This window comes from Sander lucioperca, chromosome 8 (assembly GCF_008315115.2).
Source record: "Sander lucioperca isolate FBNREF2018 chromosome 8, SLUC_FBN_1.2, whole genome shotgun sequence".
In the NCBI taxonomy this organism is placed as follows: Eukaryota; Metazoa; Chordata; class Actinopteri; order Perciformes; family Percidae; genus Sander; species Sander lucioperca.
Window position 1 is genome coordinate 41,043,488 of NC_050180.1, and position 72,089 is coordinate 41,115,576.

Below are 72,089 nucleotides of genomic sequence, written 5' to 3' on the forward strand. Positions count from 1 at the left end.
CCAGCCAGGTTTCGGTGAGGCAGAATAAATCAATGTGGTTATCTGATATCAATTTGTTTACCAATAATGCTTTCGATGACAGAGATCTAATATTTAATAGTCCACATTTGATTTTCCTATTCTGTTCTATCATTGCAGTGGTTGTTTTAATTCCAATTAGGTTGTTTAGTATAGCACCTCTTTTGTTAGTGTTTTGTTTAAACGGTCTCAGTTGGGGGACAGACACGGAGGTTATGGGATTATGAATGGGTGATTGCTCTGAAGGGAGCACAGAGGGGCGTGTAGCGCTGTATCTCTGATTATTGACTTTGGGAGAGTGTGTCTGGTCAGTGTGCTTGTGGGAGTGTTTACGGGATGTAAACAGTCAATCAGAGGTCTGGGTATGCAGGGTGTGGTGCAAATTTCCATGTAGCATCTGGCTTCCGCGTGTATTGGGATGAATCCCATCCCTGCTGAACAGGGAGCCACATTCCCAAAACAGATTGAAGTTGTCAATAAAACCTATCTTGTGAATGCTGCATGTGAGCTGGAGCCAGGTGTTAAGGGAGAGTAGTCTACTAAAGAGGCATGATCCGCGACCTAGAGATGGAAGTGGGCCCGAAATAAAAACCGACTTCCCAGTGCTTTTTAAAGCCTCAATGAGAGTGGTAAAGTCTCGCGCTGTGCGCTCACACTCCTGAATCCGAGTGGACATGTCGTTATGTCCACAATGGACCACGATGCGTTTGATAGAGGTCGGAAATGAGGGTATCAGGTCCATAACTTTAGCCAGGATGTCTGCAACTTTGGCTCCGGGAAAACAGTGTGTGACAGCATTATGAAACCGTAGGTCTCTAGTGATGGAGTCCCCAATAATTACTGTGGTTAGGGGGAAGAGCGGACGAGGAGTGGGGGGGTGTGGATAGCCGGTGACGGGAGCAAAACAGTCAGTGTCGGTTTCAGATGGGCAGGGAAAAGAAGAGGGAGATTGCTTACCGTTCGGTTGGGGAGATTGTTTTTGAGGAACGTTGTCATTTGGCCGATCCAGGCAGTGTAGGCCACCGGACCGTCTGACTACCGCATCCCTCAGAAGCTTTCGCCGTGCGGTAGCAATCGTCTTCCGTGACGACGGCTGGTCAGTCTGCTTTGAAGCGGGGCGAGCCCGGTGAGCCGCATTGGCCGCCACCGGCTCCGACTCCGACAAGGCATTGAAGCGGTTGGAGAGGCTGAGGGCAGGAGGCGATGGAGCCCTACCCGAGGCTCTCTTTCGGCCGCAAACCACCTCAGTCCAGGGTGGCTTGATAACCGGTGTCGAGCAGGACGATGGGCGTGGGCAGGCAGCTGGGTCCCATGGCGCGGTATCCTGGAAGGCCGCCGAGAGAGATGAGATCCGGAGCGACTGATTATGTCCAAGCAGGCGGTTAACAAAGCATCTTTGGTTTTTAAGTCCTCGGAAAGCCGACGAACGTCTTCCCTGAGGTCAGCAATTTCTTTGTTTGTATTATTAAACAACGAGGAAATCCTGAGGGGGAGTGGGGACTCGCCAGGTGTAGAGGTTGCCATGAAGCTAGCGTTAGTTTAGCCGGTAGGCCTAGTCTTGATAAATTAGCGTGAGGCTAATACTTACTTACACGTAAAAATGTATCTTTGGTTGTTTTTTTTTTTAAAAACACTTTATTAGTATAATAAAAACTAGGCGATAGAGCCGACTGTTAGGTAGGAGGTTGAAGGCAGCTGCCGGCTGCCTCGTCCCCGCCGACTGCTGTCGCTTGTGGATGACGTAGGTACGTACATAGAAACAGGAGCCCTAAGGTGGAGTTTGTATGGTCTTCGGACTGTCGGATCGCATTTGATAACCTCAAGGCACTCCTGTGTCACGCCCCTGTGCTGGTGGCTCCGGATTTTGCCAGGCCGTTCAAACTCGAAGTAGATGCAAGCGGGGTGGGGGCTGGCGCTGTTCTACTACAGGAAGATGCGGAGGGAATAGATCACCCAGTGTGCTACTTTTCCAGAAAGTTTAACAAACATCAACTTAACTATTCCACCATTGAAAAAGAGACACTTGCTTTGTTGTTGGCCTTACAGCACTTCGAGGTGTATGTTGGATCTAGCTCTTTGCCAATCGTTGTTTACACTGATCATAACCCTCTGGTCTTTCTCTCCCGTATGTACAACCACAATCAGCGCTTGATGCATTGGGCGCTGATTGTACACAAGAGAGGTTCGGAGAACGTAGTGGCTGACGCGTTGTCCAGGCTACAGTAAAAAAAATTGGTGTGTATTGTTGTGTTTTGAGTTTGTGGAAAGTTTGTATCAGACAGTGTTGGGCAAGTTACTTCTAAAAAGTAATTAGTTACAGTTACTAGTTACTTCTTCCAAAAAGTAACTAAATTAATTATTCAGTTACAAATTATTAAAGTAACTATGTACTTCAGAAAGTAACTACTGCGTTACTTTCAAGTACATTTTTAAATGCTCAAATGTGATCCCACCTCCACCTACCCCTCTTTAATGGAACTGAATCTGAATATTATAATGAAATAACAGAAACAATGTACACAAATCTAAACTATTTTAATGTTGCTGTGGGACATAGTGAGACTAACCTCCAATCAAATGCCATGTATGTAGATATGTTTATATAGTGGCTCGATACAAATAACACAGCACCTCAACAGGCCACAACTGGGCAAAATTAAATTATGCTTGTTAAGCACTATACCATGTGTGTGTGTGTGTGTGTGTGTGTGTGTGTGTGTGTGTGTGTGTGTGTGTGTGTGTGTGTGTGGGGAGTAGGTGATAGAGCGAGGGAGAAGTGAGAGAGTGACAGCGATTAGCTTTCGAGCGAGTACCGACTCTAGAGTCACAGTGAGAGAAACAAAGTGTCTCCCCTGTTCTTTCTGACCACGGTGGAAAATCCGTTGCAGGAAAAGTTAACCCTCACCTTGATTTCATAACGCCATACCTGTCTCTTTCTGGTTGACTGACTCGCTTATGTTGTTCGTTGTGTGTCCGACTATGCATGCTTTCGAACACCCGCCCAACTGTACCTCTGATTGGCTTACCATGACATTTTAGTCAACCTCAGCCAATCGTCAGCATTTATGCGCTTGCGTCATGCACTGCCCACTAACCAAGGAAGAACAGTAAAACAAAGTATTTGCCTCTCGACTCAGACTCAGAGATCTAGTTCATCTAATGAAAAACAGCTTCAGATATAGTAATGCGCTGCGTTTTTTGGCAGTAACGGTAACGACCTTATTAAGATGGGAAGAGTAATCAATTAGATTACTCGTTACTGAAAAAAAGTAACGCCGTTAGTAACGCCGTTATTTATAACGCCGTTATTCCCATCACTGGTATCAGAGTGCTTCAACCTTCATGGATCTCATTATTCTCTTCAACTGAAATTTGACATTCATTAACAATTAATCTTTTAAAATGTAAACAACTTGATCAAACTCTGGAGGTCTGAACTCATAGACACACGTTGTTTGCTCATGTTTTGTGAGTTTGTTATATTTCTCTGTGCCCTGTGTGCTTTTGGTTGGCCCAGGTGTCTCCTGAAGCAGCAAATGGAAAATGGTAAAATATCTCAGGAAGGAAAGCAAGGCTTGGCACAGGCTGTGTTGAGCAATGCATAGAGCACTTAAAGGCCGTGACACACCAACCCGACGGCTGACCGTCGGCAGAAAAGGCAGTTGGACTGATCAGTCAGCTCCCCGAGGTCCAAAAAGTGCCTTGGAACACACCAAAGAGATGCCGACTTGAGCTTACGTTCTGCGCGTGCGCGAGACGTAATACAAAAAATGACGAACACGTCACGTGGGTCTGGCTTCTCCAGCTGACCGATAATGGCGGCTTGTTCGAAATACGATCTTGTATTTTACGAAAATAGTTCACTGAAACATGTTTCTGAAAACATTTTAAGCGAGAAATAGGCCATAGAGTTACTGAATCTGTCTTCATTTCAGATCGACAAAGATTTTCGTCAGATTTTGAGAGGCGTTCGTCACTCATCCCACTCGCAATTTCCGGGTTAGCACTCCACCAATCAGATTGGTCATTGAGTCCAACTGCCCGCCCTCTGACCCAGCAAGTCAGGTCGGCCAAAATGAAGGCTGATGGCCCTTCCGACAGACGACGGCACGGAACACACCAAACAGACTCGAGTCACCGGCCTTGTTGTTTCCCAAATGACGGGGACATTTCTTGTGACTCTTGACTGCCCACGCAGGATTTAGCTTGCGGTGCAGTCAGGGGTTTCGGTGGCATGAAGTTACCCTAAAATCCCGCACGATGTATGACAAGTGGCCAACACATTGTCACCGTGTTCATTTTCCACTGTGTCCCTATACACACCCATTCATTTTGACTGACATTAGGTAAACTTTCCCTTAACCCTGGCAGCTACAAAAACCTAGAGGAAACACTAATGTGGTTTATGTTGTTTATTTATCAATTTTTCAATATAATTGTAATCCTCTTTGCCTCTCAGGGCACCGAATAACAGTTCGGAGCACATGCTTTTAAAGGCCCTGATGCACCAAGACAATAGCAAGGAACTAGTGGTGACAAAGGCTGACTGTGGTGTTGCCTCACGTCACCTTTGTCTTGGCCAAAACTTTGCACTGGAACACACCGCAAGAATACAGCCAGTGATCAAGTATGACTATTTTCATTAAACAAGGGAAACCGGATACAAACGTTGCTATGATGCCTGTATCAGCAGCGGCAGAACCAAACAGAGCCTACAGTCCTTCTGCTTCACTCTCTGCCGGGAAAACAGCGGACACCAGGAGATGGCTAACCAGACTGTGCCTCTCCCGGGCTGTCATCTGTTCCCTCGGCAAAAATTCTCCCTACAGTGGAGGCGGATAAGAGGAGGGACCAAACGGTTCGATGCTGGTCAGTTAGCTAACGTTAACTTGCTAATTCCACCCAACCAACATGCCCCTCATCCCACACTGGTTACAGAAAATTTGCTGAACAAAATTGTCACGTATATGGCGAAAGCAATGTCCTTTCCTATGATGTGAAAAGACTGTGTGACTGAAACACAAGTTTTTACATTTTACTAATTTAGAGGCTGGCCGGCTGACTAGTATGCTAGCTTGTTTGCTAGCAGGCTAATTGTCTCGCCAAGCAGTTGGAGCAGAGAGAGGGAGGTCTATTACGGTCTTTATATTAAATTTCAGGATACAGGATATTCATTTATTATCGTTAGTTTATTTTGTAATGTGTAGGTATGTAGAGATCTTTTAAAAGACATGTTATTGTTGAAATAAATAAACCAACACATGTAGTTATGTGTATCTCGTATGTTTGCCATCTTATGGACATAATGTGCAAAAATAGTTATTCCAATCTTTCGAAACTATGTTATTTAGAAGGAGCATTCAAACGTCTTTTGGCCAGTTTTGACAGCTATGTGTTTGTTGGATTGATCAGATGAGATGAAAAATGAGAAGAGCCTTCTGTGCGCGCTCACAGTCGTTTGTTTTGCTCACTACCATTTTCAAGCTTTATGGACTACCAGAATCAAATGCAATGATAATGATGTGTAAACAATAAATAAATAGAAAATCAAACTTCCCTTGACTGGGTTACAGGTGCATAGCATTGGCGACAGTGACACAGGAAATTAAACGTTTCTTTGAACCTGTAATTGTTTGCCCTCTGTTACTAACAGACAAGTTCACAAACTCTAACTTGAAATAATGTTGTATTATTATAATTTTTAGGGGGGCTGAGATGTATAATTTTTATTAGAATTTATAGGCTTGAGCCCCCCTAAAAAGGGTCTAAAATCGCCACTGCTCGACAGCGCTGTGGAGATAGGTCTGCCAACATGAGACTAGGTCCAGATCAGAACCTGTGTTGCACAATGACAATGAATGAACCTTAAACCATATGCAGTTTAAATTAGTTTAATGTAAAAACAATTACATAATTGATAAATAAATACAGTTTGAAGCAGAAATACTTAAAAAAAACTACAATACTTTTTGTATTAAAACAAATTAAATTGCTTTGCTTGTAAATGTCTCCTCGCACCCTTTTATTAAATAAATAGACATAAATTTAAACATTTTCATTGTGCCCCTAAAATTCTTGTTCATTGAGAAAGAAACCTACCGTCAAGCATGTAAATTAAGTTTGTGTTGATGTTAAATTGAGCCTATACTTTCTGTCGTTATTACCAAACAAACATTTTATCTCTGTTGTAGATGTAGAGATAGATACTTTATTCATCCCAAGGGAAATTTTAGGCATCCAGTAGCTTAGACAATCATAACACAACAAACGCACATACACACATATATCTCACATACATAAAAAACAATCACTCACAGAACTGTAAAGAGTTAACAATTTATGAAGTGATTACAATGGTCTGGTATGGACTGACCATGTGATGCAATGACCATGATAAGGTGCTATGGTAGTGTGTGCAATGGTGGTAGCGCAAAAGTTAACAGTGCAGGGATTGAACAGTGCAATAGCTTATTATTAAATATTAACTATGAAAAGACAAGAATGTAAACATAATAGAATTGTGAAATGCCATTGTTTGATTTGTATGAAGTCAAACAAGAATACAGGAACTAATGAGTATGCATGCAAAACAAACACATCAGAACAAGAATCTTCTGCTGTGTGACATCTAGACAATTATTTCACAACTTTTATTATATATCCCTCCGGACTACCATGACCTCATGGTATGCATGGTCATGGAGGTAACCCCGAAGAAACACATTTGGTGATGGAAAATTTAGCACCACAGGTGCACCAACAAAACTAAATGCACACGCAAATACATTTTAATCTTGTTGCGATTTTCTATTTAAATGTTGCAGAAAAATACGACCGAGTCAAATAACCTGAGCATACGAAGTCTAACAACAATCATGAGGTCAGGTCTCAGGGTCTCAGGAGTTTAAAGTTGTTTACATGTAAGAAGGTTTTCCTTTGGAGAGGTTAATGAGATCCATGGAGGTTGAAGCAGTCTCATAAAAACTTCCGAAGAACTCAAACAGGTCACAGATCCAATGTCTGTGTTTGCCGGTCCACACCAGTGTGTATCAAGGCCAGGTACTGATGACTGAATAAGAGAATCTCAGGTGATATGATACTACTTCTAACTTCACTGTAAGGGCACACTATTGATATCTTACTTTGTATTTTTGTAGTATGTATGTGTACGTGGATGTCATATGTGTGTGTGCCTATGTGTATGTATGATGTGTATGAGCTATTGGAACCTTAATTTACTTCTGGATAAAAAAAGTATATCTATCTACTTCTAATATACCTGTTTCATTCAATAACATTTTGTTTTAGACAATCATGATGGATAATGAATTAAATGTAACATATATAACTTTTGATGGGCATGTGGAGGTGCAGAAATACAGATATCTTTATTTTGTGATCATGTTTACAGCATATATTCTAATAATTTGCAGTAATTCCACTATTGTGGGCATCATAGTGATTAACAAATCCCTCCATGAACCTATGTACATTTTCATTGCAGCTTTGTTAATCAACTCTGTTCTTTACAGCACTGCTGTCTATCCAAAGCTTTTGATTGACTTTTTATCTGAAAAACAGATCATATCTTATTCAGCCTGTCTCTTTCAGTGGTTTATATATTACACTCTAGCCTCTTCAGAATTCTTCCTGTTGTCAGTCATGGCTTATGACAGATATGTGTCTATATGTAAACCTCTGCAATATCCAACTATCATGAGAAAAACAACTGTTTATATTTTCCTGATTTTAGCTTGGATTCTACCAGCTTGTCAGATGTCAGTGGGACCGTTGCTGATTGCTAATGAAAAACTCTGTTACTTTATCTTGAAAGGAATAATTTGCAACAGCACAGTTAACACACTTCACTGTATGACTTCAAAAGGCCAGAATATATATGGCTTGATTGTGTTTGTAAGTGCTGTACCTCTCCCTCTTCTCTTTATACTTTTTACATACACCAGGATACTTATAATAATCTATCGAAGTAGTAGAGAAGTCAGGAGAAAAGCTGCACAGACCTGTTTACCCCACCTGTTGGTTCTGATTAACTTTTCCTGTTTGGGTACATATGATGTACTTGTAGGTCGACTGGAAACAAATGTTCCCAAAACTGTACGTTTAATAATGTCTTTACAAATGATCTTGTATCATCCTCTCTTTAATCCGATCATATATGGACTGAAAATGAAAGAAATTTTTAAACACCTAAAGAGATTGTTTAGTGAAGACAAATTAAACTAATACATTCACTTTTTTAACAATGTAATAATAATGCAAATTTGTGATTTATCTCATTCATGGAAGGCATTTAATTCAAGGATTTGTTTCTAATTGACATAACCATAATGAAAAGCATAGTTAGCTTCACATTTTTTCTGCTGATATTTAAAAATGCTTTTATCTCATCATGTAATCAAAAAATGTTTTCTGAAGTTTCAAGTTTGTTTCTGTAGTAAAGTTAAACTTCATTACCAGTATTGAAATTTATATGAATACCATGTTTTCTCTGTCTTCTGATTGAAAATTGCAAGAGTGCATACCTGTGTGAGTTTTCTGTTAAACTGTGTTTTTTTCAGTGTCTGATTACATGAATACTGCATGCAAAAAGTGGTTTTTAATTTCATTCTGGAAAAATAAAGAGAGTAACAGGGACCGTATTTTGGTTCCTGTCATATATTTTTGTCATTAACAGGCTACGTAGTACACTATGATGGTTGGACTTTGCAATTAATCCGTGGTTCAGCCTAACTGTGGGGGAGGGGATGATCGTAAGTGTCACAGATTTTTGCTTGGTTTTTTAGGGGTATTACTGTAAATATTTAGATGGACAATTCTAACAGCATTTATTATCTTAACTGGTCATTTTGAGACCAATTGGTGGGATTGGAAATAAAAAAATGGACAGTGAAAAAGATAAACTCCATATTAAAAATAAAGAAATAACCAACGTTTCATCAACTTGCTTTCTAGGTATTCTGATTGATGATAAACTCTCTTGGAGAAAACAGGTTGGTTATGTCTGCAATAAGGTCAACAAATCTCTTGGGATCCTGAGAAAAATAAGAGACTTTGGGGCGGTTTCCCAGACCGAGTTTAAAATAAATGAGGACTAGGCTAATTCTACTTAAATTAATACGGACTTAAAAAATGGCTTTCCGAGACATTGCTTTATTTGAGATTAAGTAGTACTCGGGTACAGTAGTACGGGTTGCAGACTAAGGTTAATAAAGACTAACTAGCTACACTCTGTGAAGCCCGATTAGAGTAATGTTGTGCAATTGGTGCAGACCTGAGGTTGCTTCAAAAACCAGGGCTGGACTCTTAAGAAACATTAACATTGTGTGGAACTGGAGTAAATCACCAAACCAAACAATGGACAAAGGTAAAAGACAACGTTCAAAGAATTTCAGTGACTTTGAAAGGACCCTTTTGAAACAAATTGTGTCAAACCACCCAATTATTGAGAACAAACAGCATGATTCAGCAACAGAAAACAAGAAAAAGAATGCTTGGACTTCAATTTGCAATGAATTTAACTGAAATGAAAAAGTAAGCAACAGGACACTTCAGCAACTTCAGGTAAGCTACTGTATTATTGTTGGTCTACTTTTACATGTCAGTCACTTTGAAATGTTGCTTCATTTTGATCCAAGTATATTACAAACAGCATCATACAGAATTTTAATTTTTTATATTATCTCATCTTTCTAAGATCCTGTGGAAAAACATAAAAATAAACTTAAAGAAGACAAATGCTGTTGCACGTAGGGATCGTTTCAAGACTGGTGGTGGACCCCCAGAAAGACCGGAGACCGATGACCTCGATCACTGATAGCCAGCAGCCCCTGGGAGGTTTCCCTGATGATGATCATTTGGACAGTTCAGATGGGGCCCCGTTCCAATCCTCATTTGGTAGGTCACATTAATTCAATATGTGCCATCCATAAACTGCAGGGAATATGTATTGTTGTCAGTCATTTCTTGCAGTCCTTTAACCAGAAATATTTAATGAACTGAACTTTTGAATACATATTGTTCACTAATGCAGCAATATAATACTTTTCAGATGATCACCAGAGCTTGGAGGTCCTGAGACAGGATGAAAGTCAGCCCACTACAGCTGCAGCAGCCTGGAGGGAAGATGGTGTCACTAATTCTGGCCAGATGAGAAGGACCAAGAGGCTGACCATGCACGAGAAACTGGCCATGGAATTCCATTGGCACAAATTAAAGTATTTAAAAGATGAACATGAAATGAAGATAAAAATACTTCATGTTGAGTTAGCCATGAAGGAGGAAGAGAGAAACATGAAGCAGCAGCAGTACCAATGTTCTACTGAAACCAGCACCAGTTCAGGGTCCCGATATCTCAATTTGTGAAATAAAACTTTTGTTCATCATCAATCTGTGGCAATTGTTGTCTTCAATCATCTGAGGTAACTTTATTGTGAGAAGTGCCGCAAAGCAAAAGCATCTCTGCATGCCAGTCCATACCTGTCATTGTCTGGCTCAACCATGGGAAGATCTGGTTCATCCCTATGTTCCATTTGAGGATCTGGGCAGCCATGCTGTTTGAGGTAATTGTGAAGCACTGCTGTTGCAATTATGACAATACAGCATCTTCTTGGTTCAAAGCGCAATGTGTTTCTGAGACACTGGAAACGACTCTTCCATACACCAAACATGCGCTCCACTGTACCTCTGGTACGGATATGAGCTTGATTGTACCGCTGCTGCTCAGGTGTGACTGCATGAAGGTAAGGGGTGAACAAGAAGTTGGTCTGTGCATACCCACTGTCACCAAGTATGATTCCACTATGTTGACCACCTTTAAACTGAGCGTACAGACAGGAGTTCTGGAAAATTCTTGAGTCATGAGTTGCACCTTTCCAACGTGCAACAATGTTGGAGAACTGCATAGTGGGAGTGCACACACTTTGTACATTTATTGAGAACCAGTTTTTACAATTTCTGTACTCCTCAGAATCTGCAGTAGAGGGACACTTTATTGGAATATGACTTCCATCAATACAGCCAATGACTCCAGGGAAGTTTCCATATTCAAAGAACTCCACCTTGTAGTTGGCTTGGCCAGCAGCATCAGGAAACTTGATGTAGTCGTCCTTCAGTTCACATATAGCTTTGCACACTTTGTGGACTATTTTGCACACAGTTGGTTCACTTACGCCACACAAATCGCCTGTTTCACGATGGAAGGTTCCACATGCCAAAAACCTTAAGGTGATCAGTACTTGTAGCGAAGGAGGGATAGGCATTCCCCTAAAAGAATCAGATGAAAGCCTTGTTTCAAGCAGACTAATTATGTCTGCTGCAGTTGCTTTGTACATGCGAAAACGGTCAGGAAAGTTGATTTCATCAAAATCATTCAGTGGGTTGCTCCTGTCCATAACCACCCTTCTGTCTGGTCTAAATGGAGCTCTTTCATCATCATTAAAATAGTCCAGGTAATCCATTTTCCTCTATTGCTAAGGTCAATCTGGAGGCCAACATCAATTAATCTGAAGTTAAACCTGCCTCTGGCCAGGTTTAGTTTAAGCCTTTACTTAAATCTAGACTAGTTCTAATCAGACTTCTGGAAATCAGACTTTGTAATTCAGGACTAGAGAAAGTCAGACTATTTTAAAAATTCAATTTCAGTTAGTCCAGCTTAAATCTCCAATTTAGTCTATAATTAGTCTTAATCAGTGTCTGGGAAACCGCCCCTCAGTGTTAGGCCTGCTGCTCCTAGGTAGCTTCTCTGTCACTCCTCTCTCCCTCCCCTCTGTCTGTCTCTAATTGCAGGAGTGGAGTCTGGTGTGGGGGAGTCAGGGTTCCAGCTGCCGCTCATCTACCACAATCAACCACTGCTTCATATACCCGGTCATTCCTCCACGCTGCGTCAGATCATAGTCAAGACAACCACAGTTAGTCTCGCCCCTGACCGAAGTTGCTACCTGTCTGTTATTTGTGTTTTGGCCTGTCCTGATCCGTTTTGTTTTTCAGTTAGTATTGGAACCTGACCCCTGCTACCGCTCCACTCCTGCCATCCACTGGACCACACAACCACCACTGGACCTCACCACTAGCTGTCCACTGGATAACTCTGAACCACTCCTGCTCGGAACCCCCCCGGACCTGTTTGCCTCTCTGGAAACCTGGACTTGCTTTTCCCCTTTCTGGAAACCTGGACTGTACTTAAGTACTTTAAATAAATCTGTTAACTCACACTCTGGCTCTGTGTTTCTGTCTGCATTTGGGTTCAGCTCTTGTTTCAAATGTAACACTTTGTACAAATCAGTGTTTTGTAACATTTTATTAGAGCTACATTTATCTTTATTTAACATATTAAAATATTGTCTGGGCAAGTACGTTTCATACGTATCTGTCCAAACATTGATGCTAGAGAAAAAGTTCATTAGATTAGCGACCTTCTCCAAAGCCGTTACCCCAAGTGAACCATTGTTTTATAAGTTGCAGTTATTGATTGTGTGTGTGTGTGTGTGTGTGTGTGTGTGTGAGATTCTTCAGTGTAATTTGTTTCTTATGCTATGTGAAAGAAATAAACTAAACATCTATTTTTTTCACATCTTTCATGTGTGTATATACCTCAGAAAAAATATAAAGGTCTGGACTACCGCAACCTCAAACCTTAGGCAAAGTCCTAGAGGTAACCCCGAAAAACACATTTAGTAAATTCAGCACCAAAGGTGCTCCAACAAAACTAAATGCACAAGCAGATACAGTTTAATCTTGTTGTGATTAGACATTTTTGTACGTGGTGCAATACAATGTGACTGACTCACATTACCTAAGCAAACAAAGCCCAACAATATCTATGGGTTTAGGTCTCAGGAGTTTGATCACACAGACTCACACAACCAGAGCAAACAAAGTCTAACAACAATTATGAGTTCAGGCCTCCAGAGTTTGATCAAGTTGTTTACATGTTAGTAGCTTTTCATTTGGAGAGGTTAATGAGATCAATGGAGGTTGATGCAGTCTGATAAAAACGTCCCACTGACTCAAACGGATCACATATCCAATTTCTATGAGTCCTGAGGCCTGTACTACGAAGCGAGATTTGGCAATAACGAGGTAACTTCAGGTTCAAACCAGGGTTCTGTGCATCACGACGGTGGATCATTTGTTACCGGGTTAAATCGCTGTGGTAACTTATGCTGAACACCTAAACTGCTCAGGAGCAGATTATGTTGGAGATTAGAGATCAACTGGTGTAAAAGCACCGCCTACTGATCAATACTTGATTGATAACGGCGTCACCGTTCGTAGAAGATCCGGTGGAGCTCAGTGCGCGGAGAGAGAGAGGTGCGCTCAGAAAAGTGAAAACATTTAGAGGCCGACAACATCATTAACATTCCCTGATGGATATCTTTATGAAAGATATAGATTTTGAGCATAGGGAATTACATATATGCTATTTGTCTGCCTCTTGATCCGTGCGTTGCCAATGCGCACATCGGTTTGAATTACATTTTTATATTTTTTTATTTTTTCTCGCGATCACTTACCACTGCCAGGGATGCAACTGAAATAATAGGCTAAAGCAATGTCAGTTTATGGAAAGCACAAGTGTAATTATGGTCAGATCTTGTGGGAAGTGATATTGATAAGCGTTGTGATTTACGCATAACAGTGTGGGCTTTTTTTGCCATCTTTCCTTCCTGTTTTAGGAAGCAATAACTGTATTGTGCTTTGCCTGTAAAACCGTGTCTGTGTTATTTATATTTATGTAGAATTATAATTTGCTCTTCTTATGTAAAATATGCAGCTCTGGTAGATGTTTGTGATTGGTCGTTCTTGCAAACACCGCCTCTTTTATGGGAACGCAAGCGTCGCTGGATTTGGAAACCCTGGGTTGATTGAACTAGTTGTTAACCACCGTGGTGATACAGCTTATGCAGGATCGCGGTTGTTAGGTTAGGTGAAGCCTACCTGGCCTGAGAGCGGCTACCTTCCGACGGACCCGTGAGCGTCTGGCTACCACCTTGCCCGAGAGCGGCTGGCTTCCAACGGGCCCGAGAGCGGCTGGCTACTACCTGGCCCGAGAGCGGCTGGCTTCCGACGGGCCCATGAGCGGCTGGCTACCACCTGTCCCGAGAGTGGCTGGCAACCACCTGGCCCGAGAGCGGCTGGCAACCACCTGGCCCGAGAGCGGCTGGCTACCACCTGGCCCGAGAGCGGCTGGCTACTACCTGGCCCGAGAGCGGCTGGCTTCCGACGGGCCCATGAGCAGCTGGCTACCACCTGTCCCGAGAGTGGCTGGCTACCACCTCGCCCGAGAGCGGCTAGCTACCACCTGGCCCGAGAAAGGCTAGCTACCACCTGGCCCGAGAGTGGCTAGCTACTACCTGGCCCGAGAGCGGCTGGCTACCACCTGGCCCGAGAGGGGCTGGTTACCACTTGGCTACCAGCGGGCCCGAGAGCAGCTGGCTACTATCTGGCCCGAGAGCGGCTAGCTTCCGACGGGAAAATGTTTCTTTCAGCAGTGGAAGAGAGGGAAATTATAGATTGTTCACAAATGTAAAAATAAAACTTCAACAGACTCTAATGATATTGACATGAAAATAGTTAAAAAAAATAATTGAGGGAATTGCAAAACCACTAACGCATATCTGCAGTTTATCATTTCAAATTGGTAAAGTAAAATGAAAATTACAAAGGTCTTACCATTGTACAAAACTGGAGATAAACACCTCTTCACAAATTACAGGCCTGTTTCCTTGCTTCCTCAATTTTCAAAAATATTAGAGAAACTCTTTGTTGGTAGGCTAAACAAATTCATCAATAATCACAACATACTAAATGAGAGTCAATAAGGATTAAGACCCAACAGATCAACAGCTTTAGCAGTTATTGAGCTAATTGAAGAAATCACAAATGCCTTAGACAAAACAAAATATGCAGCTGGGATATTTATTGATCTCAAGAAAGCATTTGACACAATAAATCATGATAGATTAATAAGAAAACTTGAAAGGTATGGTATCAGGGGGGTTGTTTTGAACTGGCTGAGAAGCTATCTACATAAAGTTTGTGAAGTTGGGAGAATCCATGTCGTCTTGTTTGGACATTACTTGTGGTGTCCCCCAGGGGTCAGTGTTGGGACCAATTCTTTTCATTCTGTACATAAATGTAAAACATCAGAATTTCTAAAATTTGTCCTATTTGCAATGACACAAATATTATTTGTACTGGTGAGGATTTGTAGCAGCTTCTGGAGATAATCACATCTGAAATGAGTAAATTAAAAAGATGGTTTGACAGCAACAAATTATCATTACATTTGAGTAAAACAAAAATCAAGTTGTTTGGAAATTGTAAGTCAAATAATCAAGTGATTGTTAAAATAGATAGTGTGACTGTTGAAAGAGTGTATGTAAATAGATTTCTCAGTGTCAAGCTCTGCTGGAAACCTCATATAAAAACACGTTCAATCTAAAGTGTCACGAAGCATCTCAGTAAGGCAAAGCATGTATTGGATTACAAATCACTGCATATTCTATATTGTTGACTGGTTTTACCTTATTTAAATTACTGTGTGGAGGTCTGAGGGAATACCTATAAAAGCACACTGCAACCACTGATCACACTACAAAAAAGAGCTATAAGAACAATTCATAAAGCCGGATATTATGATCATACCAACTAACTATTTTTACTTTCCAGAGCTTTGAAGTTCATTCATCTAGTTGAATTTCAAGTTGCACAAATGATGTATAAAGCTAAAATGAGACTATTAACAGGTAATTTTCAGAAGTTCTTTTTTGATAGAGAGGGGGGTTATAATTTAAGGGATAAGATTAAATTAAAGGTTTGAGCTGTTCGCACGACTATGAAAAGTTAGTGCATTACAATCAGTGGTGTGAAATTGTGGAATGGTCTGAACTAAAGCAATGTCCAAACATAATCCAGTTCAAAAAAAGGTACAAAGCAATGATTCTCAAAAATTAAATGAAAGAAGGGCATTAACAGCTGCAATATATATGTTCGTTGACGTGTGTGTGTGTGTGTGTGTGTGTGGGGGGGGGGTTGTTTTCCACTCTGGGTCTCCTGAAACATGTAAAAACATCCTCCTCCAAACCTTCGACAAATTAGCCAAAGGCATTGCAATAACAATTTCCACCTCTGTCCTTTGGGTCTCGTCCCCAACTACAGAGCAACTCTGCCCACAATTTCAGGCCTTTAGAGTTTGATACAGTTCTTTACAAGTTAGTCGTTCTTGGTGAGGAGTTTTAATGAGATCTATGGAGGGTGAAACGGATGATGAATTCTGGAGATGAACACACTCTAAGTGTGTTTTAAAATCAGGTAAATGAATAAGATGCCAGTACAGGTTACATGTATATTTTGTGACTGTTCTTTTCTTAGTTATTTCCTTGTATACAATCTGTCTCTTTAATTAACTTTTTCAAATCTTAACTCCATATACATTTCTCTATTTATTCTGACAATGTTTAGGCCCTCAGGCCTTATTCAAATAATTGTTGATTTGGTCCTGAAGTACGTAAACACGGCCTCCTCCAAACTTTCAACCAACTAACTTTGCAATTATATCTTCAACTTCTGGCCTTTGGGTCTTGTTAAACATTGAGAGTTTACCACCACTGAGACACTCTGCCCATAAGTTCAGGCCTCTAGAGTTTGATGAAGTTGTTTATAAGTCATTCTTGGTGAAGAGTTTTAATGAGATCCATGGAGGATCAAACAAACTGATAAAAAACATTTCACAGACTCAAACAGTTTACTTAAGTTCAATTCTGGAGATGAACATACTCTCAATGTAAGTGTGTTTTAAAGCAGCCCTATTATGCTCATTTTCAGGTTCATAATTGTATTTTAAGGTTGTACCAGAATAGGTTTACATGGTTTAATTTTCAAAAAACACCATATTTGTGTTGTACTGCACCGCTCTCTCTCACTGCTGCAGATCCTCTTTTCACCTGGTCTCTGTTTTAGCTACAGAGTGAGACCTCTTTTCTTCTTCTTCTTCTGTACTATCTTTGATTGCACTTCACATGCCCAGTAGCTCAGATGTAGATCATGTCAGCTAGCTAGCTCCATAGACAGTAAAAGAAAGGCTGTTTCTACAACTTTGGTCAGTTACAAGGCAGGATTAGCTGGGAGACTTCTAAATGAGGGCGCACATGTAAGTAGTTCTTTTGTAGATTATGGTGAACTTGTGTGTGTTGTAGCAGTGCTTTGCTATTGAGAACGAGGTAGCATGCTAGCGTTAGCCATAGTGTTAGCATGCTAACGCTACGAGCTAATGGTTGCGGTTAGCCTGCTCGTTTCGGCTTGTGACGTCACAAGCCGTGCCGATTTTGAACAGCTCACCCAGAGACTGAAGACAGGACACATTCAGAAACTGTATCTCACTCTAAACAGCATGGGTGGATTTTTATCAAAGTTTGTATGTGTGTGGAAGCACCAGAGACACAACATAACACCCCAAATCCCAGAAAAAGTGATTTTTTCATAATATGGGCACTTTAAGGTCATGTTTATTCTGTGACTGTTATTTCCTTGTATAATATCTACCTCTTTTATTCAGTTTTTTGACAATCTTAATGGATGATGAATTAAATGTAACCTATATAACTCTTGGTGGGTATGTCGAAGTGGACAAATACAGATATGTTTATTTTTTTATTATGTTCATAGTATATTTGCTAATAATCTGCACTAATTCTACCATTGTGTACATTATATGGGTTCACCAACACCTCCACAAGCCAATGTACATTTTCATTGCTGCTTTGTTAGTTAACTCTGTTCTTTTCAGCACTGTTGTCTATCCAAAGCTTTTAATTGACTTTTTATCTGAAAAACAAACCATATCTTATTCAGCCTGTCTCTTTCAATTTCAGTTATTTTACTCTTTAGCTGGTTCAGAGTTCTTACTGCTGGCAGCCATGTCTTATGACAGATATGTGTCTATATGTAAACCTCTGCAATATCACACAATCATGAGAAAAACAACTGTCAGTATTTTCTTGGGTTTGGCTTGGATTGTGCCTGCTTCTCAGATCGCTATACCAGCCAAGGAAAAACTCTGTAGCTTTATTTTAAAAGGAATTTTTTGTAACAATACAGTTTATAAACTTCAGTGTGTAATCTCAGGAGCACGTGTTGTACGAGATTTTATCATACTGCTTAATGTTGCACTTGTCCCTGTGCTTTTCATACTTTTTACATACACAAGGATATTTATAATAACCTATCGAAGTAGTAGAGAAGTCAGAAAAAAAGCTGCACAGACCTGCTTACCTCATCTGATAATTTTGATAAACTTTTCCTTTTTGTGTGCATATGACGTCGCTATAGTTGGACTGGAACCACAATTTCCGAAAATTGTGCATTTAATAATGACTTTACAAATTATTTTGTATCATCCTCTGTTTAATCCAATCATGTACGGACTAAAAATGAAAGAAATTTCTAAACATCTGAAGAGGTTGTTCTGCACAGCCAAAATGAATTGATTTATTAACACTGATCAGTTTTTCTTTTCTCCTGTAACAATACTGAAGATAAGTGACATTTCATGAGCTTATGGCATCCAATGTAAGAGTTTGTGTATATGACTGATACACAGTAAAGAGTAACCTTGGCATCTACTATGTAACAACTGATCAATTCATTTTCTCAGAGTATTTTAATTCTGTTGTTTTATTCTGAATCTGTTGCTCTAAAAGAAGTCCATCAATAAATATTACACACACAATACCAGTGAAAGGTATATTTGCATTTATTATTTGTTTATTTTCCGAAATCATGTCTTTATGTGTGCACTTAAAGGAAAAGCAATCAAATTGTGTTGGTTTACAATGTTTGAAAATGGCTTTCATCTGTTTTTGCAAATGAACTATTTACCACAACCACCACTGGGCCGTAACTTCCCCGAAGATATCAAGTCATGTCATCAGCATTTTTTACTAAAAATGTGTTTGCATCCACTAAAGGGCAGTTACCTTCTATAACAGTTAAACATGCCTTTTTAAATATCCTAGAATGTCTTTAAAACTGTTTTAGTTGAGAGAAATGTTTTATTAGATTTTTATACCACTCACAAATGTCACAAATTGCCATCTCACAAGCCCACTCCTGGATTGACGGCACCCCTTCATTCTTCCATCCTCTTAAAATAATCTGTCTGGCTATTGTCAAACTAGTCTGGATCAATCTTATTATGTGCTCATTTTACTATTTCTAATGCCGACCTAACACCAAATAACTTCAAGAGATTCCACAAATTTCCAATATCAGAATGAAATCATGAGAGCCTTGCTAGAGTTGGAGCTAGCGTTGGTGTAAGGTGGTCATAACACTCAGTCCCAGTCAGTCTTTTTCCTGTCTTGACGTTCCGACAAAATCAATCATGTTTCAAGTTTTAAGTCTTGGTCGAAAAATCTTCTCTGTGACTAAAACCTCAGTGACATTATGACAGATTACTTTAGATGTGAGATGGGGTCAGACTTTAGTCTTTTCATAGTCTTTTTAGAGTCTTCTAGTGTATGTTAGTCATTAGCCGAGAAAAATTAAGAAACTCCACTCTTGATGTGAACACATGAAATTCTGGTTATGTCAAAACAAGGCAGATATTGGATATTTTTTCTGATCTGTTTCGGGTTCATTATAAACCTGTTATCAAACAAACAGCCTTGCTAACATTGGCAGAGATTTCCACTATACTTTTCTTTGTCCATGTTATTTTAGCACCTGCTGCATTTTAGAAAGGGGTCTAGCTAGCATTAGCTCTTTCATAGGTTGATATGTGGTGATGGTGAATGAAATTTGTATTTGGTACAGTATGAAAAAAAACACTCAGGATCCAGTGTCAACAGCAGACCATATTACACAATAAATAATCACAATATTGCTGAGACAATAAAGAGCTGAATGCTATGACCAGTGTTTTCCTTAGGTTAGTTGAAGACTTAGGTGCATGCATTTGGTGGATGGTTTAGGGGTCAAACCTCAAGGAAATGTTAAGTTTTTCCACCATCCACCATTATAACCAATATCGAGTGGACAATGAGAACAGAGTAGGAGAACAACTACAACTGTAACTGTAAATGTGATGAAAATACACTTAAATACAACAGTTATAATACACTTTATGATTAAGTGATTAAAATTGAATTGGTGGTTATACTGGCTGCAGACATGTAAGTAACTACATCTGCTGTTGAAATATTTATTATGTCACTGTGACTTCAAAAGGGAATTTTGACTTCTAGGTTTACATGGAAATACCGTTGACTTGTGTTTTTCTAATCGGAGTGGGTTTAGCGTCTTTGGAAGGGTTGTCACTAGTTTCAGGTGATACCACACATGCAGTACACTGATGAGAAAATGACCCTGTATATTTTGATCCCAACTTGCTCTTATGTTGACACATTTTACATTTGTATGACTTTGTTAAAATACATCGTAATACAGATATAGTATGGACAGCACTGCATGAAAAGTGGGATTTTCGTCATTAAGCGGCACTGTAGATTGTCGTGGAACTTCAGGTTTACGACTGTATACAGCAATTTACAGGCAACACCGAAAACTGACGTGAATTGTCGGAAATTGACGTGGGCCTTGCTTGGCAGTTGTCCCCCCATGACCCCCCTCCCTCTAATTCTAGGGGAGGCTTTAACATGTAAATGAAAATGCTGTGAGCTATCCATCCATCTTCGTCCGCTTATCCGGTCTCGGGTCTCGGGGGTAGCAGCTCCAGCAGGGGACCCCAATCTTCCCTTTCCCGAGCCATATTAACCAGCTCCGACTGGGGGATCCCGAGGCGTTCCCAGGCCAGGTTGGAGATATAATCCCTCCACCTATTCCTGGGTCTTCCCCGAGGCCTCCTCCCAGCTGTACGTGCCTGGAACACCTCCCTAGGGAGGCGCCCGGGGGGCATCCTTACCAGATGCCCGAACCACCTCAACTGGCTCCTTTCGACGCAAAGGAGCAGCGGCTCTACTCCGAGCTCCTCACGGATGACTGAGCTTCTCACCCTATCTCTAAGGGAGACACCAGCCACCCTCCTGAGGAAACCCATTTCGGCCGCTTGTACACAGTAAAAACTGGGGTGTTAATATTTCAGAGTAAAGTTATTTTAACCCAGATAGAGTATTTTCAACATTTTAGAGAGTAAAGTTGCTCTATCAGTAGAGTTAAGAGTGAGTGTAAAAATCTGCAGATACGCAGTGACAATTTCAACTCTACAGCAGTGATAAATACCCGCCACTCTGCTGTACTGAAGTTTGGCACGTACATTGGTGGAGGAAGATTGCAAAGGAGTAGGTCACTGATATTGCTAGGTAAGTAACATCCCTGTGTTGTCAACACCAAACCGGTATTTTTTAACTTTACACAATTTTAGAGTTGTGCTGATGTTAGTTGAGGTCATATTACGAGTTCCATGCGGTGGTCCCCCTTGCAGTGAGCTCGTCATCAGCCAGCTAAATTAGCTTGTCAGTTCAGATGTTTGACAGCAATAACTGTTATAAGATATGCCCTTGGAATATGTTGGATATTTTTGTGAATGGGTTGCTGTTTCATATGGCTAAAAATAGGTAACATTAACTTAATCAGTTCGTTTGAAGGACACTACAGTTTGGCATGGTGATTGTGCTTGCCATGGGGTTAGCTAGCAATCAGTATCGGTAACTGTCTTTCTTTATGTGTTGCAATATTTTCACGAATGAAGTTGGTCAGAATGGTAAATACGTAAAATAACGTTCGCTAACAACAAAACATTTATACAGATAGTATTGTTAGCTAACGTTATTGTTAGCTTCCCAGGCTTTCCTACACTAAGGTTAATCTGTTTTTTTATATACACTGGTAATGTTAGCATGCTTCTGATAGTTAGCTAGCTGTTGGTGTTATAAAACGATAACTTAGATCACTGATTGCATGACGGGTTTGTTTAACATTGCTTAACCATTTTAACGGTTACTGTTCGAACTAAAATAGCTAATGAGCTAGCTAACTTTGGCACATAGTTATTTGGTAGCTAATGGGACAACGTGCCTCTAAACTTTAACTAGCCTACACCCATTTGCTGCAGAAAATAGTAGCCTAACGTTATATTCAACCAGTAACACTTTGTCTTCTTCAGCCTTTGTAATTGCAGTGTAACGTCTAAGTAATGCATAGTGCATTGCGTAGCACTACTGAGAGAAATGGATAGGTAGCTAACTCTTAGTTGAACCAGCCCTAAATGATGATTTTAATATATATTTTCTTTGTTAACAGAGGCAAAATGCTGTTGCGCGTTCAGCTCGGGGAAGAGCAGAAATACGTCAAGTTGTCTGAGCTGACATTCAATGCTTTCTTGAAAGAAGGTGGGTATATTAGGTTAAAGCAATATATATCACCCTAATGACAACATAATACAGCATTAAGCTATTATCTTATGATATCTAGTTAGGTCCATAATCATTTCTGCTGTGCTTTATATTTTCAGTAACATAAAATCAGGTGTAGATCCTTGTCTTTCATCATTTTGTGAATACATGAGGCAAACTTAAATATGACCTTGGATTCTTGTGAGAAGGGAATGCATGTTTTTTGTATTTTTTTAAACAGTGTGTCTAAAATTCAACATACCAGAAAGCAGACAGCCAGACATTAAGGTGTATGACCAGTCTGACACAGAAGTTGACTCATGTTTTTGAAGAAATAGTGAAGGAGTCACCTGGAACTTTCAGAATCATGCTGGGCAATGGACTTGGTATTCATTCAGACAATTCACAAATTAGTTTGTTTAGTTTAAAGAATGAGAACATTTATTGTCTTAAAAATAACAGTTTCTTGTAATATGTTTCTATGTTTTGCACAAATTTCATAATGAACAGATACTTCTCAATCATCATCGTGCTCGGGTACATCTGATGACACCGTCATTCTGAATTTCACTGTGTGTGACCATGTTGAAGAAGTAGCCGCTGGCGAAGGAAGCCAGCCTAAAAGGCCATGCCACATAAACAATGAGGCAAAAGCGGTAAGTGGTCAACTTGCTGTTAAGTCCAATCTGAATGTTGTTTCATCATGGGAAGTGTTCTTAAGATAACTATTTTTTGAGCATTACATATGGTTTTACAATTACGGAAAGCACATTTTATTCCACCTATAGTTGATTGAAAAAATCCTAACATCAAAGCCTGGTGGTGAACGCATTATGCAAGAGTATGGAAAAACCAAATCTCTGACAGATGCCACCAGAAGACAGATGATTAACATACTTGCTGCTGAGATGACAGAAACACATAGGTAAGCATTAAGCATATAGATGGGCTGTAAAGAAACATTGTTATTATTTTACAGTTATTAATTATGTAAAATGTGTTGTGCAATGTCAATTCAGTGTGATATTAACTTTGAATTCATATGCTAGGACATCTCCCCCCAAAAGTGTCAGAGTGACGTATGCACAGGGGATAGTAGCTTTGTTTCCCTATCTAGAAGACCCATACTCACAGCATGGATATGTAAGTAAATGTTGCAGCACTATGCACATATTCACTCTTTGAAATGGGAATAGTACTCCTTTATAATTTATTTATAATCACATAGGAACATTACTACGATCCGGAGAGTGGTTCGGGATACCTTGCATGGCGATTGAAGACCATACAAAGAAAAACAGCAGAGGAAAGAGATGCCTCAGTCAGCAAATCTCCTAAAGGTATGTTTACTGATCAGTGACATATAATTATAATGGTGACTTGTGAATTGTACAGAAAGGAGTTCTTAACATTGTATTTTGTCTTAAGTTGGTGGGCCAGGCCGTGGTCGTCAGCCCTTCACCTATGACAGAGAGCCATCTGATGAGGATGTGGAAGCAGCTATTGCTGTTTTGAGACACTCTGCTGATGAAAACACTGTCCGTGAGAAGATGAAAATGACCTTCACATATCGGCAAGTAATGGTCAACGATGAAGCCAAATCATCAGATGTCTTCTTGGTCTTCCCAAGATTTCTGGACACACCAGGACTGGTATGACAACTTAATTCATTGCATCACCAAAATATCCAATGTAGCATCAGGTAACACTCATCATTTCTGTCTTTGTGTGTTACATTGCAGATAGAACAAGATTTCAGACTTCTGTTTGGTGAGGCCACGGCCAACAAATTCTTGGAGAAGTGGCCAACCACTTTCAAAGCAAAAGTAATAAAGGAAAGCCATGGACTTGTACCCACCACAGAACTCTTGGATTTGATGTGCAATGCTGAGTCAGCTGCTGAAGTTGAGAATGGTATGAATGAACTGTTTTACTTTTTATTATGTAGGTGTGCAGTATACATTTCCGTAATGGTGCAAGTTGTCAATTTGAATGTTATGCTATGGCATAATGTTAACCAGGTTTTTATTTACTTATTTGTAGGCTGGGACAGTGACATGTCTGCCATCTTGCTGCTGCTACATTTGCTACCACCATCTGCATAAGGTAGAAAGAGGCTGGGAAGGATGTCTGCATATCAAGCTGTAGATCAGCTCATCAGATTTCAAAAGGTATGCTTAACAGTTGTTTAAAATATATCTTCCATCACGTCAATCTTGTGCACAGTTTGAGGTGATCTGATCTATTGTCAGAGATTAGTCACCAAAACAATTCTGTTGAATGTGTTTTGTTGTAGGTTGGAACCAGTGTGCAGCAGCATCTAGACAACATCACCCAAAGCAGTCAGCCCTACCACACAGAGCAGCATTCACTCCTACTCCATTGTGGTTGACAAGCATGCAGTTCCATGCAAGGCAACAGGTTCAGTAGGAGCTTTTGACGAAGTCTTTAAAGCCCATTACGTCTTTGGTACGTCATACAGTTCTTCCTTGAGCAGCTTTTTCACTTTTGTGCAAACAACCATCTATAACATCGACATGGGGGAAACAAAGGAGACTCCTAGAGTTGCAGAGTTGCGAGCAAGAATGGTGCGTTGAGATAAAACTATGAAGTGTTTTCTTTGCAAAAGTGACCATGGAAGTCCAAGCAACCTTGTTAAGCACCTTAAGGTAATTCATGGGCTATGTACAGGCAGGACTCTTTTTCTGAAATGTGGTCAAGAAGGATGCTCACGTTCTTTTGGTAGCTTTTCTGGTTTTAGAAAGCATCTTAATAAGTGCCATGGAAGCAGTTTAGTTGATTCTGTAGAAGATGATCTTTCATATCCTCAAAGTACCGTCAACACAAGTAATGTTTCTCACGTTGAAGTGTCGACTGAATGTTTAGAGGCTGAGTCAGAGTTACTTTCGCCATACATTGTAAATAGTTGTGCAGCTGTAATTTCTGATCTAAAGGCAGCAGGTGTTGGCCAAAGTACAGTGAATTCCATGGAAGAGATCGTTCAAGATATCCATCAGCATGCTAAAGAGACAGTGATAAAGCATGTATTTAGTAATGAAAGAGAAACCGAGATGTGCAAGAAAGTTGAGGCGTGTTTTGAGGGGTTAGAGAATTTATGACTGCCAAGTGGGAAATAGTAGAACCAGTTGAATGTGTGATTGGTTCAAGATTTGACACAAGACTGTGTCCAGTGTCCACCACGGTGTTCGTGGGTTACCGCCCCTTGAGGCACCTAAGACCACAGTTCCTTGCCTCAGCATCAGCAATGGAAACTTTGAACATTGTCCACTCGGGTTCAATGCCCCCAGCCTCCACAGGGATGCACGAAAAGCTCCGCCGGAGGTGTGAGTTGAAAGTCTGTCGGACAGGGGCCTCCTCCAGATGTTCCCAATTTACCCGCAATACCCGTTTGGGCTTACCAGGTCTGTCCAGAGTCTTCCCCCACGCCCTGACCCAACTCACCACCAGATGGTGATCGGTTGACAGCCCTGCCCCTCTCTTCACCCGAGTGTCCAAAACATACGGCCTCAGATCAGATGAAACGATTATAAAATCGATCATTGACCTTTGGCCTAGGGTGCTCTGGTACCAAGTACACTTATGAGCATCCCTATGTTCGAACATGGTGTTCGTTATAGACAATCCATGACTAGCACAGAAGTCCAACAACAAACAACCACTCTGGTTTAGATCAGGGAGGCCGTTCCTCCCAATCACACCTCTCCATGTATCTCCATCATTGCCCACGTGCGCGTTGAAGTCCCCCAGCAGAACTATGGAGTCCCCCACTGGAGCCCCATACAGGACTCCACTCAAGGTCTCCAAGAAGGCTGAATACTCCGAACACTTGTTTGGTGCATATGCACAAACAACAGTCAGAGTTTTCACCCCCACAACCCGCAGGTGTAGGGAGGCGACCCTCTCATCCACCGGGGTAAACTCCAACGTAGCGGCGCTCAGCCGGGGGCTTGTGAATATCCCCACACATGCCCGGCGCCTCACACCCTGGGCAACTCCGGAGAAGAAAAGAGTCCAACCCTTATCCAGGAGTATGGTTCCAGAACCGAGACTGTGCATAGAGGTAAGCCCCACCAGATCTAACCGGTAGCGCTCCACCTCCTGCACCAGTTCCGGCTCCTTCTCCCACAGAGAGGTGACATTCCACGTCCCCAGAGCCAGCGTCTGCTGCCCGGGTCTGGTAACTGATAAAAGAGTTGTCTGTACACTCTGACAAACTTCACTTGGAAACACACAGGAGTTGTTCAAGACGTACGGAGCGTTTTTTTTGTTTTCTACTCCGTATCACCTCCGGGGCTCCGTGAAGATGCACCCACAGAAAAGGAAAATACAATGTAAGTATATGATTATTAATGAAACGGCGAGCTAGTCTGTATTGAGGTGACTATATATATATATATATATATATATATATATATATATATATATATATATTATAATAATAATGGCCCAGGGTGACCAATAGCCTAACCCATGCCAGACCTGCCAACCAATCATTTTTCTTGTTTAAAAGTAGTGGTTTCATCCAATACTGAGTGAGGAAATTCAAGCCAGGCCAGACACTCTCTGGCCAGGCATGCGTTGCTGCTATTCATATGCTTATTAGAGCCATTCGCACCTCCGCGGGAGCTCTCCACATACGTCATGGTTCATTTCCGACAATATGTGGCACAGACGAACACAGGCTGAATATTTTCGATAACTGCCGAAAAGTAGGGGGATTTCCGGGCATTTACAGGGCCAAAAATCCCACTTTTCATGCAGTGCAACATACAATTGGTTTACTGATTCTGAAAGCTGAAGCCCTCATATTTTCTAAGTAGTAAAACAATCACATCTTCTGATCTTCTTCTGATACCGTGTGCCAATTTTTTTTTTTTTCAGAGGATGTCGAAGGCATGTCAAAGGCATTGGCTAGTACTCATTGACTAACTTGGTTAGGTTTAAGCAAGAGGAGTGGGATGGTTAGGGTTGGGGTAAGAATGTCAGGGTAACCCAATCAGAGATAGCGTAAAGGTCTTTTCAGGCGATAAGCAACACTTTGGCTGCATAGCTGCGTAGCTGCTTGGATCTGTGGGGTCCCACTGCTCTTCTCATGTGAATGGACAGGCAGACAAGAGAATCTGTTTCAACCTGAATGGGGGCAATCCACTATTTTCCGGCAATGAACAATGGCCTCAGATTTGGAGGTGCTGGCCCTCATCCCAAACGTGTTACACTCGGCTACAAAGCAATTCTCAGGTCCCCAAACCTGACACTCTCCTCCCCCGGCAGCACCTTAAACTCCTGTCCATGAAAATCACAAACAAGATCGGTGAGGAGGGACAGCCCTGGCGGAGGCCAATGCCCACTGAAAATGTGCTTAAACTACTGCTGAGGATACAGAAACAACTCTCACTGTGGTCATATAAGAACCGAATGGAACGCACTAACAGCCCCAGTACCCCATATTCTCGCAAGACCCCTCAACAAGACCACCCAAGCGATTCGATTGTAAGCCTTCTGCAAGTCAACAAAGCACATGTAGACTGGATGGACAAACTGAAGCGCTGGTCCACTGTTCCACGGCCAGAATTGAATCTGAATTGTTTCTCCTAAATTTGAGGTTCGACAATCAGCAGAGACTCAATTTCCAACACGCAGCAGAGTCTATCACCAGGAGGCTGAGTAGTGTAATACCCCGATAACTGGAGCACACTCTCGGCTCTCCTCTCATTGAAAACGTATTACTAGGCATGTCAATCGCTCCCTGTCTAAAAGTAAGGCCGGACAACTTTTCGCCATCCTAGAAAAATAATACCATTGTTCTGGGTTCGTCAGGCCTAACAAAGGCAGAATTCTGTGTCCGTATATCATCAGGAAAAAGCTGTTAAACCTGTTGTTTTGTTGAACAGCCACCTGTGGCACCTTCCAGAAGGCTAAGGCTGAAACAGGTAGTGAGCATGGTGGAATGGATTAGATATAATTTTACCTGCTCATTTGATTATGCACTGTGTTGTATAGTGATTCTATTGATGGTAGTGGGGAGCCTAGGATCTGTTGATAATATGTGTGAGTGTCCAGGCTGCTGTGCAAAATGGTTAGGTAGAAAACACAAGACTTTCACCCAGGAAACAGGTATTCATCTCCCGGGAGTACTACTTAAGGGGACCGGTGTTTTTTAACCCAAACCACAATCCTTTTTCAAATCTTAACTCCATATACTTTTCTCTATTTATTCTGACAATGTTTAGGCCCTCAGGCCTTATTCAAATAATTCTTGATTTGGTCCTTTAGTACGTAAACATGGCCTCTTCCAAACTTTCGACCAACTAACTTTGCAATTATATCTTTAACTTCTGGCCTTTGAGTCTTGTTAAATGTTGAGAGTTTACCACCACTGAGACACTCTGCCCATAAGTTCAGGCCTCTAGAGTTTGATGAAGTTGTTTATAAGTCATTCTTGGTGAAGAGTGTTAATGAGATCCATGGAGGATCAAACAAAATGATAAAAAACATTTCACAGACTCAAGCAGTTTACTGGAGATGAACATACTCTCAATGTAAGTGTGTTTTAAGGTCATGTTTATTCTGTGACTGTTATTTCCTTTTATAATATCTACCGCTTTTATTTGTTTTTTTGAAAATCTTAATGGATGATGAATTAAATGTAACATATATAACTCTTGGTGGGTATGTCGAAGTGGACAAATACAGATATGTTTATTTTTTTATTATGTTCATAGTATATTTGCTAATAATCTGCAGTAATTCTACCATTGTGTACCTTATCTGGGTTCACCAAAACCTTCACGAGCCAATGTACATTTTCATTGCTGCTTTGTTAGTTAACTCTGTTCTTTTCAGCACTGTTGTCTACCCAAAGCTTTTAATGGACTTTTTATCTGAAAAACAAACCATATCTTATTCAGCCTGTCTCTTTCAATTTCAGTTATTTTACTCTTTAGGTGGTTCAGAGTTCTTACTGTTGGCAGCCATGTCTTATGACAGATATGTGTCTATATGTAAACCTCTGCAATATCACACAATCATGAGAAAAACAACTGTCAGTATTTTTTTGGGTTTGGCTTGGATTGTACCTGCTTCTCAGATCGCTGTACCAGCTGGTTTGAGTGCCAAGGAAAAACTCTGTAGCTTTATTTTAAAAGGAATTTTTTGTAACAATACAGTTTATAAACTTCAGTGTGTAATCTCAGGAGCACGTGTTGTACGAGATTTTATCATACTGCTTAATGTTGCACTTGTCCCTGTGCTTTTCATACTTTTTACATACACAAGGATATTTATAATAACCTATCGAAGTAGTAGAGAAGTCAGAAAAAAAGCTGCACAGACCTGCTTACCTCATCTGATAATTTTGATAAACTTTTCCTTTTTGTGTGCATATGACGTCATTATAGTTGGACTGGAACCACAATTTCCGAAAATTGTGCATTTAATAATGACTTTACAAGTTATTTTGTATCATCCTCTGTTTAATCCAATCATGTACGGACTAAAGATGAAAGAAATTTCTAAACACCTGAAGAGGTTGTTCTGCACAGCCAAAATGAATTGATGTATCAACACTGATCAGTTTTTCTTTTCTCCTGTAACAATACTGAAGATAAGTGACATTTCATGAGCTTATGGCATCCAATGTAAGAGTTTGTTTATATGACTGATACACAGTAAAGAGTAACCTTGGCATCTACTATGTAACAACTGATCAATTCATTTTCTCAGAGTATTTTAATTCTGTTGTTTATTCTGAATCGGTTGCTCTAAAAGAAGTCCATCAATATTACACACACAATACCAGTGAAAGGTTTATTTGCATTTATTATTTGTTTATTTTCCGAAATCATGTCTTTATGTGTGCACTTAAAGGAAAAGCAATCAAATGGTGTTGGTTTACAACGTTTGAGAAGGCTTTCATCTCTTTTTGCAAATGAACTGTTTACCACAACCACCACTGGGCCGTAACTTCCCCGAAGATATCAGGTCATGTCATCAGCATTTTTTACTAAAAATGTGTTTGCATCCACTAAAGGGCAGTTACCTTCTATAACAGTTAAACATGCCTTTTTAAATGTCCTAGAATGTCTTTAAAATGTGACTAATTAAGAGAAATGTTTAATTGGATTTTTATACCACTCACAAATGTTTACTGGCGGGCAGACAGACAGACACACAGATACATTTAAAGAAGAAAGAAACTAGAATGATACATTTTCTATTTCTTTGTTGTGATTAACAATTTTTATTTTTTACCAACATCCCCCCACTTGTCATCACCATCCATTCAGACAAAAATCAAGAATAGATTAAACAGTAACTACAATATTCAAGAACATTAAACGAAATAGTAAAAAAAAAATAGACAATAAACCAAATAATAATATGTATAAATGACAACACCTTAAGCCCATCTTACATGTCTCTCACAAGAACAAAGCTTCTTAGGAGCCCTCCAGAAAGCTCAGATACTTTTACCATTTTCTAGTATAGACATCCAATCTGGCAAACCGTTTTTATGACATTTTTCCAAATGTCCCCATCCTTGCCATCTCACAAGCCCACTCCTGGATTGACGGCACCCCTTCATTCTTCCATCCTCTTAAAATAATCTGTCTGGCTATTATCAAACTAGTCTGGATCCAGCTTCTTATGTGATCATTTTACTATTTCTAATGCCGACCTAACACCAAATGACTTCAAGAGATCCCACAAATTTCCAATATCAGAATGAAATCATGAGAGCCTTGCTAGAGTTGGAGCTAGCGTTGGTGTAAGGTGATCATAACACTCAGTCCCAGTCAGTCTTTTTCCTGTCTTGACGTTCCGACAAAATCAATCATGTTTCAAGTTTTAAGTCTTGGTCGTAAAATCTTCTCTGTGACTAAAAACTCAGTGACATTATGACAGATTACTTTAGATGTGAGATGGGGTCAGACTTTAGTCTTTTCAAAGTTTTTTTAGAGTCTTCTAGTGTATGTTAGTCATTAGCCGAGAAAAATTAAGAAACTCCACTCTTGATGTGAACACATGAAATTCTGGTTATGCCAAAACAAGGCAGATATTGGATATTTTTTCTGAACTGTTTTGAGTTCATTATAAACCTGTTATCAAACAAACAGCCTTGCTAACATTGGCAGAGATTTCCACTATACTTTTCTTTGTCCATGTTATTTTAGCACCTGCTGCATTTTAGAAAGGGGTCTAGCTAGCATTAGCTCTTTCATAGGTTGATATGTGGTGATGGTGAATGAAATTTGTATTTGGTACAGTATGAAAAAAAACACCCAGGATCCAGTGTCAACAGCAGAGCATATTATACAATAAATAATCACAATATTGCTGAGACAATAAAGAGCTGAATGCTATGACCAGTGTTTTCCTTAGGTTAGTTGAAGACTTAGGTGCATGCATTTGGTGGATGGTTTAGGGGTCCTACCTCAAGGAAATGTTAAGTTTTTCCACCATCCACCATTATAACCAATATCGAGTGGACAATGAGAACAGAGTAGGAGAACAACTACAACTGTAACTGTAAATGTGATAAAAATACACTTAAATACAACAGTTATAATACACTTTATAAGTGATTAAAATTGAATTGGTGGTTATACTGGCTGCAGACATGTAAGTAACTACATCTGCTGTTGAAATATTTATTATGTCACTGTGACTTCAAAAGGGAATTTTGACTTCTAGGTTTACATGGAAATACCGTTGACTTGTGTTTTTCTAATCGGAGTGGGTTTAGCGTCTTTGGAAGGGTCGTCACTAGTTTCACGTGATACCACACATGCAGTACACTGAGTGTGAGAACCTGTTGGAAAATGACCCTGTATATTTTGATTCCAACTTGCTCATATGTTGACACATTTTACATTTGTATGACTTTGTTAAAATACATCGTAATACAGACATAGTATGGACAGCACTGCATAAAAAGTGGGATTTTCGTCATTAAGCGGCACTATAGATTGTCGTGGAACTTCAGATTTACGGCTGTACACAGCAATTTACAGGCAACACCGAAAACTGTCATGAATTGTCGGAAATTGAAGGTGGGCCTTGCTTGGCAGTTGTCCCCCCATGACCCCCCCTCCCTCTAATTCTAGGGGAGGCTTTAACATGTAAATGAAAATGCTGTGAGCTATACAAGTGCAAATCAGGGTAGCAGCAGGGGGAGTTTTACCCCAGGTGACATTTTTCTAAAAGGTATTAAGTTCATTTTAAGAAAATCTCTTAAAATAGATTAGGCTCAGTACAGCCTAATTGTAGACTCTTCAATTTTAGCTTGAATTGATTTATTTAATGAAAGTATGCTAGATTAATTACTGTGTATGTCATTAGCAATGACCAATGTTATGTAAAAAAGATACACAAAATAATTTATTTCAACAATTAGTTTTAATCAGGCTTTGCCACAAAGATAAAATGTGCATTCCATGCAAACAACATCACAGTCTCCTAGAGCTCATCCACTGTGCATAGTGGCATGACTACAGTGACCTTTCTTTGGTCTTGCTCATCCAAGATTGTCTGGTGGAATGGAGACAGAGGCACCACTGTACAGTTTTCTAAGAGAAGTCTTTCTGCTGACACCAAAACACTGTGCTTCACATAAAGCATTTCAGCTTTGTCATTGCATGATAAGGTTCCAACCATTTGTCTTCTTAAAATACTGGCAAATTCAGCACCATATTCACATGTCCATGGCATATGAAGCTGTTGGCTCTGCTGAAATGGCCTCATAATCTAGACTTCAATTGTCCTATTGTTATTAAGCTTTCCCAGTATTCCATTACAACTCCCTGTAATTCACCTCCACACCAGTGTGTGCGCTGTTCGCGCCCTGCTGGTTAACCTGCTCCTCTTTGTTTCTCTCTATCACTCTGCCCCTACCCCCGCCCCGCCTTCACTGCTTCAATTTGAAAATAGTGGAGGGAGATGAGTCCGAGAGTTAGAGGAAAAGCTTCCAAAGTATGGGAGTATTTCAGGCCAACTGGTAAAAGAGTTGTCTGTATACTCTGTCAAACTTCACTTGGAAACATACAGGAGTTGTTCAAGACGTACGGAGCGTTTTTTTTTCTCTCCTCCGTATCACCTCCAGGGCTCCGTAAAGCGCCCACAGAAAAGGAAAATACAACGTAGATGATTGTTAATGAAACGGCGAGGTAGTCTGTTAGGGTTAGTTATATATATATATATATATATATATATATTATAATAATGATGGCCCAGGGTGACCAATAGCTTAACCCATGACAGACCTGCCAACCAATCACGGGAGATTTTTCTTGTTTGGAAGTAGTAGTTTCATCCACTATTGAGTGAGGAAATTTAAACCAGGCCAGACACTCTCTGGCCAGGCACGCGTTGCTGCTATTCATATGCTTATTAGAGCCATTCGCACCTCCGCGGGAGCTCTCCACATACGTCATGGTTCGTTTCCAACAATATGTGGCACAGACGAACGCGACGTTCACAGGCTGAAAATTGTTGATAACTGCCGAAAATTAGGGGGATTTCCGGGCGTTTCCGGGGCCGAAAATTCCCACTTTTCATGCAGTGCAACATACAATTGGTTTACTGATTCTGAAAGCTGAAGCCCTCATATTTTCAAAGTAGTAAAACAATCACATCGTCTGATCTTCTTCTGATACCATGTGCTAATTTTTTTTTTCAGAGGATGCCGAAGGCATGTCAAAGGCATTGGCTAGTACTCATTGACTAAGTTGGTTAGGTTTAAGCAAGAGGAGTGGGATGGTTAGGGTTAGGGTAAGAATGTCAGGGTAACCCAATCAGAGACAGAGTAAAGGTCTTTTCAGGCGATAAGCAACACTTTGGCTGCGTAGCTGCTTGGATCTGTGGGGTCCCACTGCTCTCCTCATGTGAATGGACAGGCAGACAAGAGAATCTGTTTCAACCTGAATGGGGGCAATCCACTATTTTCCGGCAATGAACAATGGCCTCAGATTTGGAGGTGCTGGCCCTCATCCCAAACGTGTTACACTGGGCTGCAAAGCAATTCTCAGGTCCCCAAACCTGACACTCTCCTCCCCCGGCAGCACCTTAAACTCCTGTCCATGAAAATCACAAACAAGATCGGTGAGGAGGGACAGCCCTGGCAGAGGCCAATGCCCACTGAAAATGTGCTTAAACTACTGCTGAGGATACAGAAACAACTCTCACTGTGGTCATATAAGAACCGAATGGAACACACTAACAGCCCCAGTACCCCATATTCTCGCAAGACCCCTCAACAAGACCACCCAAGCGATTCGATTGTAAGCCTTCTGCAAGTCAGCAAAGCACATGTAGACTGGATGGACAAACTCCCAAGCCCCCTCAAGTAGTCTCGCAAGGTTGAAGCGCTGGTCCACTGTTCCACGGCCAGAATTGAATCTGAATTGTTTCTCCTAAATTTGAGGTTCGACAATCAGCAGAGACTCAATTTCCAACACGCAGCAGAGTCTATCACCAGGAGGCTGAGTAGTGTAATACCCCGATAACTGGAGCACACTCTCGGCTCTCCTCTCATTGAAAACGTATTACTAGGCATGTCAATCGCTCCCTGTCTAAAAGTAAGGCCGGACAACTTTTCGCCATCCTAGAAAAATAATACCATTGTTCTGGGTTCGTCAGGCCTAACAAAGGCAGAATTCTGTGTCCGTATATCATCAGGAAAAAGCTGTTAAACTTGTTGTTTTGTTGAACAGCCACCTGTGGCACCTTCCAGAAGGCTAAGGCTGAAACAGGTAGTGAGCATGGTGGAATGGATTAGATATAATTTTACCTGCTCATTTGATTATGCACTGTGTTGTATAGTGATTCTATTGATGGTAGTGGGGAGCCTAGGATCTGTTGATAATATGTGTGAGTGTCCAGGCTGCTGTGCAAAATGGTTAGGTAGAAAACACAAGACTTTCACCCAGGAAACAGGTATTCATCTCCTGGGAGTACTACTTAAAGGGACCACAATCCTTTTTCAAATCTTAACTCCATATACATTTCTCTATTTATTCTGACAATGTTTAAGCCCTCAGGCCTTATTCAAATAATTGTTAATTTGGTCCTGAAGTACGTAAACATGGCCTCTTCCAAACCTTCGACCAACTAACTTTGCAATTATATCTTCAACTTCTGGCCTTTGAGCCTTTGTTAAATGTTGAGAGTTTACCACCACTGAGACATTCTGCCCATAAGTTCAGGCCTCTAGAGTTTGATGAAGTTGTTTATAAGTCATTCTTGGTGAAGAGTGTTAATGAGATCCATGGAGGATCAAACAAACTGATAAAAAACATTTCACAGACTCAAGCAGTTTACTGGAGATGAACACACTCTTAATGTAAGTGTGTTTTAAGGTCATGTTTATTCTGTGACTGTTATTTCCTTGTATAATATCTACCTCTTTTATTCAGTTTTTTTAACAATCTTAATGGATGATGAATTAAATGTAACATATATAACTCTTGGTGGTCATGTCGAAGTGGAAAAATACAGATATATTTATTTCTTTATTATGTTCATAGTATATTTGCTAATAATATGCAGTAATTCTACCATTGTGTACATTATATTGGTTTACCAAAACCTCCACGAGCCAATGTACATTTTCATTGCTGCTTTGTTAGCTAACTCTGTTCTTTTCAGCAGTGCTGTCTACCCAAAGCTTTTAATGGACTTTTTATCTGAAAAACAAACCATATCTTATTCAGCCTGTCTCTTTCAATTTCATACGTTTTACTCTTTAGGGGGTTCAGAGTTCTTACTGTTGGCAGCCATGTCTTATGACAGATATGTGTCTATATGTAAACCTTTGCAATATCACACTATCATGAGAAAAACAACTGTCAGTGTTTTCTTGGGTTTGGCTTGGATTCTGCCGGCCTCTCAGGTGGCAGTACCAGCTGGTTTAAGTGCTGATAAAAAACTTTGTAGATTTATTTTAAAGGGAGTTTTTTGCAACAATACAGTTTATAAACTTCAGTGTGTGATCTCAAGAGCACAAATCATACATGATATGGTAATTTTGCTTAATATTGCACTTGTCCCTATGCTTTTCATTCTTTTTACATACACCAGGATATTTATAATAACCTATCGAAGTAGTAGAGAAGTCAGAAAAAAAGCTGCACAGACTTGTTTACCTCATCTGATAGTTTTGATAAACTTTTCCTGTTTGTGTGCATATGATGTGATTATAGTTCAGCTGGAATCTGACTTTCCAAAAACTGTAAATTTAATAATGTCTTTACAAATAGTAATGTATCACCCTCTCTTTAATCCAATCATGTATGGACTAAATATGAAAGAAATTTCAAAACACCTCAAAAAGTTGTTCTGTCAAGCCAAATGTATGTAATGTATTAACACTTAAAACAAATGTACAGACATTTCTTTAATGATTTGATAATGAAGGATATTTTAACTGTATTTTGAAATGTTTTTACAATAAATGCAAAGTAAATAATATTGGAAACATGAACAATGAACTTACTGATCAATGTATTCATAACACCTTTTTGTTCGATCAAGAGATCAGGTTTCCTTTAAATTGTTTAAGGTCAATTTCACTGCTACTAAATCTAAATGATGTATGATGGTTTTGATTGTTTGTATACAGAAATCATGTTAAGTTCATGCAATTATAGGTCAAATTGATATGGTCAAAAACAGAGACTGGCTCTCATCTCAATCAACTCATATTAATACCATATGCCCTCTGAGGTCTAAGCCATTTTTGTCAATCTTTGGTTCGGTCTGGTTTACTTGTTTGAAAATCCTTGTGTAACCTCAACCCTGTGATGCACAATCAAGTTATAGAGATTTTTTCTGAACATCCAGGACTATCAGGATATGTACACTGCAGAGATATCACCTAAATGTATACATTGTTAAAGACAAAAGAAAAGATTAAATGGAAATTTTATTTCACAGAAGAAGAGAATAATGATGAACATGACTTTTGCCATTTTAAAATTGTTCTCCAATCAGAGGAGACAGATTTTGAATAACACATTAAAAACTGTTTAGATTCCCCCCCCCCAGAAAAGTCCAGGGGCCTCATGTATAAACGTTGCATATGCACGAAAACCTTGTGGTTGTGTAATGTGCAGGCCGTCACGCAAACTTTGGCGCAGACGTGAGAATGTGCAGGCCGTCCGCAAAGTCGTGTCTGGCTCTGTAACGTGGCGAATTCTAACTGAAAAGTGCCGAAACTAAACTAAACAACACAAAATAAAATTTCCACTTCAGTTACTCTCAAATGTCTATTACATTGACTATGAAAAAACATGATTATATACGCTGATACTCATGAATCACATCTTTCATACTATTAACTGTTAACTATTAACTGTTTAATTCGCAGGCTACTTAACTTCTGTTAAAAGATGAGGGGGCGTAAAATCCACTTAGAAAATAGACTACTTTCAGTCATCTGTATTTCCCACAGATGAAATATCTTACTCACTGTGCAACAAAAAGATCGGCATGGAAAAATGCACTTGTTTCTTTGAGTGTAGTTGCTGAGGCTCAGATGTAATTGATCCTGTGGATGATGTGTATGTATGTGAGCAATGTGTTAGAAATGAACCTGACCCGGGCCACCAAACAGTGGGCCGAATGTAGCAGCTTTACAGCGCTGTTTGGATCTTAAACAGAATGTGGAAAAGTGGTAGGAGACTTGTCATAGGGTCCGTGTACTTTGTGGCCAACGGATTTTCGTTTTGAAAGGAAAAAAACAAAAACGAAAAACGGCCAGTTTCCCAATTACCATTAGTAAATAGGAAAACAAAAAACGGAAAACAACCCATTATTCGTTTTTTGTTTTGATATTAAAAAACGGAAAACAAAAAACAATCTCGTTATCCGATTTTCTTTGATGTATTTGTAGATGGAACTCGGAAATTAAAATGTGTGTATAAATCGTATTCCTTTTTCCGTACCGCCTGTAAAATCCGTTCTGTGCACTGCCTGATCAGTTCTACGCTTGCGCGAACACCGGCAAACTTCACAGCTCTATGCACGCATTGGCGTAATGATGTTTGGACATTCCCTGTTACCGGAAGAAAACATTAGACAGTGACAGTAGACCGTTATGATGGCAGAGATGAAGTTTACAAGGTGTTTGCTGGAGTTGCCTAAAGTATCTGTTAATGATATACGGAGGATCGTCTGGCCATCCAGTACAACACCATGTAGCAAATTAAATAAAGACTTCAAATTTTACGTTTCGTCATTTCTTTGCAACTTTGAAGGTAATTTGCTAACGCTAGCTAGCCTGAGCTAGAAGCCTTCCTTTGGTGTTATAAGTCATGACTCCGTCCTGCTTCAGGTTAACCATGTTTTAAATAAAGTTTAAGCATGTGTATACCTCTCACTTCATGTGTTTGTACTTTTATGAAAGTATCAGGTAAAAACAGGGCTACAAATGAGAGTACATAGCTAGCTATATATGCTCCGCTATGTCGCGTTAGCATGCAGCTACAATAGTTAGCTATGAGTATGCTAACGTTAGATTGTAGTGGAACGAAGCAGCACTTTCTAACGTCAAAAATCACAGATAAAGGCTTCTGAACCAAACACTACACAATCGGACATGTTTCAGCAGGAATGTGACCCGGAATTGGGGAGAATTTAACAACATTGCCAGCTAAGATGACCGTTAGCGTGTAGCTACTATAGTGTTTACTGCCGTTGGCATGTAGCTACAATAGTGGTATACAGTGGTGGCTGGGAGAGCTGTCATCCCATCTTCAAAAGGACACTTATGTACGTTTACACTTCATCGCATTAATAATAGACAGTCTATGGTTATTAGTCAAGACGAAGTATTAAAGGTAAAAACATTAACGTAAACAACACAACAACAATGTCGCTACACGGCTTTGGATCAGTGACAAGTTTCGAATGTTTGTAGCTATGACTATTGTATAATAAAGATTTAATAAAAAAAAAAGATTTAATAAAAAAGTTGAAATGTTTGGTCGTAAAGTGTTGACACATGTTACTTATATACAGTCTATTTTTAAAAATCGCACAGGGACATTGTTAGTTTTCTACTACGTAATTATCCGCATGCACAGAACGGATCTTACAGGCGGTACTGGCCAATAAATGCTATTGAAGGGCGGGTCTTGGCGTGGCGGAAGTAACTTCCGGTTCACGAAAAAAATACCAATGCAAAATTAAGGAATACGACTTATACACACGTATTTTAATTTCCGAGTTCCATCTACAAATACATCAAAGAAAATCGGATAACGAGATTGTTTTTCGTTTTCCGTTTTTTAATATCAAAACAAAAAACGAATAATGGGTTGTTTTCCGTTTTTTGTTTTCTTATTTACTAATGGTAATTGGGAAACTGGCCGTTTTTCGTTTTTGTTTTTTTCCTTTCAAAACGAAAATCCGTTGGCCACGAAGTACACGGACCTCATAGCCTATACATTTTAACCACTTCTTACAATTATATTGTGTAGAACGACATCTATTTGTCTTAATTCTGCACATTTTTCTGTTACTGTATTATCTATTTTATTATTTCATTCATGCGTGGCTGGTTCAGACGCTGGCCTCTCCTCCTGAGTCAGGTCTCCCTCGCGCTGGACTCAGTTTCACTTAGTCAATGGCATTACATACTAAGTGGGTTAAAACTGCTTATTGTGCGTAACTTGGACTGCTACAATACATGTGTGACATGTATGTTGTTTAGTAACTGTGGCGCTGGCACCCTTCTCTTGATTTCCACTTCGATGTTAGACCTTTTTTAAATTTCTGCAATAGTTCAGTGCATTCACCGCCCGGACCATTTGCCACTCTTTTATTGCTTATCCGAGATCAAAAACCTCCAACCGGAACATTTTTTACTTGCCTCAACCTCCACAATCAGCACCTCAATCTCAGTCGGTCTGCAGCGGGATTAACTGCTGTGACGTCAGGCACGCATTTATAGTCATTTCCATATTAATTTATGGTAGGAGGCAATTACATGTTGATTGTGATGTATAAAGGTAAGGTGCGCAGGACCTGGCTTACGATTGGTTTTATACATGTGAATATTTCTGTGTGTAGGTACTTTTCAAGTTTTGGGCGTATGCCATCCTCTGGTATGAAAGCTGTGCAATATTTTATACATAAGGCCCGAGATTAGCCTGACAAGCCAGACCACATCAAGATGTTGGGTCTGGGAACTCCCCATTGGCAGGGCTCAATCCGAGGGGCGGGATAAATGGTTGTCTTTCAAATTCCCTCTGCACGCAATAGGATAGCGCTACAACCAACCAGAGCAACGCTAGATAGATAGATTCAACTTTAAACTCCGAACACATCTTCCTTTTTTAAGAATGACTTCAGTGCCGTTCTTTGTTCTTTTCTCAAATAAAAGCTTAACTCCAAGTCTTCCAGAGTCGTGGCCAAAGCCGATTCGAAAGACCGCTGTTCGCCAGCAGCAGCAGCCATTTCCTTTGTTTTCAAGTAGCAGGGAATTCACGTGGAACTGTCACAACTCTGCCATCATTATGTTAAGCCCACCCACCGACGCTATACACGATGAGATTGGCCTGACTAGAGTTTTATTACATTTGCTGCCGCTAGGGTGGGTCTAGATTTCTAGGCTAGCCCCAGATGCTTTTCATCCAAAAAGTTAATTGTGCCATCTCTAATGCATTTCCTGTCTGCTATAAGACATCAGTAGGCCAAATTACATTTATTTACTAACCCAAGGCTGCCTGAATGATCTGCAGCTCTGCCTGCAATGCACATACTACTTTCAAGGCCCTCCTACTTGTATTAGGTTAGGGTTATCTATTGTCTGAGCAAGCTGCCTTTCTTTGGACATCACTTAATGTCCATTTGCCTGTCAATAACTCACATAAAATATGTAAAAAAAACCAAATAAAAACATGCAGAGATATCGGAGATTGCGTAACATAATTTAGGGATTCATCATTATTGATTTATTACACAAAGACACTGTAGTTCCACGGACTACAATTGCATGGAAGATCTTGTTGAAACGGCACATTTCCATCCATCCATCTTCTTCCGCTTATCCGGTAACGGGTCGCGGGGGTAGCAGCTCCAGCAGGGGACCCCAAACTTCCCTTTCCCGAGCCACATTAACCAGCCCAGGGGGCATACTTACCAGATGCCCGAACCACCTCAACTGGCTCCTTTCGACACGAAGGAGCAGCGGCTCTACTCCGAGCTCCTCACGGATGACTGAGCTTCTCACCCTATCTCTAAGGGAGACGCCAGCCACCCTCCTGAGGAAACCCATTTCGGCCGCTTGTACCCTGGATCTCGTTCTTTCGGTCATGACCCAGCCTTCATGACCTTAGGTGAGGGTAGGAACGAAAACTGACCGGTAGATTGAGAGCTTTGCCTTCTGGCTCAGCTCTCTTTTCGTCACAACGGTGCGATAAATTGAGTGTAATACCGCACCCGCTGCGCCGATTCTCCGACCAATCTCCCGCTCCATTGTCCCCTCACTCGCGAACAATACCCCAAGGTACTTGAACTCCTTCACTTGGGGTAAAGACTCATTCCCTACCTGGAGAAGGCACTCCATCGGTTTCCTGCTGAGAACCATGGCCTCAGATTTAGAGGTGCTGATCCTCATCCCAGCTGCTTCACACTCGGCTGCGAACCGATCCAGTGAGTGCTGAAGGTCACAGGCCGACGATGCCATCAGGACCACATCATCCGCAAAAAGCAGCGATGAGATCCCCAGCTCACCAAACTGCAACCCCTCTCCACCCCGACTACGCCTCGATATCCTGTCCATAAATACTACAAACAGGATTGGTGACAAAGCGCAGCCCTGGCGGAGGCCAACTCTCACCTGAAACGAGTCCGACTTACTGCCGAGAACCCGGACACAGCTCTCGTTTAGGTCGTACAGAGATTGGATGGCCCTGAGAAGGGACCCCCTCACCCCATATTCCCGCAGCACCTCCCACAGTATCTCCCGGGGAACAGGGTCATACGCCTTCTCCAGATCCACAAAGCACATGTAGACCGGTTGGGCATACTCCCAGGCTCCCTCCAGGATCCTTGCGAGAGTAAAGTTCTGGTCCGTTGTTCCACGACCAGGACGGAATCCGCATTGTTCCTCTTCAACCTGAGGTTCGACTACCGACCGAACCCTCCTTTCCAGCACCTTGGAGTAGACTTTACCGGGGAGGCTGAGAAGTGTGATACCCATGTAATTGGCACACACCCTCTGGTCCCCCTTTTTGAAAAGGGGAACCACCACCCCGGTCTGCCACTCCTTAGGCACCGTCCCCGACTTCCACGCAATGTTGAAGAGGCGTGTCAACCAAGACAACCCCTCCACACCCAGAGCTTTAAGCATTTCTGGACGGATCTCATCAATCCCTGGGGCTTTGCCACTGTGGAGTTGTTTAACTACCTCAGCAACTTCCACCAGGGAAATTGACGACAATCCCCCATCATCCTCCAGCTCTGCCTCTACCATAGAGGGCGTATTAGTCGGATTTAGGAGTTCCTCAAAGTGCTCCTTCCACCGCCCTATTACCTCCTCAGTTGAGGTCAACAGCGTCCCATCCTTCCTGTACACAGCTTGGATGGTTCCCCGCTTCCCCCTCCTGAGGTGGCGAACGGTTTTCCAGAAGCACCTTGGTGCCGACCGAAAGTCCTTCTCCATGTCTCCTCCGAACTCCTCCCACACCCGCTGCTTTGCCTCTTTCACGGCAGAGGCTGCAGCCCTTCGGGCCCTTCGGTACCTTGCAACTGCCTCCGGAGTCCTCTGGGATAACATATCCCGGAAAGACTCCTTCTTCAGTCGGACGGCTTCCCTGACCACCGGTGTCCACCACGGTGTTCGTGGGTTACCGCCCCTTGAGGCACCTAAGACCCTAAGACCACAGCTCCCCGCCGCAGCTTCAGCAATGGAAACTTTGAACATTGTCCACTCGGGTTCAATGCCCCCAGCCTCCACAGGGATGCACGAAAAGCTCCGCCGGAGGTGTGAGTTGAAAGTCTGTCGGACAGGGGCCTATTCCAGACGTTCCCAATTTATCCGCACTACCCGTTTGGGCTTACCAGGTCTGTCCAGAGTCTTCCCACACCCTCTGACCCAACTCACCACCAGATGGTGATCAGTTGACAGCTCTGCCCCTCTCTTCACCCGAGTGTCCAAAACATACGGCCTCAGATCAGATGAAACGATTATAAAATCGATCATTGACCTTTGGCCTAGGGTGCTCTGGTACCAAGTACACTTATGAGCATCCCTATGTTCGAACATGGTGTTCGTTATAGACAATCCATGACTAGCACAGAAGTCCAACAACAAACAACCACTCTGGTTTAGATCAGGGAGGCCGTTCCTCCCAATCACGCCTCTCCATGTGTCTCCATCATTTCCCACGTGCGCGTTGAAGTCCCCCAGCAGAACTATGGAGTCCCCCACTGGAGCCCCATACAGGACTCCTTTCAAGGTCTCCAAGAAAGCCGAATACTCTGAGCTCTTGTTTGGTGCATACGCACAAACAACAGTCAGAGTTTTCCCCCCCACAACCCGCAGGCGTAGGGAGGCGACCCTCTCGTCCACCGGGGTAAACTCCAACGTAGCGGCGCTCAGCCGGGGGCTTGTGAGTATGCCCACACCCGCCCGGCGCCTCACACTCTGGGCAACTCCGGAGAAGAAAAGAGTCCAACCCCTATCCAGGAGTAGGGTTCCAGAACCGAGACTGTGCGTAGAGGTAAGCCCCACCAGATCCAACTGGTAGCGCTCCACCTCCCGCACAAGTTCCGGCTCCTTCCCCCACAGAGAGGTGACGTTCCACGTCCCCAGAGCCAGCGTCTGCTGCCCGGGTCTGGTCCGTCGAGGCCCCTGACCTTCACTGCCACCCATGTGGCAGCGCACCCGACCCCAGCGGTTCCTCCCACAGGTGGTGGGCCCATGGGTTGGAGAGAGAGGTGCCATGTAGCTTTTTCGGGCTGTGCCCTCCATCTGGGCCTGGCTCCAGACAGGGGCCCCGGGCTTCCTCCGGGCAGGGTCACTCTATCTCTACCTCGTTTTTTCATAGGGTTTTTGAACCATTCTTTGTCTGGCCCCTCCCCTGAGACCACTTTGCCTTGGGAGACCCTACCAGGAGCACAAAGCTCCAGACAACACAGCCCTCAGGTTCATAGGGACACACAAACCTCTCCACCACGATAAGGTGATGGTTCCAGGAGAGGCTCTTGTTCTAATCAAACAATGTAAGTGTCTACACTGTATTGATCTGGAGATAATGAATATGACATAACGCAGTTGCAACAGTGTCTACCTCGAAGGTTAATGTCTTTGAGTTCATTGATTACGTTTATAACAGTCACATATTCAAGATGTGTTGAAAATGTGTCAACATTATCAAATGATCGATTGATCTGGGTTTCTCTTTTAAGTTAAACAGCCTCGAAATAAGTGCACGAGGAGACCTGCCAGCACATGTTGAATACATAATGGCTACATTTATACTGCAGGCCTTACTGCTCAATTTCGATTGTTTTTCCAGATCCAATTTTTTTGACTGACTTATTGTTTTTTTTTTAAATGTGGCCCGCATCAGACTCAAGTACAGGGGATGGCCGTAAAAAGTGACCTGCATGCGCAAGCAAGTAATACAACATCACGGGTCACATGTAACACCCTGTTTAAATGCTTATCAAAATAAACCCATGGATGTATTAAGAGAACCACAGACATGTAATCATTAGGTCGTGCTACTAGCTACTGCTCCCTACTGAACGATGGCCTGCAGTTTGGAACCAGATGTCAATAACGTTACAAGCTTTACACTGGTAAGTTTATGTACCTCAAAAACATTTATTCGCTGATATATAGATGTGTCTTTCGCTATATAAAGCGGGAAAAGTTTGCAATTCTACCATTGGCCGCTATGCTCGTGTTTGCATCAAAGCCTGGCTTTGTTCCTGGGTGCTTGCTGTTCTCGGGCCAGAATTGTGACGATGCTTGCTCTAGAGTGACATCAGAGTTTGATGAATTCCAATCTGACTGTCCAGACTAGGCTTGATTGGGAGAAACGGCCTCACTGATCTAAACCCAAGCTGTACAGTTTTGTTATACTTCTGTGCTAGTCAAGAATTGTGTCACGTCTAGTCCCTGTGTCAAGTTTCTTTGTTTAGTTGGTTTCATGTTTTCTGTTGGTTTTCCCATTTCCTGTTTTATTTTGAAGTCTGTCTTTTCTCCCTAGTCTTGTCTGGTTTTACTTCCTGTCTTTTGGTTTTCCCGCCCTTGTGATTGTCTGATGTGTTTCACCTGTTTCCCAGCCCTAGTGTCACCTGTCCCTCGTTTCCTCATTACACTGTGTATTTAGTCTCTGTGTTTCCTTTGTGTCTTGTGGAATCATTACATTCTGTCTGTGTTCAGTTCTGAGTTGCGGTTTCCCTGTTGTTGAGTTTTCTTGTGGTTATCATGTCTCTAGTTTCCCCTGTGATTTTTGGAACTCGTTTTTTGCTCTGCCAGTTTCTGGACACCTTTTGTTGTAGTTTCTTTGTTAATAAATTCTCACTCTGAACTGAACTGCATTTTTGACAGAATGATCCCACCGGAAATGGACCCAGCAGTGTGCAAGTTTAAGCCATTTTTTCACCCTCTTGACTCAGTCAGTGAGAGTCCGCTGACGTGCAGCCGCCCAGAACCTCAGCTGACGTGCAGCCGTCTCAGCTGACATCCAGCCGTCCAGAGTCTCCGATGTCAGCTCTTCAAGAGTCTCCGATGACCGCTCTTCTAGAGTCGTCCAGAGTCTCCGATGACCGCTCTTTTAGAGTCTTCCAGTCAGCCAGAGTCTACGTCGACTGACCTCCCAGAGTCTACGTTGACCGCTCTCCCAGAGTGTTCACTTACGGGCAAGCCAGTGACTATGCCGGTGTCCGGCGCCCCAGAGACCTCCCCAGTGACTTTGCCGGTCCCCGGCGCCCCTGAGACTGTCCTTGAGACCGCCCCAGTGACTTTGCCCTTGTCCTGTCCCCCAGAGACCTTGTCTTTGTTTTCGGTCAGACCCACTCCTGCCCATCGTGCCCTGTCAGCACCCCTGTCATCCTCTGTTCACGTTGCCTGTTTGGCGGACTCCAGCCCAGCTGATTCGCTGATTTCGGGTTTTGCCTTCGCCGCCGGCCTTCAGAAGGGCTTCCGCCTTCGCTGCTGTCCGCAGCCCTGGACCCCAGGACTAGCTGCCTGCCGGAGCACCTTGGTGCCCAGGCCCCTCTGTCCCCAGTTCCCTGGGTCCCACTGTCCTCAATTTCCCTTGCCTCGATTGACTCTTGTGCCTTCCCTCGCCCCTCCGGGTTTGATTTATTTTGACTGTTTGGGTCGTCCCTCCTCCGGGCCCCCTCCTGGGTTGTTTCTGCCTGTTTTTTTTTTTTTGTTTTTTTGGACTTCTGGGATCTGTCGCTTGGGGGGGGGGGGGTCCTGTTATGGTTTTGGTGTTTTGTCTTGTCGTATTGTAGCCTGGTTTTCTGTCATGTCTTGTCTCCTTGTGATTGTGTGATTTTCGGTCTTGTCTTGTTATATGTTCTGTTTCCTGTTTTTATTTTGATAGTCTGGTTTTCTGTCTTGTCTTGTCTGGTTTTACTTCATGTCTGGTGTCTTCCTGCTCTTGTGGTTGCCTGATGTTTTCCACCTGTTTCCCAGCCCTCGTGTCACCTGCCTCTTGTTACCTCGTTACCCTCTGTATTTAGTCTTTGTGTTCCCCTTGTCCTGTGTCAGATCATTTTGTGTTTTTGTGTTTGCTCGTGCCTGTCGTGTCTCCCAGTGTCAGTTTGTGTCTGGTTCTTTGCTCCCTGGATTTCCTTTGTTCTCAAGTTTCTGGTTTGTTTCTTCTCTTGTTTTTTTTTGATTCCCTGGTTTTGTTTTTCTACACTGATTAGTTTTTGCCTGCCACTTTTGGGACTCCCTTTGTTTTATTTGTACTTTGTCTTATGGAATAATAAATCTTCCACCTCAAACTTTTTCCTGCCTGCCTGCCTGCCTGCTCTCTGCCTTTGGGTCCTCAACTTCCCTGAACCTAACATTTTCAGCCCCGTTTTGTGAGTACGTCACATTTATAAATGAGACCCCAGTTCTCTACTAACGACTCTGTCTGTCTGGAGAGGGTTCAAACAGATCACCAGCTACAAGCCCAAAGCCCCCCACTCTTCCTTCAATGACCGACGCCTAGCCAACGACCTGAATGAGTTCTACTGTCACTTTGAAAGACAAATGGACAGTCCTGAAACCATCCCCCATGACACCTCCCTACAGCTACAGCCACTGTGCATTACCTCCACCTCCCCCATCTCAGCAGGGGCCTGGGCCCCCCCACCAATGCCCTCTTTAAAAGGTCTCCACCTCCACCCCTCCTCACACCCTAGCAACGACTCTTTCCATCAATGAGAGATTTCAACAAACTCTTCAGAAGACAGAATCCCCGCAAAGCTGCTGGACCGGATGCTGTCTCAGCATCCAGCTTGAAGCACTGCGCTGATCAGCTGTCTCCAATGTTCACAGACATTTTCAACACCTCACTGGAGACATGCCACGTGCCAGCCTGCTTCAAGACCTAAACCATCAACCCTGTTCCCAAGAAGCCAAGGACGACAGAACTTAACAACTTCAGACCCATCACCCTGACCTCTGTGGTTATGAAGTCCTTTGAGTGCCTTGTGCTTTCACACCTCAAATACATCACCGACCCCCTCCTGGACCCCCTGCAGTTTGCCTACAGAGCCAATAGGTCTGTAGACGATGCAGTCAATTTGGCCCTCCACTACATCCACCTGGACTCTGCAGGAACCTATGCCAGGATCCTGTTTGTGCTGGAAAGATTGTGGCTGACCCCTCCCACCCCGGCCACAAACTCTTTGAGTCACTCCCCTCTGGCAGGAGGCTGAGGTCCATCAGGACCTCAACCACATGCCACGTAAACAGTTTTTTCCCCTCCGCCACTAGCCTTATTAACAAGGCCCGGAACCCACCCTGACTCTCTCCACACTACACCTCTGGCTCTACATGCCCCTGTACTTACTCTGCTTTAGCGTTTCTTTTTACTACTGTTTAACTTATTTTACTATTTATTTAAATTTATTTTATCGTTATTAATACATACTGTGTGTATATGTTTATATTTATATTGTTTATATTCTTTTTATCCTTATATTTGTGAATGTGTGACATGCACCAACAACACCATGACAAATTCATTGTATGTGCAAAACACGTCAATAAAGCCCTTTCTGATTCCATCCATCCGTTGCACGTCCCGTCATCATGAAGTGCTTTGAAAGGCTAGTCGTGGCTTACATAAAATGTAGAAGAGAGTGAGCAGCACCAAATTCCTGGGGGTGCACATCAGTGAGGACCTCTCCTGGTCAACAACCACTGCATCAATAGTCAAGAAGTCCCAGCAGCACCTCTACTTCCTCTGCAAACTGAAGAGTGCGAGAGCAGCCCCATCATTTGTACCTTCTACAGGGGCACCATTGAGAGCATCCTGTCCAGCTGCATCACTGTGTGGTACAGGGGCTGCACCGCCTCCCTGCAGCGCATAGTGAAGGCTGCTGGGCAGATCATTGGTGTCCCATTCCCCTCACTCCTGGACATTTACCAAACCCGCCTCACCCACAAAGCAACCAGCATTGTGGGTGAAGTAAGCCACCCCTCAAACAGCCTCTTCAGCTTCCTGCCATCTGGGAGAAGGTACCGGAGCATCCAACCTGTTTCACCAGACTGGCAAAAAGCTTCATTACCCAGGCTGTCAGGAAGCTCAACACCCTCCCCTCTCTCCACCCCTCTGCCCCCAAGAAATCTGGACTCTGACCCCCCCCCCCCCTATCTGGATCAGCACTGGCTACTTTATAAAGAAGACATTCAGAAACTCCGGGTTTTAATAAAAATAAATAATCAAATAAAAATATCTTTATCTTCAATATCTTTTTTTATATGATACTTAAATACATAAAGTTGACTTGACTAGGCAAGTAAAAAAGCAAGTATATCTCTGGCATTGGAAGGCTGGGCTTGGGTATGCTGATGCAACATAACACAAAAATGTCAGTGTGTGACACACCGTACCTCCCTTTGGACCCTGTGTGTACAGGTTGCTGCTCTCAGTGTGACAGAAAAACAGGATAAAAGTTCAGCTGCTGCCTCAGTCTGCTGTAGGTCAGGGGAGGGTGCTGTGTATTATTCTAAAAGTTTACATACACTGATGCAAAGACTTTTCTGAAGATCTTCTTGAATGTAGTAGCTGAAAAGACCACATAAATTACATAAACACTATATACAGTATATTCTGTTGTCTGATGTACTGATTTCTCAGCTATCAGAGGACACACAACTTCCATTAAAAGTGAAAGCTTTTTAGACATTAGAAAGTTTTCACTTGTTGAAAAGGACAGTTTTAATCTATATGTTCTTTGTGCCTTGATAACCTAGATACATTTCTACTTCATTGAGCTGACATACATATCGTTGATTGACAAATGTGAGGATGCGCGTTGATTTAGGTCATGTGACACTGACCTTTTTCCACCCATGTCTATTTTTTGAACATGTCTTTCTGAACGATCTGAAATGTGTTATTTATGCAGAATATTATCAGCCACAATTGTTAGAAACGTGCAGTTTATGCAACTTACATGCAGGTTTATTGTATGTTTTGTGTCTTCTTAATGTGTTGAAATAGAACATTTTGCTGAAATATTTTAATCCCATTTACTGTAACTCAATCTGTTTTTTACCCTCCTTTTTCTCCATCACTATCTCTTCTCTTCTTCCAGCTCTGCTGTTGTGCAGACATGAAGAGCAACAACAGCCTGAATCCTTTGTATTTTCAGTTCACTCTGTTTGCAGACTTTGGGCCCCTCAGATATCTGTTCTTCAGTCTGTGTCTGTTGCTCTACATGACTATTGTCTCTGCTAACATTGTCATTATTCTGACAGTCTGTCTGGAGAAGTCTCTGCATCAGCCCATGTATATTTTTATCTGCTGTCTGTCTTTTAACTCTCTGTACGGCTCAGCCGGCTTCTTCCCCAGGTTTCTGACCGACATTCTGTCTGACACTCATTTAATCTCACGTCCATTATGTTTCATTCAGATATATGTTATTTACACCTATGCATCATGTGAGATGACTCTCCTCTGCATCATGGCCTACGATAGATTTGTTGCTATTTGCCAGCCTTTACATTATCACAATAAAATGACATTTCAGATTGTGAGACACCTTTTGTTTTTTGCCGTGCTCTACCCTGCATTTGCTATTGGCTTCTGTCTCTATCTTACTGTTCGATTAACGTTGTGTGGCAATAAACTGAACAGACTTTTCTGTTCCAACTGGCCTGTGGTTCTACTCTCCTGTGTGGACACAACTCTGAACAACATAGTAGGTCAGTTTTTCACGATGACAACCGTCTTCATCCCCCTGTTCTTTGTCCTGTACACCTATCTACGTATTCTGCTTGTTTGCAGGAGAAGCTCGTCTGAATTCAGAGGAAAGGCGTTACAGACCTGCCTGCCTCACATCGTGACATTTATGACCTATTCTTTCTCTCTCTTCTGTGAGCTGTCATTGACTCGATTTGAGGCTGATAAAATGAATCCAATCATCACAGTTGTTTTATCTTTAGAGTATTTGATGATCCCCCCCATTAATAACCCTCTAGTTTACGGCCTGAGTCTGCCTCAAATCAAAATAGTTATTGTTAGATTTTTGAAGAAGGGTCCTGCTGTGAAAGTTTAAGACTCAGCATTGTGTGATTGGCAACAATGAAGCTCTAAGTCACAACATATGCTTCTGAAAATATTTAATGTATCTGTCCATCGATTTTGTTTGCTATCAATTTTTTATCAATTTTTTTTAAGGGAATCAATGAAAAGATGTCATCAACCTGAACTACAACATTGATATTAACATTGCACAAGTTGTATATGCATGGTTCAACTCACAGGTTAAATTATATGTTTGAAACTCACATTGTGTGTTTCTACAATGTTATTAGAATATTGTTTTGTCTATTTCTCACAAATAAATGTTAAAGCATATATTAGAAAATATACTATGTGCTGCTTTTTTACGCAGATTGAACTGTCAATAAATATTGTGCCTTTGATATCATAACCTAGAAAAGTGGTTCCCGATTTATTTTGCTTAAAGGACCCCTAAACTTACACAAATTGGGCCAAAGACCCCCATTTCAAAATATTTCGTTCCAGGGCCGCCCACCTGACAGGTTGTTTCCTTTTGGATGTTTATTATAGAAAGTGTATGAAATCCATGATCTAAATAGTCATACATTTGTTTTTGTGTTACTTATGGATGGAATTATACAGACAATAATTATTCTCCATTTTGCTGGGGACCCCATGGAACCCCCACTTAGGGAAACACTGATCTAGAACAAACTAGAATTGATAGGATTACAGGTGTGTTTATTGTTTTAATATTTTGTGGTTTGCTGTGAATCCTTTGCCCTTTGTTATTATAATAATCCAATATTATAATTACATAGGATATTGAATAAACAAGACAGTCTACAATCATGAGTATGGAATCAGATTTGTGCCAATATAATCAAACAAAACATCTTAAATATCAAACAAAAATAAAAATTTGAGAAAATAATCTCAAAAGTCAAAGGAAAGTACAGAGCTGGGGATTGCTCTGGCTTAAATAAAGTTGCTACAGCCACTAACTGAAGGTTGTGTCTGCCAACCCACAACCACAATCTTTCCCTAACCTTAACCAACATGCTTTTGTTGCATAAACCTAGTCTCACATTGCTCAACATATCTCCATAGCTCTGCGAAATAAGGTCTGGCTACACCACGGATACATTCTAGGATAGGAGAAAAAAAAACATATAGGTTGTTCGCATTTTTCTTTAAACCAATTACAATCATCTTGGGCGGCGCTAAGCCTTGGACGCAGCGACTGTGGCTCTCTAAGTAGTCTCGGGAAGGAACTTGTTTTGGTGGAAGAAAACGCTGTATAAAATATTAAATTAATTTAATATTCATTTAATATACAGCAACATGAGCTATTTAAATTAGCTGGATACGTGGTTAAACCTCATTTGCTTTTACCAGTGTATCGCCATGTGTACTTTGTGCATAGCAATCCGCGTCAATCAGATCCATAACATTCCGGTAAGACAGTAAATATGGTTTACATATTCTTTATCACTCATTCCCCGAAATATCCAGGCAGGCCTGTCTTTTTGCCCGCTACAAATGTTCTGTCATTTTCAGCTTGTAGCTTGTTAGCTCTAAGATTGTTGTTGGTTTCCCGTAGCCACGGGATTTTCAGGACAGCAACTATTACGACCCCTCCCTTTCTGTCTGCTGTAGTTTCATTGGCCTCCTCCTGTAGGAGCTGGTAGTCTGGGAGGGTCAATCAGGTAATAGGCTGACACCTGTGTAGGCCTCAATCTAGGCCTTTACCTAGTTGATATCTACCAGACCTCAGACAGACTTTATGACTATCGTCTCGGCTAACGTCTGCCTGGAGAAATCCCTGCATTAAATATTAAATTAAATTAACTGTTTGCACAATACAGTAAAGCAAGCTATTTAAATTAGCTGATACACGGTAACCGTCATTACCTCCTACCAGTGTATCTCCGTGAGTACTTTGTCCACAGCAATCCCACCAGTCGGTCCCAAAACGTCCCAGTTAGAGAGGAAATGCCCTAAACATATTCACACATGTAGTCAGTGTGTGACACAGCGTAGCTCCCTTTGGACCCTGTGTGTACAGGTTGCTGCTCTCAATGTGACAGAAAAACAGGATAAAAGTTCAGCTGCTGCCTCAGTCTGCTGTAGGTCAGGGGGGGGTGCTGTGTATTATTCTAAAACCTAAGTTTACATACACTGATGCAAAGAATGTTTTCCAAATGCAGTATCTTTATGACTATATTAACTAGACAAACCACATAACTTATTTAACACTGTATATTCTGTTGGCTGATACATGCATTGATATTCTTCAATGACAAATGTTAAGTTGCTTGTGCATTTAGTTCATGTGACACTGACCTTTTTCCTTCATGTCTATTTTCTGAAATATCTGAAATGTTACTCATGCAGAATATTATCAGGCACAATTGTTAGAAATGTGCAGTTTATGCAACTTACATGAATGCAGGTTTATTAGAAGTGTTGTGTTGGGCCCCTTAGATATCTGTTCTTCAGTCTTTGTCTGTTGCTCTACATGACTATTGTCTTTGCTAACATTGTCATTATTCTGACAGTCTGTCTGGAGAAGTCTCTGCATCAGCCCATGTATATTTTTATCTGCTGTCTGTCTTAATGTTGTGTGGCTTTTCTGTTCCAACTGGCCTGTGGTTCTGCTCTCCTGTGTGGACACAACTCTGAACAACATAGTAGGTCAGTTTAGAGGAAAGGCGTTACAGACCTGCCTGCCTCACATCATAACATTTATGACCTATTCTTTCTCTCTCTTCTGTGAGCTGTCATTGACTTGATTTGAGGCTGATAAAATGAATCCAATCATCACAGTTGTTTTATCTTTAGAGTATTTGATGATCCTCCCCAATTAATAACCCTCTAGTTTACGGCCTGAATCTGCCTCAAATCAAAGGAGTGATATTTATATTTTTGAAGAAGAGTTCTGCTGCGAAAATTTAACATGCACATTTACCAAACCACATATCTCTAAGCCACAAAATATGCTTCTAGAATATGTTAAATGTATTTGTCCATAGATCTTGTTTGTTATTACATTAATTTTAAGGTGGTCTATGAAAAGAAAGATGTGTTCAACCTGAACCAAAAGAATGATATTAACGTTGCAGATGCATGGTTCAACTAACAGCTCCACAGGCTGAAATACATCTTTTAACCTCACATTTTGGGGTTGAATTAGTCTCAAATGTTAATAGATTTTTCTTTGTCCATTTCTCACACAATAAATGTAAAAGCACATGTTAGAAATATTTATCATGTGCTGCTTTTCCAGGCAGATTAAGGCCTTTGATATCATGTTCCCAAATGTTTCACGTCAGGGACACCTAAACTGAACAAATTAGGCCGGGACCCCCAGTTGACTGATTTGTCCCAGGGCCACCCACCTGACAGGATGTTTCCTTTTGGATGTTTTACTACAGAAAGTGTATAAAACCCATGATAAAAATAGTCATACATTATGTTATTGTGTTACTTATGGTTGGAACTATAGTGGAAATAATTACTACTGATGTAGAACAAATTAGAGTTGATAGGTGGTCAGGTGTGTTTGGTGGGAATTTGGTCTCAGAGTTTTAGCTCTGTATGTTCCACTGTGTTTATTCTGTTTTAATATTACTTTGTGGTTTGTGGTGAACCAGTTGCCCTATGTAATTATATTTACACAATATTATAATGATGTAGGATTTGGAATAAACAAGACAGTCTACAGCCATGAGTGTGGAATCCCATTTGTGTCAATATAGACAAAACATTTTAAATATCAAACAAAAATACATATTCGAGAAAAATAAAACAAACTCAAGCAAAATAAATTCATCTCAAAAGCAAAGGGAAAGTACAGTGTTGCGGCTGTAAGCAGTCCAACAAAGTTTTGCCGCTAGGGACTAAACACACAAAACCTAACTCTTTGTCTCAGATTGATCCTTGTGTTCTGGTAAACTTAAGTCCGATGTGAGAACGTGTGGGAATTAATAAATTGGAATCAGATTTGACAGGCCTTAGGGCCTTATTTTAGACATACTTCCCTCTACAGTGAAGCAAACAAATATAATGTTATCACTTCCACTCAAGCCGAGATGAACACGCCCATCATCTACAATATAAGTGCACAAAATAATAATCAATAAATAATATGAATGAGACCATAAACAACATACAGTATGTGGCTCCTACATACAGAGCTGGGGATTGCTCTGGCTTAAATCAAGTTGCTACAGCCACTAACTGAAGGTTGTGTCTGCCAACCCACAACCACAATCTTTCCCTAACCTTAACCAACATGCTTTTGGTGCGTAAGCGTATTGCCAGACATATCTCCACAGCGCTGCAAAATAAGGTGTGATGGTTGGGGTTGGCTTGGAAGGATTCCTAGTCCCTATTTTGTTTTCCACTGTCTGTTTTTCTTTTGGCCGTACCGCTCTCTGTCTCCTGTGTTTCTCCCCCTTCCCCTCCTTCCTGCCACTGCCAGCTGATTACACGTACCTGTTCAGCATTCCACCATCACCTCTCCCACCGTGCACACCTGCCAGCCATCTACAATCAAGCCCAGTATTTGAACTCCGGATCCACTCACCATCTTTGCTTGATCGTCGTTCACTCGGGTGAAACTTGCTACAAGCTCTCTTAGAAAACGTAGTACTTACCTGTCTCTGTCTGTACCTTACATCTTACCTCTCTTTGTGTTTTTCCCCTGCAGTCATCATCTCCAACCACTCCGTGTCTCCAGTCAGCTGGCCTCACCATTCGGTCCCCGCCTCAGGGCTCCCTGCTCCATCCTGCAACCGTTCCTGCTTCCAGTCTTTCCCTCTCCTGCTCCTCTGCTCCCCGGACTCCAGTGCCTCCTCCTCGGTTCCCTCGACCTCGGCTCCCCCGCGCTCCCCGAGATCCCTCGCCATCCTAATCAGCCCTCAAGTCCCTCACCATCCTATCCCCAATCTTCGAGTCCCTCGCCATCCTACTCAGCCCTTGAGTCTCTCGCCATCCTATCCCAATCTCCGTGCTCTCACTCCTGTCCCTGGCGTCCGCCTCCCCCCACCTTCTTCCCCAATTATTATTTAAATAAACTTGTTTTTGTTGAGCCTTGCATTTGGGTCTGTTCTGCCTCCCACGTAACATAAGGTCTGGCTACACCAGCGATACATTCTAGGATAGGAGAAAAAAACACTCTGGGTTTTGCTGGGGATTACCTCCTCTGTGTCTCCCCTTTCGGAACAATGTGTCTGACTCCAATAAAAGACCTATATATCCCCGTGCATTCGTTAAAATGGTATTACCTTGATACTAAGCAAGAGCCAAATAAGATAAGATAAAGTCAAAATACATTTGTTTAATCAGTCAAGCATCTGAGTTTCAATACACACATCTGTGGGATCACAAAGCACGCAGAGACTAAGTTTCCCTAGCAACAGACAAAAAGCCAGAGCCGGTCCACGTATCTCTGGAGTGTCAGACCTTGTGAGCCCCGATCTATTCTTCTCCTCATCTTTTATACTTTCTTTCTTGGGCCCCCTCTTCTTCTCCAGCACAGGGACTGTTATCTTCACACAACACACGCCACGGTGGGGGCCACTGTGTTTTGTCACGTCCTCATTTGCTCTCACGCAAAGCGGTACATTCTGTTCCTGTTTCACGTTATTATTACTCAATGTACTTTGCTCGAGACTCATGACCTTTAACTACTCTATAGTTATGGCTTTAACTAAACCTTCTATGCGCCAGAATTTCCTTTGTTCAGGGAATGCAGATGTGTCTCGCCCGGAGAACTTGTACCCAACACCTCTCTATGACAGCACACAACTCTGTGCAATAAGGATACACCAAAACACACTCTTATGGAAACCTTTTACATTCTTAATACAGTATATTTATCAGCAAATAGTAAGAACATTATTCTACAGTTGTTTACATTTTTCTTTTAAACCAATGACCAGGTCTTTAGCAGCGCTAAGCTCTGGACGCAGCGACGGTGGCTCTGCTAAATAGTCTCGAGAAGGAACTTGTTTTAGTGGAACATTTGGACACCACAAAAGAAAAGGCCACATACAATATAAAATTAAGTTAACTGTTGACACAATACAGTAACATGAGCTATTTAAATTAGCTGATACATGGTTAAACCTCATTGGCTCTTACCAGTGTATCGCCATTTGTATTTCGTCCAAAGCAGTCTCCGCCAATTGGTCCCATAACGTCCCAGTTAGATATAAAATATTGTTTACATATTATTTGTAAATCCTAACAATCCTTCCCTGAATTAACCAGGCAGGCCTGCCTTATTGCACCATCAAAATTTTCTTAAAAACCTGCCATGTTCAGCGTGTATCTTGCTAGCTCAATAAAATTGTTGTTAGTTTCCCATAGTCACAGGATTTTCAGAGCAGCAACTATTACGACCCCTCCCTTTCTGCCTAGTGTGGCTTCATTGGCCTCCTCCTGCAGGAGCTGGTAGTCTGGGAGGGTCAATCAGGTAATAGGCTGACACCTGTGGGGGCCTCAAATTAGGCCTCAACCTAGTCTATGGCTATGTTAGATGGAAACGATCTGAAGAGAAAACGCAAAAGTGGTGTTGCGTTCTCACTTTTTATTCCGCGTTTAGACGAGCGTTATGGGGGGGGGAGTAAATCTGTGTGCATATGGTGATGGAAAAGTGTGTGAAATGCGATCCACCAAGTCTGCACGCCTGCGTAGAACCTTCCTTCTACTTGTCTCCTCCTCCTCCTCTCTCCCTCTCCTCTCCCTAGTAGCGCGAAGCGAACAACAAAGCTGACAATTTTGTCTGGAAAGATGAGGAGGTGTAGTTATTGCTCCAAACAATGCACACACGCACGCACACACACACACACACACACACACACACACACACACATACACATACACATACACATACACACACACGCACACGACATACATACACAGCACACACACATACAAGTACAGTGCATTTTTACCCTTTAGACGGAACGCGACGGTGTAGCGTTTTTAAGATTTCCACTCTGGAGGGTGGTTTCACTTTTTTGTGTTTTAAAGACCTAAAAATGCCGTCGCCGTCTAAACGAAAGGCACATCTAATAAAATATTTTTTTGTTTTCACCCGCGAGCATATTCGTGTGAACAGGGTCTAAATCTGCCAGACCTGTCTCATTGTAAGTCTCTCTGATTTGGGTTTGTTTTGCCATTTTTGTTGCAGTCAACATTAATCCAAACATTCTTCACCCATCTATACACCAAACTCACCACTGATTCCATAAATCACCACACCTCATGATTCGGTAAATTATTATTATCTTCTTTGTTAAGCAATAAAACCTTCTTTGGTACATAAAGCTGAATAGTCTCTCTTCTCTGTCACATGCTTTGGGCCGATTTGTGACAGTCCCGGACGAGCCCCCACTTGTCACAAATATAATACCCTCCTTAAAGTTGTCAGCATATTTTATATTTACATCATGCAAATCTGGTCTGTGGAATCCTCCAGTAACAAGCTTACTACATGGGCAAGTATGTGAACAATTTCATTCACGATGCAGCAGGTTGTCTATGTGAATGTGTGGTTAAAAAGCTAATACATCTCCTCTACACACATACACATACACACATGCAGTCAGTGTGTGACACAGCGTAGCTCCCTTTGGACCCTGTGTGTACAGGTTGCTGCTCTCAGTGAGACAGAAAAACAGGATAAAAGATCAGCTGCTGCCTCAGTCTGCTGTAGGTCAGGAGGGGTGCTGTGTATTATTCTAAAACCTAAGATTACATACACTGATGCAAAGACTTCTGAATATCTTTTTGACTGCTGGACAGACCACAGGACACATATGAAAACTATATACAGTATATTGTTTCAGCTGATTATATCAGCTGTTATAACACACAAAAGTGGACAAGTTCACTGCTCTAAAAGCTTTTCAGAAAGGTTGAAGGTAATTGCAAAGATTTCACTTGTGGAAGAACCTTTTGAATGTCTGTCATGTATGAGCCTTGTTAACCTCCATCCATCCATCCATCTTCATCCGCTTATCCGGTATCGGGTTGCGGGGGTAGCAGCTCCAGCAGGTGACCCCAAACTTCCCTTTCCCAAGCCACATTAACCAACTCCGACTGGGGGATTCCGAGGCGTTCCCATGCCAGGTTGGAGACATAATCCCTCCACCTAGTCCTGGGTCTTCCCCGAGGCCTCCTCCCAGCTGGACGTGCCTGGAACACCTCCCTAGGGAGGCGCCCAGGGGGCATCCTTACCAGATGCCCGAACCACCTCAACTGGCTCCTTTCGACGCGAAGGAGCAGCGGCTCTACTCCGAGCTCCTCACGGATGACTGAGCTTCTCACCCTATCTCTAAGGGAGACGCCAGCCACCCTCCTGAGGAAACCCATTTCGGCCGCTTGTACCCTGGATCTCGTTCTTTCGGTCATGACCCAGCCTTCATGACCATAGGTGAGGGTAGGAACGAAAACTGACCGGTAGATCGAGAGCTTTGCCTTCTGGCTCAGCTCTGTTTTCGTCACAACGGTGCGATAAATTGAATGTAATACCGCACCCGCTGCGCCGATTCTCCGACCAATCTCCCGCTCCATTGTCCCCTCACTCGCGAACAAGACCCCCAGGTACTTGAACTCCTTCACTTGGGGTAAGGACTCATTCCCTACCTGGAGAAGGCACTCCATCGGTTTCCTGCTGAGAACCATGGCCTCCGATTTAGAGGTGCTGATCCTCATCCCAGCCGCTTCACACTCGGCTGCGAACCGATCCAGTGAGTGCTGAAGGTCACAGGCCGATGATGCCATCAGGACCACATCATTCGCAAAAAGCAGCGATGAGATCCCCAGCTCACCGAACTGCAACCCCTCTCCACCCCGACTACGCCTCGATATCCTGTCCATAAATACTACAAACAGGATTGGTGACAAAGCGCAGCCCTGGCGGAGGCCAACCCTCACCTGAAACGAGTCCGACTTACTGCCGAGAACCGGGACACAGCTCTCGCTTTGGTCGTACAGAGATTGGATGGCCCTGAGAAGGGACCCCCTCACCCCATACTCCCGCAGCACCTCCCACAGTATCTCCCGGGGGACCCGGTCATACGCCTTCTCCAGATCCACAAAACACATGTAGACCGGTTGGGCATACTCCCAGGCTCCCTCCAGGATCCTTGCAAGAGTAAAGATCTGGTCCGTTGTTCCACGACCAGGACGGAATCCGCATTGTTCCTCTTCAACCTGAGGTTCGACTATCGACCGAACCCTCCTTTCCAGCACCTTGGAGTAGACTTTACCGGGGAGGCTGAGAAGTGTGATACCCCTGTAATTGGCACACACCCTCTGGTCCCCCTTTTTGAAAAGGGGAACCACCACCCCGGTCTGCCACTCCTTAGGCACCGTCCCCGACTTCCACGCAATGTTGAAGAGGCGTGTCAACCAAGACAACCCCTCCACACCCAGAGCTTTAAGCATTTCTGGACGGATCTCATCAATCCCTGGGGCTTTGCCACTGTGGAGTTGTTTAACTACCTCAGCAACTTCCACCAGGGAAATTGACGACAATCCCCCATCATCCTCCAGCTCTGCCTCTACCATAAAGGGCGTATTAGTCGGATTTAGGAGTTCCTCAAAGTGCTCCTTCCACCGCCCTATTACCTCCTCAGTTGAGGTCAACAGCGTCCCATCCTTACTGTACACAGCTTGGATGTTTCCCCGCTTCCCCCTCTTGAGGTGGCGAACGGTTTTCCAGAAGCACCTTGGTGCCGACCGAAAGTCCTTCTCCATGTCTTCTCCGAACTTCTCCCACACCCGCTGCTTTGCCTCTTTCACGGCAGAGGCTGCAGCCCTTCGGGCCCTTCGGTACCTTGCAACTGCCTCCGGAGTCCCCTGGGATAACATATCCCAGAAAGACTCCTTCTTCAGTCGGACGGCTTCCCTGACCACCGGTGTCCACCACGGTGTTCGTGGGTTGCCGCCCCTTGAGGCACCTAAGACCCTAAGACCACAGCTCCCCGCCGCAGCTTCAGCAATGGAAACTTTGAACATTGTCCACTCGGGTTCAATGCCCCCAGCCTCCACAGGAAAGCACGAAAAGCTCCGCCGGAGGTGTGAGTTGAAAGTCTGTCGGACAGGGGCCTCCTCCAGACGTTCCCAATTTACCCGCACTACCCGTTTGGGCTTACCAGGTCTGTCCAGAGTCTTCCCACACCCTCTGACCCAACTCACCACCAGATGGTGATCAGTTGACAGCTCTGCCCCTCTCTTCACCCAAGTGTTAAAAACATACGGCCTCAGATCAGATGAAACGATTATAAAATCGATCATTGACCTTTGGCCTAGGGTGCTCTGGTACCAAGTACACTTATGAGCATCCCTATGTTCGAACATGGTGTTCGTTATAGACAATCCATGACTAGCACAGAAGTCCAACAACAAACAACCACTCTGGTTTATATCAGGGAGGCCGTTCCTCCCAATCACGCCTCTCTATGTGTCTCCATCATTTCCCACGTGCGCGTTGAAGTCCCCCAGCAGAACTATGGAGTCCCCCACTGGAGCCCCATACAGGACTCCATTCAAGGTCTCCAAGAAGGCTGAATACTCTGAGCTCTTGTTTGGTGCATACGCACAAACAACAGTCAGCGTTTCCCCCCCCACAACCCGCAGGCGTAGGGAGGCGACCCTCTCGTCCACCGGGGTAAACTCCAACGTAGCGGCGCTCAGCCGGGGGCTTGTGAGTATAGTAGATCATCGGGGGTGGATAGATTGTGAGTGTCAGGGAGGCAGGAGGAGTGGATACTTAAGTGAGAGAGGGTTGATATTCTTTATATTCCGAAATGAAATAAGGCATGGTATTTTAGAGATGGAGAGAGTGAGTTTCACTGTAAATGAGAGGACAAAGTGGTCAGTTATGGGGAGTTCATCAGCTGCACGGTCTGAACGGGTGACACCAGAGCAGCAGATTAAGTCCAGAATATGTCCTTTGGAGTGTGTGGGAAAAGTGATATGTTGCTGACATCCAAAACTCTCTAAGCAGGAGGTGAAGTCTTTGGTGAGAGGCAGATGGATATTGTCCATGTGGATATTGAAATCGCCCAGCGGTATTATGTTTGGTGAGAGAGAGGATAAGTGGGTGAGAAAAGCAGCAAAGTCATTTAAAAATTCACTGTTCGGTTTAGGGGGGCGGTAGACAGTAGCAATGATGGTTGGAGTGGGACCAGACAACTTGCAGACAGCAGATTCAAACGAGCTGGAGACAGGCACGGACACCGGCGAGACTTTCCACTTCTCGCGGTAGATTCTCGCGAGACCACCTCCCCGGCCGGAGTCACGCGGTTGACAGATGTAAGCAAACCCACTAGGAGTGGATTGATTCAGCTGAGAAAAGTTGTTGGGCTGTTGCCATGTCTCGGTTAAACAAAGAAAGTCTAGCTTATGATTGGAGATGAAGTCCTGGATGAGATGTCCCTTGCCTGTCAGTGAGCGGATGTTGAGTGAGGTGTTGTCACAGCTGGTGGTGGTGCTAGCCGACCGAGCTAGGTGGGCTAACATGCTGTGGTCGACAGCCCGGTTGGTGGAGCGTGGAGGGCGACGAGATGGACTTTATTGCTGTTGAGCTGTTGTGGTGGAAATTCCGGCGGGACCCTTGGTGGATGTATCTTCAGCGGGGCTGGAAGGCGATGTCCGGATGAAGGTGGAGAGCCTCCGGTGCAGGTCCAAGCAGGTGACAGTGCAGCCAGAGCAGGTCAATGGCCGAGTATGGCGAGCAGCGGCAGCAAGCTGTGCCAGCGTTCACTCTTTGGCCGTGACAAGCCATGACCAACTTGCATCCTCCGGTCATCAGGCATCACATTAGACTCCAACCTTGTATAAAACAAAATACGGCGGAGAGATGACAAAATGCGTAGCTATATATAACTATTGAAATTTGCTAATGAACTGAGTATGAAAATCTAACAAAATGATCAATGCATTCGCGAAGAAGAGTAAAATTACTGACAGAGTGGTGCCAGCGTCCCCGTTACTAGGCAACATAGATTTGGCCAATATGTAGTATGCAGTATGCAAACAGAAGCAAAAACTGCAAAGCACCGGAACACTCACAATAACCCTGGCTTGCCATTGTGGCCAACAGCTGGAAACTTTTTACAATTTTGGTTAGATATTTGATCACTAAATTCACTTCTGAGACTTTTTATATTTATATAGTGGCCTCCTTGAATTTGCCACCCTGTTTTTTATTTACATCATGCAAATCTGGTCTGAGTTCTCTGGTGTGCCCTCTAGTGGAATCCTTTAATAACAAGTGTAGTACATGGGTAAGTATGTGAACAGTTCAATTCACGATGCAGCATGTTGTCTATGAGATTGTGGGGTTAGAATATCTCGGGCCTGGGACTTCTGGGCTCGAGTGTATCGATGCAACGCTCACACACACACACACACACACACACACATAGTCAGTGTGTGACACAGCGTAGCTCCCTTTGGACCATGTGTGTACAGGTTGCTACTCTGGGTATGACAGCAAAACAGGATAAAAGTTCAGCTGCTGTCTCAGTCTGCTGTAGGTCAGGGGAGGGTGCTGTGTATTATTCTAAAACCTAAGTTTACATACACTGATGCAAGGACTTCTGAATATCTTTCTGACTGTATTAGCTGGACAGCCCACAGGACTTATAGAACACCGTATTTTCTGTTGGCTGATATGTATTGATTTTCTCAGCTATTATTGGATATGAAAGTGGCCAACTTTCAGACGGATTGCAATTGCTAAATTTTCGCTTATGGGAATAGTGCTTTTAAATCTCTGTCATCTGTGAGCCTTGTTAACCATGATACATCTTTTCTTTTATTGAACTTTGTTCAATGACAAATGTGAGGTTGCTTGAAAATGTAATTCATAAGACACTGACTTTTTTCCACCCATATCTATCTGAAATGTGTTACCTATGCTGAATAGTTTCAGGCAGAATTGTTAGAGATAGTGCAGTTTATGCAACTCACATGAATGCATGCATGCTTATTGTATGTTTTGCTTCTTGTTAAAGTGTTAAAATAGGAACACTTTAATCTCATTTACTTTTTCCCTCCATCACTCACATCTCTTCTTCCAGCTCTTCTGTTGGTCAGACATGAACAGCAACAACAGCCTGAATCCTTTGTATTTTCAGTTCACTCTGTTTGTAGACTTTGGGCCCCTCAGATATCTGTTCTTCAGTCTGTGTCTGTTGCTCTACATGACTATTGTCTCTGCTAACATTGTCATTATTCTGACAGTCTGTCTGGAGAAGTCTCTGCATCAGCCCATGTATATTTTTATCTGCTGTCTGTCTTTTAACTCTCTGTACGGCTCAGCCGGCTTCTTCCCCAGGTTTCTGACCGACATTCTGTCTGACACTCATTTAATCTCACGTCCATTATGTTTCATTCAGATATATGTTATTTACACCTATGCATCATTTGCTGTCTCTCCTCGGCATCATGGCCTACGATAGATTTGTTGCTATTTGCCAGCCTTTACACTATCACAGTAAAATGACATTTAAGATGGTAACACATCTTGTGATTTTTGCCGTGCTCTACCCTGCATTTGCCAATGGTTGCTGTCTCTTCCTTACTGTTCGATTACCATTGTGTGGCAATAAACTGCACAGGCTTTTCTGTTCCAACTGGCCTGTGGTTCTGCTCTCCTGTGTGGACACAACTCTGAACAACATAGTAGGTCAGTTTGTCACAATAACAAATGTCTTCATCCCCCTGTTCTTTGTCTTGTACACCTATCTACGTATTCTGCTTGTTTGCAGGAGAAGCTCGTCTGAATTCAGAGGAAAGGCGTTACAGACCTGCCTGCCTCACATCGTGACATTCATGACCTATTCTTTCTCTCTCTTCTGTGAGCTGTCATTGACTCGATTTGAGGCTGATAAAATGAATCCGATCATCACAGTTATTTTATCTTTAGAGTATTTGATGATCCCCCCCATTAATAACCCTCTAGTTTACGGCCTGAGTCTGCCTCAAATCAAAGGAGTGATTTTTAGATTTTTGAAGAAGGGTCCTGCTGTAAAGGTTTAAGACTCAGCATTGTGTGATTGGCAATGATGAAGCTCTAAGTCACAACATATGCTTCTGAAAATGTTTAATTTATCTGTCCATCGATTTTGTTTGCTATCAATTTTATTTTAAGGGAATCAATGAAAAGATGTCATCAACCTGAACTACAACATTGATATTAAAATTGCACAAGTTGTATATGCATGGTTCAACTCACAGGTTAAATTATATGTTTGAAACTCACATTGTGTGTTTCTACAATGTTATTAGAATATTCTTTTGTCTATTTCTCACAAATAAATGTTAAAGCATATATTAGAAAATATACTATGTGCTGCTTTTTCACGCAGATTGAACTGTCAATAAATATTGTGCCTTTGATATCATAACCTAGAATAGTGGTTCCCGATTTATTTTGCTTAAAGGACCCCTAAACTGACACAAATTGGGCCAAAGACCCCCATTTGAAAAGATTTCATTCCAGGGCCGCCCACCTGACAGGTTATTTCCTTTTGGGTGTTTTATTATAGAAAGTATATGAAATCCATTATCTAGATAGTCATGCATTTGTTTTTGTGTTACTTATGGATAGAATTATACTGACAATAATGATTCTCCCTTTTGCTGGGGACCCCATGGAACCCCCACTTAGGGAAACACTGATCTAGAACAAACTAGAATTGATAGGATTACAGGTGTGTTTGGTTGGAATTTGGTCTCAATATTTTAACATTGTATGTTACACTGTGTTATTGTTTTAATATTAATTTGTGGTTTGTTGTGAATCATTTGCCCTTTGTTATGATAATAACACAATATTATAATGACATAGGATATTGAATAAACAAGACAGTCTACAGCCATGAGTATGGAATCAGTTTTGTGTCAATATAATCAAACAAAACATCTTAAATATCATAAAAATAACAATTTTAGAAAGAATAAAAAAAAAAATGTAACATCAAAAGTCAAAGGAAAGTACTGAGCTGGGGATTGCTCTGGCTTAAATCAAGTTGCAACAGCCACTAACTGAAGGTTGTGTCTGCCAACCCACAACCACAATCTTTCCCTAACCTTAACCAACATGCTTATGTTGCATAATCATAGTCTCACATTGCTCGACATATCTCCACAGCTCTGCGAAATAAGGTCTGGCTACACCACGGATACATTCTAGGATAGGAGAAGAAAAACGATCTGGGTTGTTTGCATTTTACGGTTACACTTTACTAGGTATAAACATAAGAGTGACATGACACTGTCATGAACATGTCATTAACATTATAAACAAGTCATAAACGTTCATAAGCTAATGCTTCTTTTAGTAACTCCGCTGCGGAACGGCTGCGTGCTCCGCCGTCTGTCAATACCCACTAGGTCCGGATTTGTTGCGGCACGGCTGCGGCCATGACTGACAGCTGTAGTCACGAGGACCCACAATATCTCGCGAATTCACGTAGAATAGAACCACAAAACCAACACCAGTTAGTTTCCTTCTAGAGGAGTAGAGGGGAAACTACTCTGAGCTGTGTTTTCAAAGTGTAGTGCAGGGAAATATGATCCGCCGTGAGCACGGTGTATTTCATTTTGAAAATTAACCAGATTTTTATTTTGTTTCTGTGCTCGACTTCCTGTCCCGCACTATCTGCCGTGTGCTGAATTACTGCGGAGCTCTCTGGCGTCCGGTAAAAATAGAAGCTCTGTGTATCTGCTCCGGAGGGCTATGGACTGACGAGCTGGGACGTAGTCGGAACGCAGCCGTTCCGCAGTCAGTGGAAATACACACATTGACTTTAATGGAAACCTAATGACTCTGCCGATGTTCCAGAGCGGATCCGCAGCCGTTACGCATCCAGTGGAAATTGCCGGTTAGGCTATTTCTTCGTTCAAATGTTCTTCAAAACTTGCCATTTTCAGTATGTAGCTTGCTAGCTCGAAGGTGTGTTGTTTCCCATACCGATTTTGAAACCACAACTGTTATGACCCCTCCCTTTCTGCCTGCTGTGGTGTTATTTGACTCCTCCTTCAGGAGCTGGTAGTCTGGCAGGGTCAATCAGGTAATAGGCTGACACTTGTGGCAGTGTAAAAAACGGATTATATTCGGGTTAAGGCAATACCCTGATTTCTCCAACGTCATGTTATAACCATACCCTGGTTAAAATTGGAGTTCTCATAAGCCGATTAACAGACCTAGAGAACCCCTTCAGTAACCGGGGTATCCCTGTGTAAAAGGGTTTATATATTATGCCATTCCACTTGCCATTATTGTTATTTAATATCAATGTAGATTCATTGGCTCAAGGGCGCCCTCTCTCTGCACTAGTTAAATGCCACTGGCTGTTGTGTATTCATTGCCAGTTATGAAAGACGTGGCCAAGGTGAGTTGCCGAGTGCAGCACGGAGTACAAATATTGTGTATTTATGTCCGCATATTCATTGTATGAACATATGTGCACTGTGATTCATGAACATTTACAACTGGATTGTTATACCTTTTCAAGTGCTAAAATGTTAAAATAGCGGCATGCTTGACTTTCTAGCTAGCCTCTGTGCTAAAATAACATGCCATTATTTTGTAGTGTGCTGCATGTAAGCTACTGTGAGTCAACTGTATCACTGACCAGTACATACTCTATTCCTATTCAGATAATAAACGGGCCCATCGCGGCCTAAAGATCAACGAGTCTCCTCCTCAGAGTTAGAGTCTTATGAATCATGAAAAGTTTCGAGCCATTTGGAAAATGTACACTCGAGTTACACCCACTTCCTGTTTCGATGGCGAAACGCACAGAATGGCTGCCCCGCCACGGCCATGCCCTATGACAAAAAGTTTTTCTTTTAATAACTTTTAATCAGTAAGGTCTTAAGATGGCACAGACCAAATTTGAAGTTGATCGGATGAAATCTCTAGGAGGAGTTCGTTAAAGTACGACATGTGGAAATGGCCAAAATCACACTAATTTCGAACTTTGAATTCAAAATGGCGGACTTCCTGTTGGGTTTAGGGTATGGCTCCAATGACGTTTCTTGTACGTCTTGACATGCTACATATATGTACCAAGCTTCGTGAGTCTATGTTAAACGTACTGCAGCGAGCCATTTTTGCGCGCCTATTCCCGAAACCCTTAAAATACGTACATTTTCACCAGACTTGATGCGCCCGCCAATTTTGGTGAGTTTTTGAATATGTTAAGCCCCTCAAAAAGGCAATTAATTTGCCGTAATAATAATAATTCCTTCAGTTTCAATAGGGCCTTCGGCGCTCGGGCCCTAACAAGAGTTATCTCAAGACGCTTTACAAATGGAGTAAGTCTAGACCACACTCTGTAATTTACAAAGACCCAACAATTCCAGTAATTCCCCCAAGAGCAAACATTTAGTGCGACAGTGGCGAGGAAAAACTCTTTTAGGGAGAAACCTCAGACAGACCCAGGCTCTTGGTAGTCGGTGTCTGAAGGTGCCAGTTGGGGGTGTGATGAACAATGACAATAATAGTCACAATAAAGATATGGAACTATGACTAGAAATAGTAGTTGTAGTAGTTCATGGCGTAGCAGGGCACTGTAGGGCATTACAGGGGGTAGCAGGGCATAGCAGGGCACTGCAGGGCATAGCAGGACATAGCAGGGTGCAGCAGGGCACTGCTACGTTCTGCACAAGCTGATTTAAGTCCTATTTCTCTGATCAATCTCAATTTGTTAAGGTCAACGATAAATCCTCCACGTACGCTGAAGTTAGCCACGGTGTTCTACAAGGCTCAGTGCTTGGACCAATTCTATTCTCCTTATATATGCTTCCTCTAGGCAATATTATTAGGAAACACTCAATTAACTTTCACTGTTATGCAGATGACGCCCAATTATACTTATCAAGCCAGACGACACCAGTCAGTTGGCTAAACTTCAAGCATGCATTAAAGATATAAAATCATGAATGGCCTACAATTTTCTGATGTTAAACTCAAACAAAACCAAAGTTATTGTGATGGGCCCTAAACACCTCCGAACCTCATCCAAAGACATAGTTACTCTGGATGGTATTGCCCTGGCCTCCAGCACTACTGTTAGAAATCTAGGAGTTATTTTTGATCAGGATATGTCCTTTAACGCCCCTTAAAACAAACCTCAAGAACAGCCTTTTTTCATCTTCGTAACTGCCAAAATTAGGCACATCCTGTCTCAAAACGATGCTGAAAAACTAGTCCATGCATTCATTATGAGAGATCATATTTCTCCTGTATTAGCTTCTCTGCATTGGCTTCCTGTAAAATCCAGGATTTCATTTAAAATCCTTCTCCTGACCTACAAAGCTCTAAATGGTCAAGCACCATCATATATTGAAGAGCTCATAGTACCTTATTGTCCCACTAGAGCACCACGCTCCAAGAATGCTGAGTTACTTGTGGTTCCTAGAGTCTCTAAAAGTATACTCAGCAAAAAAGGAAACGTCCTGTCACTTTCAACTGCTTTTATATTTTAAACAAACGTAACATATGCAAATATTTGCATGAACATTAAAAGATTTAACAACTAAGACATAAACTGAACAATTTTCACAGACATGTGACAGAAATGGAATAATGTGTCCCTGAACAAAATCAAAAGTACCCCTCCGTATCTGATGTGGCCACCAGCTGCAGTAAGTACTGCAGTACATCTCCTCCTCATGTACTGCACCAGACTGGCCAGTTCTTGCGGTTGTTGTTGCCATCCTGTACCTGTCCCGCAGGTGTGATATTCGGATGTACCGATCCTATGCAGGTGTTGTTACACGTAGTCTGCCACTGCGAGGACGATCAGCTGTGCTTCCTGTCTCCCTGTAGCACTGTCTTAGGCATCTCACAGTAGGGACATTGCAATGTATTGCCCTGGCCACATCTGCTGTCATCATGCCTCCTTCACCATGCCAAAGGCACGTTCACGCAAATTAGCAGGGACCCTGGGTGTCTTTCTTTTGGTGTTTTTCAGAGTCAGTAGAAGTGTCTCTTTACTTTCCTAATTTTCTTTTAACTGTGACCTTTATTGCCTACCGCCCTTAAGTTGGTATTGTCTTTTCGACCATTCAACAGGTGCATGTTCATTCATTGTTTATGGTTCATTGAACAAGCATGGAAAACATTGTATAAACCCTTTACAATGAAGATCTCTAAAGTTATTTAGATTTTTACAAAAGTATCTTTAAAATACAGTGTTCTGAAAAAGGGGCGTTTTCTTTTTTTTTTGCTGAGTTCAGAATGGGAGCCTGAGCCTTCAGCTATCAGGCTCCTCTCCTGTGGAACCAGCTCCCAGTCTGGGTCCGGGAGGCAGACACCGTCACCACATTTAAGAATAAACTTAAAACTTAAAACTCTCCTCTTCGATAAATCTTATATTAATGGATTGAGGAGTTGCAGCGTTCAGCCAAACCGGCGGAGGAGGGTGTATGCAGCATGCAGACGCAGCACCCCTTCTCTTCTCTGCTTCTCTTCATAGTCGTCAGATTAATCTACCATATAACCAATTATATAATCAAAGTAGAGGAAGGCAGGCCAGTACAGCCCGATCCGGCAGGGGAGAGTTCTAGCCCGACCAGGCTCCTCTCCTTACCCTGTCTCTCTTAATTATGCTGTTATAGTTTTAGACTGCCGGGGGACTTAATTTGACACATTGAGCTTCTCTATCCTCTCTTTTTCCATCTGTGTGCATCCATTTCCCAGAAATGCTAAATCTAGTCTGGGGAGCTTATTCCCTGGAGTCCTTATGTTTGTTTTTTTTTGCCCAGCATGTTTCTTTGGATTAGGGTGGCACCTAAATCATCGTTGCAGCTATCGCCGTGGTCCTGCTGCGCGCCCTGCTATGCCCTGTTACACCCTGCTACACTCTGCAGTGCCCTGCTATGTCCTGCTATGCCCTGCTACGTCCTGCTACGCCCTGCTGTGCTCTGCTGTGCCCTGCTACGTCCTGTAAGGCGCTGCAGTGCCCTGCTATGTCATGAACTACTACAACTACTATTTCTAGTCACTGTTCCATTATCTTTATTGTGACTATTATTGCCACTGTTCATCACACCCCCAACCGGCACCGTCAGACACCGCCTACCAAGAGCCTGGGTCTGTCTGAGGTTTCTCCCTTAAAGGAAGTTTTTCTCACCACCGAGGTTTCTTCCTAAATGGGAGTTTTTCCTCACCACTGTCGCACTAAATGCTTGCTCTTGGGGGAATTATTGGAATTGTTGGGTCTTTGTATATTATAAAGTGTGGTCTAGACCTACTCTATCTGTAAAGTGTCTTGAGATAACTCTTGTTGATACTATAAATAAAATTGAATTGAATTGCAGGGCATAGCAGGATGTAGCAGGGCATAGAAGGATGTAGCAGGGCACTGCTGAGCATAGAAGGGTGTAGCAGGGCATAGCCGGGCACGGTGCAGGATCACGGCAACAGCTGCAACCATTATTTAGGTGCCACCCTAATCCAGGGAAAACTGCTGGGCGAAAAAACATAAGGACTCCGGGGAATAAGCTCCCCAGAGCTAAGTTAGTAACAAGCATTTCTGGGACATGGATGCACACAGATGGAAAGAGAGAGGAGAGAGGAGCTCAGTGTGTCAAAGGAAGTGCCACGGCAGTCTAAAACTATAACAGCATAATGAAGAGCTGGCAAACCTGAGCCAGTTCTATGAGGGTTGGTAGATTAATCTGACGACTATGAAGAGAAGCAGAGAAGAGAAGGGGTGCCGTGTCTTTAGCTATACACCCTCCCCCGCTGGTCTAGGCGAACACTGCAACTCCTCACTCCCTAACTATAGGCTTTATCAAAGAGGAGAGTTTTAAGTTTACTCTTAAATGTGGTGATAGTGTCTGCCTCCCGAACCCAGACTGGGAGCTGGTTCCACAGGAGAGGAACCTAATATCTGAAGGCTCTGGCTCCCATTCTACTTTTAGAGACTCTAGGAAC

At 42.3% G+C, this 72,089-nt stretch overlaps 6 protein-coding genes and 1 pseudogene across 6 annotated transcripts; all 7 read left to right on the top strand.

The window, feature by feature from the left end:
• The first annotated feature begins 7,335 nt into the window (after positions 1 to 7,335).
• Positions 7,336 to 8,262, top strand: LOC116046679 (olfactory receptor 6N2-like). The gene has a single exon (XM_031295078.1). It carries the CDS (start codon positions 7,336 to 7,338, stop codon positions 8,260 to 8,262), a length of 927 nt encoding a protein of 308 aa, XP_031150938.1.
• Positions 8,263 to 17,609: 9,347 nt separating this feature from the next.
• Positions 17,610 to 18,524, top strand: LOC116046681 (olfactory receptor 6N2-like). The gene has a single exon (XM_031295079.1). The coding sequence runs from the start codon at positions 17,610 to 17,612 to the stop codon at positions 18,522 to 18,524; it is 915 nt and encodes a 304-aa protein (XP_031150939.1).
• A 4,506-nt stretch (positions 18,525 to 23,030) lies between these two features.
• On the top strand, positions 23,031 to 24,740 carry LOC116046682. The gene is made up of 7 exons (XM_031295080.1): positions 23,031 to 23,044; positions 23,333 to 23,531; positions 23,617 to 23,728; positions 23,817 to 24,040; positions 24,131 to 24,302; positions 24,432 to 24,559; positions 24,685 to 24,740. The coding sequence occupies exons 1-6, from the start codon at positions 23,031 to 23,033 to the stop codon at positions 24,491 to 24,493; spliced, it is 783 nt and encodes a 260-aa protein (XP_031150940.1). The 3' UTR covers positions 24,494 to 24,559; positions 24,685 to 24,740.
• A 4,297-nt stretch (positions 24,741 to 29,037) lies between these two features.
• On the top strand, positions 29,038 to 29,964 carry LOC116046683 (olfactory receptor 6N2-like). The gene has a single exon (XM_031295081.1). It carries the CDS (start codon positions 29,038 to 29,040, stop codon positions 29,962 to 29,964), a length of 927 nt encoding a protein of 308 aa, XP_031150941.1.
• Positions 29,965 to 35,838: 5,874 nt separating this feature from the next.
• On the top strand, positions 35,839 to 36,765 carry LOC116046716 (olfactory receptor 6N2-like). Its single transcript, XM_031295111.1, has one exon. The coding sequence runs from the start codon at positions 35,839 to 35,841 to the stop codon at positions 36,763 to 36,765; it is 927 nt and encodes a 308-aa protein (XP_031150971.1).
• Positions 36,766 to 49,511: 12,746 nt separating this feature from the next.
• Positions 49,512 to 51,214, top strand: LOC116046718 (olfactory receptor 56A4-like). The gene has a single exon (XM_031295112.2). The coding sequence runs from the start codon at positions 50,214 to 50,216 to the stop codon at positions 51,156 to 51,158; it is 945 nt and encodes a 314-aa protein (XP_031150972.1). The 5' UTR covers positions 49,512 to 50,213; the 3' UTR covers positions 51,159 to 51,214.
• Positions 51,215 to 64,233: 13,019 nt separating this feature from the next.
• Positions 64,234 to 65,179, top strand: LOC116046719 (annotated as a pseudogene).
• The last annotated feature ends 6,910 nt before the right edge of the window (positions 65,180 to 72,089 follow it).

Bases quoted from the DNA above. Each gene is read 5' to 3' on its own strand.
- LOC116046679 (XM_031295078.1), top strand. From the start codon at position 7,336: ATGGATAATGAATTAAATGTAACATATATAACTTTTGATGGGCATGTG.
- LOC116046681 (XM_031295079.1), top strand. From the start codon at position 17,610: ATGGATGATGAATTAAATGTAACCTATATAACTCTTGGTGGGTATGTC.
- LOC116046682 (XM_031295080.1), top strand. The intron at 23,532-23,616 runs GTAAGTAAATGT...ATAATCACATAG, and splicing joins CATACTCACAGCATGGATAT to GAACATTACTACGATCCGGA. The intron at 24,041-24,130 runs GTATGACAACTT...GTTACATTGCAG, and splicing joins TTCTGGACACACCAGGACTG to ATAGAACAAGATTTCAGACT.
- LOC116046683 (XM_031295081.1), top strand. From the start codon at position 29,038: ATGGATGATGAATTAAATGTAACATATATAACTCTTGGTGGGTATGTC.
- LOC116046716 (XM_031295111.1), top strand. From the start codon at position 35,839: ATGGATGATGAATTAAATGTAACATATATAACTCTTGGTGGTCATGTC.
- LOC116046718 (XM_031295112.2), top strand. From the start codon at position 50,214: ATGAAGAGCAACAACAGCCTGAATCCTTTGTATTTTCAGTTCACTCTG.